This window comes from Nicotiana tomentosiformis, chromosome 1 (genome assembly GCF_000390325.3).
Source record: "Nicotiana tomentosiformis chromosome 1, ASM39032v3, whole genome shotgun sequence".
In the NCBI taxonomy this organism is placed as follows: domain Eukaryota; kingdom Viridiplantae; phylum Streptophyta; class Magnoliopsida; order Solanales; family Solanaceae; genus Nicotiana; species Nicotiana tomentosiformis.
The window spans coordinates 2293716-2365804 of NC_090812.1; the positions used below are offsets into that span (position 1 = coordinate 2293716).

Below are 72089 nucleotides of genomic sequence, written 5' to 3' on the forward strand. Positions count from 1 at the left end.
CAGTCCTAGTAGTGAAGGACTTTCCAGATGTGTTTCCAGCTAATCTTTCGGGCATGCCGCCTAAGAGAGATATTAATTTTGGCATTGATTTGTTGTCGGGCACTCAGCCCATCTCTATTCCTCCATATCGTATGGCTCCTCCTGAGTTGAAGGAATTGAAAGAGAAGTTACATGAGTTACTTGATAAGGGCTTCATTTGGCCCAATGTGTCACCTTGGGGTGCTCCTGTCTTGTTTGTGAAGAAAAATGATGGTTCTATGCGTATGTGCATTGATTATCGCCGGCTGAACAATGTTACAGTGAAGAACGGGTATCCATTACCTTGTATTGATGATTTATTTGATCAGCTACAGGGTGACAAGGTGTTTTCCAAGATTGATTTATGTTCTGGCTATCATCAGTTGAAGATTCGGGATCCATATATCCCAAAGACCGCTTTCAGGACTCGGTATGGTCACTACGAGTTCATTGTGATGTCATTTGGGCTGACCAATGCCCCAACAGCTTTTATGCACTTGATGTACAGTGTGTTCCGGCCTTATCTTGACTCTTTCATCATTGTGTTTATTGACGACATTCTGGTGTACTCCCGAACTCGGGAGGATCATGAACAGCACTTGAGGACTGTGCTTCAGACCTTGAGAGAAAAGATGTTATATGCAAAATTTTCAAAAGTGTGAGTTTTAGCTAGACTCAGTGGCATTCTTGGGCCATGTAGTATCAAGTGATGGGATCAAGGTGGATCCAAATAAGGTGGAAGCAGTGCAGATTTAGCCTAGACCATCATCAGCTATGGAGATTCGGAGTTTGCTTAGTTTGGCAGGGTATTACCGTCGTTTTGTAGAGGGATTCTCATCTATTGCAACACCTATGACCAGGCTGACCCAGGGGGCGCTCCGTTCAGATGGATATAGGGGTGTGAGGAGAGCTTTCAGAAGCTCAAGACATCTTTGACTACAGTCCCAGTATTGGTATTGCCTATAGGTTCAGGATCGTATACTATATATTGTGATGTGTCACAGATTGGTCTCTGTGCGGTGTTGATGCAGGATGTTAGGGTGATTACCTACGCGTCCATACAACTGAAGGTGCATGAAAAGAACTATCATGTCTAACACCTGGAGTTAGCAGCTATTGTTCATGCCTTGAATATTTGGCGGCACTATTTGTATGGTGTCCTTTGTGAGATTTACACCGATCATCAGAGTTTGCAACATCTGTTCAAGCAAAAGGGTCTTAACTTGCGTCAGCGGAGGTGGTTGGAGCTACTTAAGGACTATGATATCACCATTTTGTACCATCAGGGGGAGGCCAATGTGGTGGTCGATGCTTTGAGCCTCCGGGTAGAGAGTTTGGGGAGTTTAGCATATCTACCAGTAGCAGAGAGGCCATTGGCGTTAGATGTTCAGGCCTTAGCTAGCCAGTTTGTGAGATTGGATATTTCTGAGCCAAGTCGAGTATTGGCTTGTGTGGTCTCTCGGTCTTCTCTTTATGATCGTATCAGGGAGCGTCAGTATGATGACCCCTATCTGCTTGTCCTTAAGGACACAGTTCAACACGGTGATGCTAAGGAGGTCACTATTGGGAATAATAGTGCATTGAGGATGCATGGCAGGCTATGTAGATGGGTTGCGTGAGTTGATTCTACAGGAGGCTCACAGCTCGCGGTACTCCATTCATCAGGGTGCCGCAAAGATGTACCAGGACTTGAGGCAGCATTATTGGTGGAGGAGGATGAAGAAGGACATAGTGGAGTATGTAGCTCGGTGTCTAAATTGCCAGCAAGTGAAGTATGAGCATCAGCGGCCAGGTGGGTTGCTTCAGAAGTTAGAGATTCCAAAGTGGAAATGGGAGCGAACCACTATAAATTTCGTGGTTGGACTTCCACGAACCCAGCGAAAGTTTGATGCAGTTTGGGTGATTGTGGATAGGTTGACCAAGTCAGATCATTTCCTTCTTGTGATGACTATCTATTCTTCCGAGCAGCTGGCTTGAATTTATATCTGCGAGATCGTCAGGCTTCATGGCGTACCGGTATCTATCATCTCTGACCGGGGTACGCAGTTTACATCACGGTTCTGGAGGGCCATACAGCATGAGTTGGGTACTCGAGTGGAGCTGAGCACAACATTTCACTCTCATACGGATGGACAGTCCGAGCGCATTATTCAGATATTAGAGGATATGCTTTGTGCGTGTGTGATAGATTTTGGAGGTTCTTGCCACTTTTGGAGTTTGCCTACAACAACAGTTATCAATCGAGCATCCAGATGGCACCGTATGGTAGGCGGTGTCGGTCTCTAATGGGTTGGTTCGAGCTGGGTGAGGCTAGATTATTGGGTACAGACTTGGTTCAGGATGCTTTGGAAAAGGCTAAGGTGATTCAGGATCGCCTTCGCACATCCCAGTCCAGACAAAAGAGTTGGGGAACGGGTCTTGCTCCGGGTGTTACTTATGAAGGGTGTTATAAGGTTCGGAAAGAAGGGCAAGCTGAACCCAAGGTTTATCGACCCATTTGAGATGTTGTGACGTGTTGGGGAGGTTGATTTTGAGCTTGCCTTGCCTCCCATCCTAGTAGGAATTCATCCAATATTCCATGTTTCGATGCTCCGTAAGTATCACAGCAATCCGTCTCATGTGTTGGATTTCAGCTCAATCCAGTTGGACAAGGATTTATCTTATGTTGAGGAGCCGGTGGCTATTTTGGACAGGCAGGTTCGAAAGCTGAGGTCAAGGAACATTGCTTCCGTGAAGGTTCATTGGAGGGGTCAGCCGGTCGAGGAGGCGACTTGGGAGACCAAGCATGATATGCGCAACTGTTATACTCATCTTTTCACCACTTCAGGTATGTCTCTATAATCGTTCGAGGATGAACGATTATTTTAAGAGGGGGAGGATGTAATGACCCGGTCGGTCATTTTGATAGTTATAGACCCGATCCCCTATTTACTGCTTTCCCCATATCTTTTTCTGCTTATGTGACTTGCCGGGAGGTTATTGTTGTGGTTACGGAGTGAATTGCGACACAATCTCTAAACGGAAGCTTAAATCTTAGGATTTTAACCGTAGTCGAGACTGTGTGAAGACGACTCAGGAATGGAGTTTTGTCGGTTTCGTTAGCTCTGTTGGGTGATTTTGGCCTTCGGGGGCGTGTCCGAATTGTGTTTTGGAGGTATGTAGCTGATTTTGGCTTGAATTGGCGAAAGTCGAATTTTTGGAGATTTTGACCGGTAGTGGACTTTTTGATATCGGGGTCAGATTTTGATTCCGGAAGTTGGAGTAGGTCCGTAATGTTAATTATGACTTGTGTGAAAAAATTGAGGACAATCAGACGTGATTTGATAGGTTTCGGCGTAGAAATTTAAAGTTTTAAGTTCATTAAGTTTGAATCGGAGGGTGAATCATGTTTTAAGCATTGTTTGATATGATTCGAGGGCTCGACTAAGTTCGTATGGTGTTTTAGGACTGTCGGTATATTTGGTTGAGGTCCCGGGGGCCTTGGGTGTGTTTCGGATGCTTAACGGATTAAAATTGGACTTAGGCTAGTTGCTGAAGATTTTCTGGTTTCTGGTGTTTTCGCACCTGCGGAGGGGAGACCATAGGTGCGGGATCGCACGTGCGGAAGGAGGAGCACAAGTGCGGTTTGGTGAATCTTGGTCTGTGAACGCAGGTGCGAAATGGGAGCCGCATATGCGGAGGATTGACTGCATGAGCGAAAAGGGGCGGTCTGGGCAGAGTCGCACATGCAGAAGGTCATCCGCAGAAGCGGGCCCTGGTCCGTAGAAGCGGATATTTGGACCTTAATCCATCTCCGCAACTGCGATGGAAATTCCGCAGGTGTGACTGGTAGTCCGCAGATGCGGAATCATTGGGTAGAAAAGGTCAATTTCGAGGGTTTGATCTCATTTTCATTTTGGGTCTTTGAGAGCTCGGATTGAGGCGATAATTTAAGGATTTTTCAGAGAGAACTTTGGGGTAATGATTCTTAACTCGTTTATGGTTATATTCCACTAATCTATAGTTAATTTCATCACTTAATTAAGGAATTTGGTTGAGCAATTTGGGGAAAATGGGAGAAGTTTTCAACTAAGTTGTTGAGTTTTGATTGGGATTTTGATATTGAATTTGGATAATTTTGGTACGAATGAACTCGTGTGAATGGGTGTTCATATTTTGTGACTTTTACCCAATTCCAAGACGTGGGCCTGGGGAGGATATTTCGAGAGATTTTCTAATTTCTTGCTTTAGCTTTGATTTCATTAAGTAGATTAGTTTCTTATAGTTGTATTTATGGTATGTAATTGATTTTGGCTAGATTTGCGCCATTCGGAATCGGATATTCGTGGAAAAAGCATTGTTACCGATTGATTGAGCTTGGTTCGAGGTAAGTGGCTTGCCTAACCTTATGTGGGGGAAATCCCCTTAGGATTTGGTATTGTTGTGATATGTGAGCGCCGTGTACGTGAGGTGACGAGTACGTACACGGGCTATTTGTTTTAAAACCCGATTTATTTTACTGAGTAGCAATATATTTTTCCTTTAATTTGAGTTATACAGTTTAAATGAGTATTAGTATGTTTTCATTCTTTAATATCGCATGTCTACGTGCTTTAGCTGCTTATTTGAACTATGTGAAGCATGCCTAGTTGATTTCCTGTTTTTCCTTGTTCTTTATCAGTATAACTTTAGAAATCTTGCTGTTAACTGTTGTATTTATCGGTTTGAGCTGTGTGTTTACTTTTGAGACTACGAGGCGGTTCCTCGGGAGTTCTCCCTGCACATTTACTTTTGAGACTATGAGGCGGTTCCTCGGAAGTTCTCCCTGCACATTTACTTTTGAGACTACGAGGCGGTACCTCGTGAGTTCTCCTTGCATATTTACTTTTGAGACTACGATGCGGTACCTCGGGAGTTCTCCCGGCATATTTACTTTTGAGACTACGAAAAACATGTGCAGGAAAGGGCATGAGTACACCACAATGGTACCCAGTAAGTGCCAAGTCTAACCTCGGTCGAGTAGTGACGAGGTCAGGTCAAGGCCCTACCGGAGTAAATATAATAAATTAAACAGTAAAAGATATAAGTAAAATTTACGGTAACATAATTAAAGAAATTCTCGAAAATTTAACAGTTAAGGGAGCCTCGGCTCAGAATAAGGTAAACACAATGGGGAATCTCCCGGGATACCGTCCCGTAGTTACGAATGAATATGCAATACAGGTGGATCTCCCGGAATACGTCCGTAGTCCCAAAGTAAATATGCAGTGCTGGGAATCTCCCAGAATACGTCTGAAGTCCCAAAGTAAACATGCAGTGTTGGGGGATCTCCCGGAATACGTCTGTAGTCCCAAAATAAATATGCAATGATGGGGGATCTCCCAGGATACGTCTGTAGTCCCAATTTAAATATGCAACGCAAGATGAAATGGCAGGTATGGTATCGAGTTATACAGTTTCTATTGAACATAGATAAGGAAAGTAGGGACTTAACTAAGCATGGGAATGTCAAATAGGCAGTTAAAACATATAAGCATGCCTTTCTAATCTAAGCTAAACAATTAAACGTATTAGTGCAATTTAATAACGGTAAACAGTTTATGATTTAGAAAGGAAAAACGAGATTTTTGCAATAATAGCCTGTGTATGTACTCGTCACCTCACGTACACGGCACCCACACATCAATTAATATCAAATATCCTAAGGATGGGAGTCCCCAACACAAGGTTAGGCAAGCCACTTACCTTGAACCGCTCAAATCAACTCGATATTACGTTCTTGCCACGGGTATTTGACTCCAAATGGCCCAAATCTATTCAAATTAATTGCATAATGTAAATATAATAACAAGTAACTAATATAACTAATTAATTCGAAGTTAAAGCGTGAAATTAGGAAAAATGCCCAAAAGGTCTCCTCAAGCCCACGTCTCGGAATTGGATAAAAATTACAAATTATGAACACCCATTCACTCACCAGTTCACTCGAACAAAAATCATCTAAATCTGACATCAAATTCCCATTCAAATCTCAGATTTTCAATTGGGGAACCTTTCCCCCCATTTCCAAATTTCTACCCTCAAATTCCTTAATTAGACGTGGAAAACAACAATAGATTAATGTATTATGATCAAAATAGAGTTAGAATTAGTTACCCAGTAGTTCTCCTTCAAAATACCTCGAGAAATCATCTCCCGCCGAGCTCTAAATCAAATTTTGTGTTATGAAATTTCAAACCCTCAAAATTCCTTTTTCTTCCCAGCGATATCCGCATTTGCGCTCATGGGGCCGCATCTGCGGTCCCACACCTGCGAAAAAAATCATTGTAAGTGTGAAGGTCACTTATCCGGGCTGGGGCCGCATCTACGGGCATTTCTCGCACCTGCGGATACCGTACATGCGGTCCATACGGCGTATCTGCGCATTTCGTTAAAGCAGCCAGGCTCTGCACTTGCGCCCACGCTTCGCACCTGCGGGCTCGCAGGTGCGGTCAAACTTCAGCACCTGTGCTCCATCACCAACCCCACCGGTTCCGCATCTACGCACCCCCTCCGCACCTGCGGCTCTCGCACATGCGACCTCCCTTCCGCAGGTGCGAAACACCAGAACCAGCAAAGGCACCAGATTTTTCCTATGTCCAAATTCATTCTGTTAAGCATCCGAAACAGACCTGAGACCCCCGGGACCTCAACCAAACATATCAACCAATCCTAAAACACCATACGAACTTAGTCGAGCCCTCAAACCACATCGAACAACACCAAAATCATGAATTAAGCACGGATTCAAGCCTAAGAATTTAGAATTTTCAAAATTCTATAAACGACGCTGAACCACATCAAATCTAGTCTGAATGACCTCAAATTTTACACACAAGTCAAAAATGACACTACAAACCTACAGCCACTTTCGAATTCCATTCCGAGCTCGATATCAAAATTTCCATTATCGGCCGAAATCGTCGAAAAACTAACTTTCATCAATTCAAGCCTAAATCTACTACAGACCTCCAAAACACATTCCGGACGCGCTCCTAACCCCAAAATCACTCAACGGAGCTAACGGAATTCCATTCCGGATCCGTCTTCACACAGTTCCGACTTCTGTCCAAACTCTAAATCCCAAAACTCTCTGAATTCCATAACCAATCACTCTGGAATGTCCCAATAGCGGATACAAACGTGGGAAAAATAGTTATTAGGGGATCGGGGCTCTAATTCTCAAAATGACCGGCCGGGTCGTTACATCCTCCCCCTCTAAAAACAATCGTTCCTCCTCGAACGAGTATAAAGACATACCTGAACCTGTGAAAAGATGAGGGTACTGGCTGCGCATATCCTGCTCGATCTCCCAAGTCGCCTCCTCGACCGGCTAACCCCTCCACTGGACCTTTACTGAAACAATATTCTTTGACCTGAGAATTCTGACATATCTGTCCAAAATGGCTACTGGCTCCTCAACATAAGATAGATCCTTGTCCAACTGGACTGAGCTGAAATCCAATACATGAGTCGGATCACCGTGATACTTCCGGAGCATAGACACGTGGAATACCGGGTGAACTCCTGCTAGGCTGGGAGCAAGGCAAGCTCATAAGCACCCTCCCCAACTCGTCGAAATATCTCAAAAGAACCAATGAACCTCGGGCTCAGCTTGCCCTTCTTCCCAAATCTCATGACGCCTTTCATAGGCGATACCCAAAGCAAGACCCACTCACCAACCATAAATGCAAAATCACGAACCTTCCGGTCCGCAGAACTCTTCTGCCTGGACTGGGCTGTGCGAAGTCTCTCCTGAATCACCTTCACCTTATCCAGGGCATCTTGGACCAAATCTGTACCCAACAATCGGGCCTCGCCTTTCTCAAACCATCCCATTGGGGACCGACACCGCCTACCATACAAATCCTCATACGGTGCCATCTGAATGCTGGACTGGTAACTATTGTTGTAGACAAACTCTGCAAGTGGAAAGTATTGGTCCCATGACCCCCCGAACTCCATCACACGGTCATGGAGCATATCCTCAAGAATCTGAATCGTACATTTTCGGGAGGAGTCGGAGCTCATCGGGTTCAGCCCTTTAGTAAATTCTTCAGCTGCCCATTCTTCTGGCACAGCCGATAGCAGCATCCTTTCTTTCTGAAACTTGGTCACAAACTCGCATAGCAACTCGGACTCTCCTTGCGAAATTCTGAATATGTATGCCTTCTGAGCCTGGACCTTCCTGGCCCCGGCATGGGCCTTGATGAGAGAGTCTATGCATTTCAAAGGAATCTATTGAGTGCTCGGTTAAAAGTGAGTACCATGTCAAGGCCTCCTTCGTGAGGGTTTCTCTGAACTTCTTTAGCAGGACTGATTCAATTCGTGTAGAGATAAGTCGTTTCCTTTCACCGTCGTTGTATAGGTGGTGATGTGCTCCTGAGGATCCGAAGTCCCATCATATTTTGGTGCGTCTAGCATTTCCAATTGCTTCGGAATTAACTCTGGTGATGCGCTTGGTTTGAACGGCAACTGGTGTATTTCTTTGAGTCCAGGCCCTTCAGCATTGGCGGTGTGCCCGGAATTTGGTCTATTCGAGCATTTATTTCCCTCATAAAGTGCGTGAGCTTGATTTTTAAAGGATCATTACTGTTATTGTTACCAGATCCGCTGTCGATCCCCCCGGCCCCGTCGAAGCCGACCTCACCCCTAGGGGTGTTGTTATCAACCCTTTGCGCTATTTCATTCGCGGGATCACCGAGAAGAACTAGACCTCTTCCATTCGCGTTGTTGGAAGCACCCGACAATGCTTGCCTCAATTCTGTCATGGCCTGGTCTTGCTGTGAGAGATGGCCCGTGATAGCCTTTTGTTGTTCTCGTATGATCCTCACCGTTTACGCAACGTGCTCATCTTCAACATCATCAGGAGTCGCCTCCCGTATGTGTCGGGGATACCGCCCGCCATGAACCGACGTGGCTACATCCTCCTCGTTGCGGGTGTCGCTGATCGAATCCTCGTGCTGAGGTAGATTTCTTGTGCCTCAACATTGTGTGCGATATTGACATCGTTATTTGCCATATTTTACGATTTTTGTTAAGAAACAAAGAATCAAACAAATTAGTAATAGACGCAAGGATCAACTCAATTACGCAACTGTCTAAGCTCCACGGTGGGCTCCAAACTGTTTACCCGTAAAACGGTACAGTTGAATTTATAGCATGGCTTATAGACAAACGAATCGATTTGATCCAAAATGATAAATAAATTAAATAAATGCAAGATCTAGCATTGAAATCGAGATAAAATAGCAGACAACTTGATTCCGGGAGCAAGGCTTCCGAAGACAGCAATAAGAATATTGTTAGACAAAAAATAAAGTATTCTTTAGCTTGGAATAATGTATAACATAAGTTTGTCAGCTTTTTTGTGTGTTACAATGGTTGTGGAAGTTACTATTTATAGCGATACCTAGGGAACAAGGTCTTAGGATCAAGCCCCTCTTAAATGACAATAATGGGGGCCATTGATGAATATGTAACGACAGGTAATGAATGCCAAAATTCTCTGTAACGGGCGTGCATTCAATACTGAGGAATATTCTTCATTGAATGTCATTTGGTGGCAAATATTTATTTGCCCTTGTTAACAATATTCTCTTCGGGGTCTACCCGATGCCAACCAAAGTTGTTGCCCTCGGTCTTGGTTTCCACTTGCTTCGTCTTCCGTATGTCCCCGGTTCCACGTGTCACTCTATCATTCGAGTGTTTAATGTGAACAGATTTTACCCTATATAATACTATTTATGATCGCTTTAGTAATCTCCAGTTTGCCGCTTATTAGTTATTACCATAATCCTTTTAATAAGGTGAGAGACCCTAGTGAAATCATAGACCACATTTGTGTTACTTATAAATCGTCCATGTATTACTTATGATCGCCTAAGTGATCTTCGGTGATCGCCTATTGGTTATTACCAGGATCCCTTTTTTATAAAGTGAAAGATCATGGTGAAATCATGAATCACCTATGTATTATCTGAAAATCGCTCATATATTATTTATGACCGTCTAAGTGATCTCTAGTTTGATCGCTTATTGGTTATTACTAAGATCGTTTTTTATAGTATGGGAGATCCTTGTAAAACCATAGATAACAAGTGTATTATCAAGAAATTGCCCATTATTAATATAATCGCCTAAGTGATCTTCAGTTGATTGTTTATTAGTTATTACCAAGACTGTTTTATAAAGTGAGAGATCCTGATAAAATCAAAGATCGCCTTTGTATTATCTATCGCCTGGTTGATCGCCTTTTAATCGTTTTTAAAGTGGGAGATCCTTCTAAAATCATAGATTGACTAAATGTATTTAAAATCGTAAATTGAGATAAGCAAATATTTAAAAAATAATAATAAAACCACTTCGATAAAAGTGAATAAAAAATACGTAATGATTTTCTCTATTAGACTACTACTATTTCCTTTTCCCCCCTTTGAATATTAGAAAGACGAGAAAAGGGAAAAACACGTCTTAATAGAGTAAAAACAGGAAAAAGAATAGTGATAGGAAGCAGATGAAACATCACCACTGAAAAGAAGAAGGAAAAAAAAAAAAAAAAGAAGCTCACCACTTAGGTGGAAAAAGAGTGATGCCTTAAAATAAAAAGCCACATAAGCCTTGGCCAAAAACGCGATCTATCGAAACCTCCCCGAATATTACTATACACTTTTCTTAGATCTCACCAGCAATCCCTTGAATCCCAAGAACCCAAATCCTTGCTCTCAGATCTCACCAAATTTTACATCAAAAACTGCTGCTTTAATGCAGTCTCTTTAGGAAATTTTCTCTGTTTTCTTGATCTGGGGTGGCTTATTTTCTTGATAACATACTTAATCAAGGTAGATTTTTTACACCAATTTTGGTAAGTTCTTGGATTTACTGCAATTGGGTAGTGTTCAGTTTTTTCAGATAAGTTGATTCTTGGACTATCAATGTTTTACTACTGCAGATTATGTTTATTCAATCTCAATTGGTTCTTGTAGGATACTATGAAATGTGCCTTTGATGTTTATATGAATGGCCTGATTTATTTGCTTGACCAAAATTTGATATCGTGGAGCTGTTCTTGGGTGCAAATGGATCTGCTAGTTTACTATTTTGGTTAAAGATAAATAATCTTTCAAGGGAAGTTTGGATCCATTGTCTGATACGACATTAATATCTTGGAACTTCTATATCCAATTTATTTAACTTCAGTATTTCTTAAGGTGAAGCATACAAGCTATATCTACATTTTTGGCATTTCATGTTGTCAATGAGAAATGTCCCGCAGTTTTGAAAGCTTGCAGGGGTTAGTGCTACAAATGTTTTCTTAAGACGTAGTGTACCACTAAAGTATTAGTAGATGGTCAGGATTGAAAACTTACTGCATCAGATAGTACACCAAAACAGCATTTATCTCTCCTTGATCTGTAGTTTGTGCAATTATGCAGAAACCATTAGGATTTTACAGTTTGCAGCAGCTTGAATTTGTTGGACCTGTGAAAACAATAAAAATTTAGACAAGCAAAGATTGTATTCTTATGAAAACAAATCTTATGAAATTAATCCCGGAGAAAGTAATAGAATTCACTAACTTGAAAAACTTGAATGCAACTGTAATACTGTAAACTTGAAATTTATCTATGTTTTTATGTGATTGACTTGAATCCGCGCGGAAATGGCATGTTTGTGTACTCATAAGTTTTGATATTTTGCTCTTCATTACTTGCAAAATAATCAGGTTTAGAAATCTCTGCTGATTTTATTACCATTTAATTACCAATTTTATCTACTTATTCAGAAAAGAAGAAAACTACCATTTTGATCGCGCTTGATACATTCAATAGACTACATCTGAACTCCAGAAAAACAAGGATTAAAGGCAAACCAATCAGGGCTATAATAAAAGTAACACGTAGATACGGGACAGAGTGGGTGACATTGTATTCATGAATCTAGAATCTCTGTTTTGTCTTTAATGTTGGAGTTCCATCATTCCTTGTGGCAGTCCAGTGCAATAATGATCACCAAAAAGCTGCTTGTTTTCTGTATATATTTCATAGTGGTCCTAAACAAAATCTTTCAAGCATATAATGGAGCTCAGAATCTATTGGTTGATTAGTGGATATATTCCATGATTATCTTTCTATGATAATGTTCTTTTACCATAAATATTTCTTTACATTAAAGTTTATTTTTGGTATTGGATAAACGTTCCGACATTTGCCAGCAGTAATATAGTGTAGCAGGGCCTTATAGACAATAGTGTATATTAGTGAAGCAGGACTCTTTTCTGATCAGTCAAGGCTCTTGAGTTTTCCTGTGTGTCATCAGAAATATTTATGTGGTTCAAAGGCCTGCAGCTCCTGTGCATGCCTATTTCATTTATCTGATTAGCTTATTAAATATGGTCTAAATTTGTAATTATACTAGTTTGTTATTCCTGATGTTATGGAACTTTACATTTTGACCACATTCCTCCCCCTCCCCATGCCAAAAGAAGAAAATATCCATCTCTGGAAAATGTTCAACAACTTCTTGTTGCATTTGTAGGAGTGAAGTTTTCGTCGTAATCTCGTTGTTTGTGCCTCTCTAATGTAAATATCTGCAGTGTTATCGGTATCCAATTTAGGATAATCAAAAATTTGTAAGGTGGCGTTTCCTTGAGGTTTTCCAAACTTGAGTTTGCAAATTCAGCTTTGACCGTTGAGAAAAGTGTTTGTTTGGGTGTGTTTGCAAAAACTGAGAGATTTGGAAATCTTCACATAAAGTTAAATTTGTTCTGGAAACAAGTCAAAAGAACACTTTTTCCAAAACTCAATACCTGGGTTTCCAAACTCAGTTTTTGGAGGACTCCAAACACCACCTAAAGCACATGTGCTTTTTTGTTTTTCTTATTGGTTGTACAGCTGGTTCACTTTACTGGGAAAAGATTTTAATTTGACTGTTTATTTAGCTAAATCTCTTATCTTTGCCATGATTCTTAGTGGTTTTTTTTCTTTTTGATAGAATTGTTTATGATGTGGAGATTCAAACCTTTTATGCCCAAGGAACAGGCTGGGCTTGAAGGTCGCACCATTGATATTGGCAGTCTCAAAGTTCATGTGCGCAATGCAATTGCAGAGGGCGGATTCTCTTGTGTTTATTTAGCCCGAGATGTACTACATGGTTCAAAGCAGTATGCATTAAAGCATATTATTGTTAGTGATGAAGAATTACTTGATCTAGTACTGAAAGAGATTTCAGTGATGAAATCGCTCAAGGGTCATCCTAATATTGTCACACTAAATGCGCATACCTTCTTGGATATGGGTCGTACAAAGGAAGCTCTCCTTGTTATGGAATATTGTGAGAAATCCTTGGTCAGTGTCCTTGAGAACCGAGGAGCTGGCTTCTTTGAGGAGAAACAAGTCCTCTTAATATTCAGGGATGTATGCAATGCTGTCTTTGCTATGCACAGCCAGTCCCCACCCATAGCTCACAGGTAAAGTCGGACACTCTTAAGCCCGAATAGTTTTTTGAAATTATGATGATGAATGTTTGTAGTAATTTCAGTTGAGGTTAGGCTTTGTTTATGGTAGTCATCAATATGTTTCATCTGTTTAGTGATTTAGGGCTTCATAAATCCTTTCTTTGCTTGTAATATTTCAGTAATTTGCATCTTATGTTATGTAATTCATATACAACAACAACAAGCCCAGTGAAATCCCACAAGTGGGGTCTGGGGAGGGCAAAGTGTCCGCAGACCTTACCCCTACCTAATGAAGGTAGAGAGGCTGTCGTGTAATTCATATCTGTTTATATATTTGCTTCCAGCTTAATTTTGTTCAGTGCCTTTGATTTCTGTCAGTTATGATTTCTGTCCAGCTTAAAGTGTCCGCAGACCTACTACTGAATGACCGCTTTAATTGTTCTGTTGATTTAGGAATTTAGATGCCCAAAATGAACAGTTAAGAGATCCAATTCATTGCGAAACCGTCACCCTTCAACACTGAATTTATTCACATCATTTTCTCTTGTGATTTTGTCGTTTTGTTATTCAGTACTGTGTTTCCTGCTCTACAGAGATTTAAAGGCTGAGAACCTTTTGCTGGGTGCTGATGGATTGTGGAAGTTGTGTGACTTTGGCAGTACTTCAACCAACCACAAGCGTTTTGAGAAACCTGAGGAAATGGGAATTGAGGAGGACAATATAAGGAAACACACTACACCTGCATACAGAGCTCCTGAGGTTGATTGAGGACTTGTTATTGATTATTGTTATCGTCAGTGGTATTGATTGCTGACTTCTATCTTATCTCACTTCTTTTCTTGCCTTAGATGTGGGATTTGTATCGAAGAGAACTTATAAATGAGAAGGTAGACATATGGGTAAGTTTAGCCGCGTGAAGATACTGTAAGATGATTTTGGAAACAGAAAATTCTCTTACCTAGATTTTACGAGGTTATCTTAGAACACAGTGACACTTTTGTCTTGCAGGCCCTTGGCTGTCTACTCTTTCGGATATGCTACTTCAAGTCTGCATTTGATGGTGAATCAAAACTTCAAGTTTTAAATGGCAATTACCGGATTCCAGAATTACCAAAATATAGCACTTCCATCGTAGACCTAACAAGAGATATGCTTCAGTCTTCACCAGATGCCAGACCAGATATCACGCAGGCAAGCGCTTTGCTTGATTGGCCATTCATCTGCATAAACTTAGGTTAGTTGTAGAGTGGTGCTGCCCATAGCAATCATAAGGGCTGACCCTTCTCTAAAGCTTTCTAACTCATTCATTTTGTTTTATGGCAGGTATGGTTCCGTGTTAATGGTATGTTGCCGGATGAGCTTCAAAAGTCATTACCCGACAGACCCCCTGAAATGAAGCAACAGGGTATTGATGGACAGGAAGGTGAGGACATTTTATTCCAGACCTTTCGTTATTATTGTGAGCTGCTTCCAGGAAAGTTGTGATTGATTAATATTTTATCCATGAAGTTTGTAGGATGATAACTTTGGATAAATTACTGCACTCAGGCAATTTACTCATTTAACCCACTAATTTATACGAAATAAAGAACCAATTTCCCTCATCTAAATTCATTCCATCAGTTTTATAAAATCTTAAGTCTCCTTTTCTGGTTCTGGTTTGAAGTCATCTGAAGTTTTTAGTAGGTGTTGGGGACAATATTTGGTTGAAGCTGAGGAAAAAAGGGTTTTTGAAGTCGAAGTTGAAAAAACATTTTTGGAAGTTGTAATAGAATTGAAAAAGCAATGCAACTAATGAAAGGTAAGATAATGCTTTTGAGGAATGATACCCTCAAATCTATACAAAAAGATTAGCTGTTTATATGCTTCCATATTTACTGTACAGTTGAAATATTTGAGTGATGCTTCCACATCTTTCCTCTGTTGGGGTTTTTTTTTTTTTTTTTTTGTTTTGGGGGGGGGGGGTGAGGAGCTTTTCATATGGATGTGACGCCTCTACTACGTTTTGACTGTAGACACTGCTAAGACACAAAATTGTTGGTCCACTTCAAGGAATCTAATACCTGCTGAATTTTCAGGATTTCCAAGAGCTGCAGGTAAGACTAGTCCAATGCCTCGCAGAAATCCTCCACCACCTCCTTCGGCTGCAGAATCTAATCCGAATGTGTCTCCTGCATCACATAATTCAAAAGCTGGTGGAGCTACTGGTCCAATCGGTGCATTTTGGAATACTCAGCATGCAGCAAATGCCTCTGGTTCAGAGGAAACATCCAGACCCAAATTTGACGAAGAGATTAGACACAATTCTTCAAGCCATGATAAAAGTCATCCCAATAAGGTTCCAGTCTCTTATAAAACTAGCCCCTCTAAAGAGGAAAGTCTCAGTTCCCATCCAATGCAAAATAATGTGCGAGCAAAACCAGCTAATAGAGCAGGGGAAGCCTCATCAAAGGATTTTGAAATAAACTTTTTCCAGGATGATTCATGTCAGAGTGTTGGGAGTAATAAATCTTCAAAGTTAGAGGGGCCAACTGTCACCCAGGGTGAAGCATTCAATGCTTTTGTTGCAGAATTCTCTACCAATAAACCAAGCCCTGGAAATAACACGAAACAAGCAGAGAAGAAAGAGCTCTTGGAAGCAGAGGTTGAGAAGCTGAAGGAACAATTGTCACGCTCCAACATGGAGAAGGCTGAAATAACATCTAAATTTGAAAAGTTATCTGGAATATGCCGGTCACAGCGACAGGAAATACAAGAGCTTAAACAAGCTCTTGCTGTCAGTACTCCATCACTAAATCGAGACACCGCGAGGGATCAAGCTTCTCCTGGAAGTCAACCATCCAGTATTCCACCACCGGTATATCCTTTGCTATTAAACTCTCATTGTTAGTACTAATATTTATAATTGATTTTCAATAATTATTAGTTCAAAATAATTTTTTGATGCAGAGAAAAGTTAACATTGAAGGAACAGTATGGGAACTTGAGCAAGGATTATTTGGCGGGAGTCAAGTGAGCCCAGATTCAAAGCCCTGGCAAGCATTTGCTGATGATGATCCAAAGCAACAACCTACTTCAGTTAATGCTAATCCTAGATCAGTCAGGACAAAAAATGGCCACCAGAACAGACAGACATCTGAAACAAATACATCAGGATTTGGAACAGATAGCTTTAGGGCTGTGCCAGCTTCCAGCTCTCAGATAAAGGCTACTTTCAATGAGTCAAAAAATTCTCAGCGTTTCGGTGAACCAAAGAATGTAAATAGCAAATCAGCTTCCCAACCTGCTGGATGGGCAGGTTTCTAGAAGATGATATAGCTAAAACTTAGACCGGGAAGGTAGTCAGTTTAACGATTTCCTTTACAAGATCCTCCTATTATAGAAGAATGTGTTTCGGGAAGAATGAATACGAGAAAATGAGTTGAGAGGATGTAAAACAACACTGGTCCGATTGTTTTGTTCTGTTGATTGTTTGTGTAGATTTTGAACCTATTATCATATCCATTAGCTTATTTGTTGTCCCCATTTGATTATTATATATTATTTTGCTGTGTTGCTCATCTTCTTGTTCTGTTACAAAGGAGATTATTGTTGCTGGAATCAGAGGAAATTCAGTCAAGCATGATGCATGCTAGCAGATAAATGTAGAGTAAAGAGAATAAGGTTTGTATATGGCACCTAAAGGTAATGACAGTCAATGAAGTGGGAGAAAAGCACGACAGACCAAGGTTCAAATCCAGTAGAAACGTTTGTAGAGTTGTCTGTGGTAGTAGGAGATAGCAGGTTCCCGCTGAAATAGTCGGGGTGCGTGCAATTTGGTTCGACACCATTATCATTTTAAAAAGATAAAAGGGAATAATGATGTATCAGTCCCTCTTATAGTTGGAAGGGTATTTCGATAGGGTAAGCGTATGTGGATCTGTGAAACGTGTCAGTTGACTTCTCAGTTGAAAATTCAAAGTCTTTCTTATCTTCCCGAAAGAAACATTAGATTAGTATAGGAGTATAATGACTCCATTTTCTGGAAATAAATAGGAAGACTAAAATGCCGTGGTTTTTTGGTTCGTTCAAATGTCAATGTAGGAATAACGCGTTACAAGGCAATACATAATATAGACTGGGTAAACCTCTATCAGTTACTCACTTGTACTAGTCAAAAAATTTCAGTTAGATGATCTAAAACCCCATATGGGAAACCATCTTCTGCACCTTCTTGGTTTTCTTCTTCTTTTCCTAACAGCACCATTGGTTGCATCTGCGCAGGCTACTAATTCTAGTAGTAATAGAAACATCACTCTTGGGTCGTCCATTGTTGCATCAGTTAATTCTCTAGCATGGCAATCACCTTCTGGTGACTTTGCCTTTGGCTTTCATCAAATAGAAGGTCAAAAACTGTACTTGCTTGCTATCTGGTTCGACAAAATACCAAACAAAACATTGGTTTGGTATGCAAATGGAGATAAGCTAGCCCCAGAAGGATCTAAACTTGAGCTTAAAACAGATGGTGAACTCATTCTTGAGAATCCAGATGGTAAAGTCCTCTGGAGACCAAGTCTTATTAGAGACATAGGCGTTTCTTATGCTTCGTTGTTGGATACAGGGAATTTCATCCTTGCTAGCAGCGATTCTAGTCTTGTGTGGCAAAGTTTTGACCACCCTTGTGATACAATCTTGCCTACACAAATAATTGACACTAAAAAGTCACTGTCTTCTAGGACAGCAGAGAATAACTTCTCGAGGGGGCACTTTGAGCTTCGTTTGATACCCGATGGCAATCTTGTGCTCAACACCTTTGCACTGCCAACAGGAAATGCATACGAGGCATACTTTTGGAGCCACACGGTTGATACAAAATATCCTAATGTGACGGGAAACAGGCTAATCTTTAATGAGTCTGGTTACCTTTATATTATTATGACCAGCAGTAGGATTGTGAATATAACTTCTGGAAATATTGTTCCAGCAAGAAACTACTATTACAGGGTTATTCTTGAATATGATGGTGTGTTAACTCAATATGCTCATCCCAGGGTGCCAAAAAACGGAAAGTGGGAGGGGAGCTGGTTCACAGTTTGGTCTAAACCAGATGATATCTGCTCAGCCATTCAGGGTCAATTTGGTCTAGGAACTTGTGGTTTCAATAGCTATTGCATGCTTAACTCAAATGGAAGGCCAAATTGTAAGTGTCTTCCCGGATTTAACTTTTCTGATCCAAGCAATGAGTTCAAGGGTTGTGAACGCGATCCAATCCAAAGATGCAATTTGGATGATACTAATCCGGAAGATCTGTATGATATGTACCCTTTAGATAACATATTTTGGCCTAATTCTGCAAACTATGAGGTAATGGAGTCCCTTAATCAAGATCAATGCCGGAACTCTTGTTTGTATGACTGTAATTGTGTGGTTGCAGTAGAAAAATCGGGAACCTGTCATAAAAAGAAGATGCCAGTTTCTAATGGAAGGAGGGAAGAGGTTGACGGCAAGGGTTTTGTTAAAGTGTTGATATCTAGTATCCCCTCCGGTGATTTCCCATATTCACCATCAGAAAGGGGAAATGGGAAGAAAGATAAGTCAGCATTTTCCATCTTGGGATCAGTTCTCCTTGGCACCTCTGCCTTTTTCAACTTTGCTTTTTTGGCATTTACTGCAGAAGACCACGATGTGTTGGTTCATCAAGCATCCCCGAGACAAATTTGAGAAACTTGACTTTCCAAGAGCTTAAGGTAGCAACAAATGGTTTCAAGCTAGAACTTGGGAGGGGTGCTTTCGGCATAGTTTATAAAGGAGAGTTGTCATCTTCTAATTCAAGAACAGTTGTAGCTGTCAAGAAACTAGACAAGCTAGCAAATGATGGTGAGAACGAATTCAAAACAGAAGCCAGTGTAATAGCCAGGACTCATCACAAGAATCTGGTGAGATTGGTTGGATTCTGTGATGAAGGACCAGAAAAGAAGCTTTTGGTCTATGAGTTTATGAGCCATGGCTCCTTGGCAGACTTCCTTTTCAGTCAGTCAAGGCAACAATGGAACAAAAGAATCAGAATTGCATATGGGGTTGCAAGAGGAATCTCGTATTTGCACGAGGAGTGCAGCACACAGATCATCCATTGCGATATAAAGCCTCAAAACATCCTGCTGGATGATTCATTTGAAGCAAGGATCTCTGATTTCGGATTGGCAAAACTTTTGATGAAGGATCAAACTCGGACACTAACGGGGATTAGAGGGACCAGAGGCTATGTTGCACCAGAATGGTTCAGGAACACAGCTGTGACTGCCAAAGTGGATGTTTATAGCTATGGCATCGTTTTGCTAGAAACCATTTGTTGCAGGAAGTGTATGGACATCGCTATGGAGAATGAAGAGGAAATACTACTGATCGAGTGGGTCTATGATTGTATCCACTCAAGAACGCTACATAAGCTAGTAAAAGACGATGAAGAGGCACTAAGCGACATGAAGCAGCTGGAGAAGCTTGTAAAAGTGGCGATTTGGTGCATTCAAGAGGATCCAAATGTCAGGCCCTCCATGAGAAGGGTAGTACATATGTTGGAAGGGGTTGTTGAAATCCCAATGCCTCCATTTCCTAATTGAACTTATGACTAATTAATATTGTGAGACACACTCCCTTATACTATTCTTGTAGCTTCAATGTGCCTCATGTTGTTTCATTAACTAAAATAGCCAATAAATTGTCATAGTTTGCTCAATAACTTCATATATATTCAGCTGTTATCCATTCTTGTAGCTTTGATGTTATCTGTGTACCTTTTTCTTTTTTAGTTAAATCGAGGAGTTTGGCATGGGCATCTACCAGTATATGTATCCAAAAAAGTTAGAACATGAAAGAGGACGTAAAATTTTATCTCCTTATATCCTAATGTAGGAAATATACAGGTCCATCATTTTACATTTTGACATATTAGAAGGGTATAATAATTTCTCAATGGAACACGCTCCGTATAAGAAACATGCTTTGAAAAAGGATTCCCCTGTATTAGATGTAGTATGAACAAACCTAAGGATTATAGTTTCGTCTTGATTTTCCTGCAACAAACAGCAGCACAGACAGTAAAACTTATTCCATTCATTATTTGCTTCAACTTTTGTTCATTTTGGAATTGCTACTTGGACAATCTTCCTAATTATGAATTTATTACTACAGTTTTAAGTGCATGCCATCATTTTATTATTTGGATCCTTCCATATTGAAACTTAAGTAATAAACACATTTCGGACCAGGGCAATAGTCGGCATATCAAGTAAGAAAATCAGTTTATTTTTATTTCTTCTGGGAACTCTCGACATATAATGTTCTTCACTTCTAAGTGTGCTTCTTGCAGAGTGAGTGTTTGTTACTTCTTATGTGCTAGCAAAAGTGATGGAACCATTAAACTTAACCTATTAGGATAAGCAGTACTAATGTGCTACAGTCATATACTTTGTTACTCAAAAATCTATTGAAAGGAATGTCTTGTGAGTAGCATGTATGCCTAAAACGACTAGTAACTAGTGTAGCTTTGTGCTTATTTGATGCTGGAATGTTTGAATTTATGTAGCTTAGCAGATTCAAATCCCATCCTGATTGCATGCACCAGTGTAAGTGAAAGCAGGACCAAACTAAGAGTCAGATGATAATGAGTTCTGAAATGTCCACTAAGAATCAGATTAAAAGATAAAAGTAATACTCATATTTAAAGCATTAACCCAAAACAAAAAAGCCTGTAAAGTAGTAGTAGTAGTAGACGCGGTAACAAAATCCTAGCCTTAATTAGTAACTGAATAATCTGAGCAGGTACTGAATAATAGATCCTTCAAGCATTTGAACAACACTATTTTTGAAATTGTAACTATTATTTCAATGATTTGATATTAGTTCACATATACAAAGGGCATATACCCAGGAGTAATTATAAAAGGGGAATCTACTTGGTATGCCCATTGAAAATATTAGTTAACACCATATACAATACCTACTTTATAAAATTATTTTACCATGTATATCTGCTTTATTCTCAAATATAATACTGTATATTCCAAATTAAAATATTGTAGCATGTTTAGAAAAATTATGGCATATTTGCTTTGGATACTATATTTCAAATTAAAATGTTGTAGTATGTTTGGTTCGGATACTGTATTCCAAATTAAAATATTGTAATATATTTAGTTTGAATATTGTATTCCAAATTAGAATACTGTAGTATGTTTTATTAGAATATTATGGTATGTTTAGTTTGGATATTGTATTCTTCATTAGAATATTATGGTAAGCTATGTTTGGATTTTCAATTGGAATATTGTGGTATCATTAGTTTGAATATTATATTCCAAATTAAAGCATTATGGCATGTTTAGTTAGAATATTGTATTCTAAATTAGAATATTATGGTAAGTTAGGTTTGGATTGTATTCCAAAGTAGAATATCGTGATATATTTTGGAATATATGGAGGTATAACGTGTAATAATTTTGGGATATATGATGTAATTTTAAAACTTAGGTATACCATGAAATGAAAGTGAGTTCTACAAATGAGTATATCACGATAACTTTCCCATTATAAAATAGTCGAGTGAATTATAATTCTGTCTACAATTTAAAGACAAAACTGAAGAAACAAGATTCTCATGATAGGGAATTTACAACAAATGGATATTGTATTCTTCATTAGAATATTATGGTAAGCTATGTTTGGATTTTCAATTGGAATATTGTGGTATCATTAGTTTGAATATTATATTCCAAATTAAAGCATTATGGCATGTTTAGTTAGAATATTGTATTCTAAATTAGAATATTATGGTAAGTTAGGTTTGGATTGTATTCCAAAGTAGAATATCGTGATATATTTTGGAATATATGGAGGTATAACGTGTAATAATTTTGGGATATATGATGTAATTTTAAAACTTAGGTATACCATGAAATGAAAGTGAGTTCTACAAATGAGTATATCACGATAACTTCCCCATTATAAAATAGTCGAGTGAATTATAATTCTGTCTACAATTTAAAGACAAAACTGAAGAAACAAGATTCTCATGATAGGGAATTTACAACAAATGGAATCAGAATCTTAAAACCTCCTTCTCCTATCCCAGCAGCGTTTGGGAGCAGAAGGATCTTTAGCTGGTTTCGGCACATCATGAAAGTCCACCATTATGATCCTTCTCTTGGCATTTTTTTCCTCAGCAACCCTTTCCTCAAATTTTCTTTTACTTGATTCAAACTTCATTCCGGATTGTGTTGTTTTTTGCATTGGTCTTGCAACTGTCGAGCTTTGTGCTGGTTTTTGCATTGGTGTTGCACTTGTAGAGCTTTGTGCTGGTTTTTGCGTTGGCGTTGCAACTGTAGAGCTTTGTGCTGGTTTTTGCGTTGGTGTTGCAACTGTAGAGCTTTGTGCTGGTTTTTGCATTGGTGTTGCAACTGTAGAGCTTTGTGCTAGTTTTTGCGTTGGTCTTCCAATTGTTGAGCTTTGTGCTGGTTTTTGCGTTGGTGTAGCAACTGTAGAGCTTTGTGCTGGTTTTTGGGTTGGTCTTCCAACTGTTGAGCTTTGTGCTGGTTTTTGCGTTGGTCTTCCAACTGTTGAGCTTTGTGCTGGCTTTTGCGTTGGTCTTGCAACTGTAGAGCTTGGTGCTGGTTTTTGTATTGGTCTTGCAACTGTAGAGCTTTGTGTTGTTTTCTGATTTGGTCTTGTAATTGCACTGCAGTTTCTCTGTTTCTGTAACTGCCCTCCTCCCTCAAGCCTCCTCTTGATCTTCTGTGAGGAACAATCTTGTTTTTCTTCTACACGGTTGATACCCTCGTTCAGCTTCCTTAAACCTCCAGGAGAATTTTTGGTTGTCGATCCCGTGACACAACTCATGTTCTTGCTTTCTGTACTGTCGGACAGACACTTCCCTACTTCTGTCTTCTTTTCTTTATCACTATCAACATGTTTGTGTTGAAGCTTGTCGTCAATGTCCCGAGTCTTCTTTAAACTTAGTTTAAATACAGTAGATTTGGCCTTACTGACATTGTAGTTCCCTTGTCGCCCAAGAATATGGCCAGTTTCTTGAAACCAAGAAGAAGAACTCTTCTCCGTCTGGTGGAGATAATCAACAGAGAACTCAACACCACCACTATCGCTTACTTCATCTTCTTCTTCTTCATCTTCTTCTGTATCACTAGCACTGTCGATTTCATCAATGTCACCTGGTGTTTCCGGATTCAGCAACATCATTAGTATTTCATCTTTGTGCTTCTTAAACTTTGTAGGCTGCTTCCATGCACCAACTTGTATAGCTGCTTTAATCAACTGAATTATATCTGGCTTCTTCTCTATGGCAAAATGGTTTAGAAACAATGATTCTAAATCCATGCCTAAATTCATATCTCAAAAGTAGTAGTAAGAAACAAGGAGAACAAAGTCGTGGGCTTGAGTTCTTGAAACTACAAGAGACAGAATATTAACGGCTTAACAAGGAACAACCTAATAAGAGTAATATATGGAATTTCCCTGGGAATCCTATTTCGATATGGATTATGCCTCAGGGAAACCCATTTTGTTTTGGAAAAGTTTTTAAGTTGGTAATATTTCCTAAATGCCTTTTGCCCATTTACTATATGACGTATTTTCTTTTGGATATCATAATCTAACTAAAGAAAGCGGGTACGCTTTTACCATATATAGTTGCTCAATGTTCTTTCAGCACTTTAGTTTAGAGCTCAACATGATATGACAACACTACTAAAAAAACAGCTGTTTAATTACCGACGCAGCAGTACCGACGGTTCCGTCGGTATTCCGAGGGACTTTCCGATGGAGTCCCTCGGTACTTTTGAACTTTTTAATTTCTAATTTTTTTTAAAAATAATCGACGGACAACTCTCGGTAAATAATGATATATTGACCGGTCAAAATTTAATTGGTTGTACCGATACACTCTGTCGGTAATTTACCGACGGACTCCCTCGGAACATTTTGTATTTATATTTTTGAATTATTTTTTTAAGTACCGACGGTGTCTCTCGGTGCTTTTTAAAAAAAAAAAAAAAAAAATAAAGTTATTGACATACTCAATCGCTATTGCATTTACATAATATTTTGAATTTTATTCTTACAGTACCGATGGACTTCCGTCGGTAATTTAAATATATAATCTTATACATAATTATTTTGTATTTTTTATTACACAATACCGAGGGAGGCCGTCGGTAAGTCCCTCGATAAGTATTTACTTAATTATCTTAGTGGTTGATAGCCTATTTATTGAAATTTACACTAAGTGGAGGTAATTACACTACTTAAAAATATATTAGTGGTAATTTGCTAAGTAATTTATAATTACACTAAGTAAAAGTGAATTTGTAGTATCCTTAACTACATTGATTAACCTATACATTAATAGTTACACACACTAAGAAGAAGTGCATTAGTCATTTTTCGTAAGAAATATTAGTGATGGTTTATCTTATAAATTGATAATTACTGTAAGTAGAAGTGTATTAACGGTGTCCTTAAGTAACGTTAACAATTGATTATCATACACATTGATAATATACTAATTAAACGTGTATTAGTTATATTTAGCTTGTAGATTGATAATTACACGAAGTATAAGTGTATTAATAATATATTTGTAAGTAATATTGGTGATTGATATATTAGCCTGTATACATTGATAATAGTACTAAGTATTAGTGAACTAGTGGCATCCTTATATAAGTAATGTTAGTGATTGATTAGCCTATACATTGATAATTATACACTAAATGGAAGTGTATTAATGCTATTTGTGAGAAATGTTAGTGATTGTTTATCTCTAAATTGATAATTAAAGTAAGTAAAGATTTATTAGTGGTATCGTTAAGTAATGTTAATAATTAATTAGTCTATATATTGATAGTTACACTAAACATAAGTGTAATAGTTATAATTATCTTATAGATTGATAATTACACTAAGTAGAAGTGTACTAAGAATATATCTTTAAGTAATGTTAGTCATGCACTAACCTATACATTGATATTGCACATTAGGTAGAAGTTTATTAATGGCATACTAACAAATATTGGTAATTGTTTAATTATCTTAAATTGACAACTAAAGTAAGTAAGACTATATTAGCAATATCGTTAATTAATATTAATAATTTATTAGGCAATTCATTGATAATTACTTTAAGCAAGAAGTGTAATAGTTACAATTAGCTTATAGATATTGATAATTACACTAAGTAGAAATGTACGCACTAAGGATATATCCTTAAGTAATGTTAGTGATGCACTAGCCTATACATTGATAATTACACACTAGGTAGAAATTTATTAATGGTATACTGACAAATATTGGTAATTATTTAATTATCTTAAATTGACAACTAAAGTAAGTAAAACTATATTAGCAATATCGTTAATTAATATTAGTAATTTATTAGGCAATTCATTGATAATTACATTAGGTATAGAAGTGTAATAGTTATAATTAGCTTATAGATAATGATAATTACACTAAGTAGAAGTGTACGCACTAAGGATATATCCTTAAGTAATGTTAGTGATGCACTAGCCTATACATTGATAATTACATACTAGGTAGAAGTTTATTAATGGTATACCGACAAATATTGGTAATTGTTTAATTATCTTAAATTGACAACTAAAGTAAGTAAAACTATATTAGCAATATCGTTAATTAATATTAGCAATTTATTAGGTAATTCATTGATAATTACATTAGGTATAGAAGTGTAATAGTTATAATTAGCTTATAGATAATGATAATTACACTAAGTAGAAGTGTACGCACTAAGGATATATCCTTAAGTAATGTTAGTGATGCACTAGCCTATACATTGATAATTACATACTAGGTAGAAGTTTATTAATGGTATACCGACAAATATTGGTAATTGTTTAATTATCTTAAATTGACAACTAAAGTAAGTAAAACTATATTAGCAATATCGTTAATTAATATTAATAATTTATTAGATAATTCATTGATAATTACATAAGTATAGAAGTGTAATAGTTACAATTAGCTTATAAATATTGATAATTACACTAAGTAGAAGTGTACGCACTAAGGATATATATATCCTTAAGTAATGTTAGTGATGCACTAGCCTATACATTGATAATTACACACTAAATAGAAGTTTATTAATGATATACGTGAAAAATCTTAGTGATTATTTAATTATCTTAAATTGATAACTTAAGTAAGTAGAAATATATTAATTGTATCGTTAATTAATATTAATAATTAATTAGCTAGTATCCTTAAGTAATGTTAGGTTCAATTACATTGTAAATTGATAATTACATTACGTAGAAGTGTATCAGTGATAATTAATTAGCTTATAAATTGATAATCACACCAAAATTATTGGTCATTAATTTTGGTTTATATAATTACATGTTTGCTAATTACTTAAACATAAATTAATTTGGTTAACAAATAAGCACTCCGCCTCCCTGCTTAAACATAAACATAAACTTTAGAGATGTGAAATCCCCGCTTCATTAAACATAAGAAGAATATACATTGACCAAATTAAACACTCCGCCTCACTGCTTCTAGGGCAAATCCCCGCTTCACCGGCGTCGTCGGCACTCAATCCAAGCGGCCATCGTCGGCACTCAGACTCCTCTCCATCTCCGGTAAGTTTTCTTCCATTGTCGGCCATTGAGGTCGTTTTTGGGGGTGGTTTGAGTTTACAAATTCTCATAGTAATGCGAAGGGGAAGGGAGGTTTAGGATAAGAGGAAAAGAAAGAGAAGGGTCTGGTGAAGATGAATCTTAGACCTTGATGGGCTTTATTTTAGTATTCCATCCTCAAGTTTGTTCTTTTGGTTGTTCAATCTTGTAGATGCAATTTTCGTGCTTGTTTTTAGCAAGGTATAAAAATTGCCAAGTGTTATTTGTCACCTCTCTTTTGTTTGCTACAATAGCCACCGAGACATAAATTGATACCCTATACTTATATATAAATCTTGAGAGAGATTTGAAATTTTGCAGGATTAGAACTCCTTTTTGTCTCTGTGCATTTTGAACCGTGTTCCAGTTATTTGTTGTTTTGGCATAAGGAACTTGAATTTAAGTCCAACACTAGAGAAATGAAAGAGCGGTGCCTCTATTGGATCAAATACATCACTATTACTATTAGTACTTGTTTTTTAAGTTTCTGTTGAGAATTCTTGTGCTGTTTCTGAAAGCAGGGTTCATCATTGCATTTGAATTTCTTGATGCTTCCTGTAGTGTAGCCTTTATTAGGTTTAGTTGATCTATTCTTCTCCCTGGACTTCTTCCTAACCTATACTATACTATGTTATCTTGTGAAAGAGATTCCTTTGATTTGAAGAAATATGTGGAAAACCTTTTTCCCTTTAAGACATTGGAACAGGAATGCCTTCTAAGAAAAGGTCTTGGTCCACATTTAAAAGCTTGAAATGTTATTACTAGCCAATTTTAAATTCAATAACTGCACACCAATCCAACTTGTCCAAGTAAATTCATACCAACAATTGAATAATTTTCAGAGCTGCCCGAAACGCCAAAAGTTCTTTCAAAATAACTGTTGCCTTGAAATCACTAACAATTATTTCAATGAGTTTGTGCCAAATCCTCCAATGTTGGAAGATTTAACGTCATTTTCGCTACCTGAATTTCCATGTTTGCCAGTTTACAGAAGCGAAAATGCCTTAGAGGCTAAGGTGAGTAGTGTGAAGAAATGTAATGAGAAGAATTTGTCAGCACAGAGCATTGCGGCAAGGCAAAGGAGAAAGAAAATAACATAGAAGACACAGGAGCTTGGGAAGTTGATTCCTGGTGGGCAAAAGATGAACACTGCTGAGATGTTTCAAGCTGCTTATAAGTATATTAACTTCTTGCAATCCCAAGTTGGAATTCTTCAATTCATGGGTTCATATCATGTAATTTTAGCTTCTTAATTCTTATATATATATGTTGTATTATGTTATACTATTTGTTTCATTTTAGTTAGTTACGTTCTTGCCTTTTCGAAATCTTTTACAAAAACTCTTGTTTTTTTGAGAAGCGAGCAAATTGCTTTTGAAACTATGCATTAATAGTGTATTATCTTATGTTTAACACTTTCTAATTAGAACTTGACCTCGTTTTTAACTCTTAACATTATGACCACTTTCAACTAACTTTTCTGGAGTAAAGAAAGTTTTTGAGGAGGGATATATATATATATATATATATATATATATATATATATATATATATATATATATATATATATAAACTTCTTTTTCTTTTTAATCTTCTTTCTTTTGTGCGTTCAAATAATTAGTGATGGAATCATGGTAAGAATGTAGTAACATAATAAAGTTGGCATGTGTATACGGTCGAAATAGATTTCGGCCTTCCTACGTTCGATCGAGTTCGAATGGTAAGCAACCGGAGTGGGATTTTGGGATGAGTTCCGAAGACAGTACAAACGAGCCTCGAGTCCGAAGGCTGATCGAGGAGTCGGCTCGATACTATTATCGAGCCCATGACTAAATCAACCCGCAGGGCAATATGAGGATGGTCGGAAATGCGCTACGCCCACTTCGAAGGTTGAACTCAAGCCAAAGCCGAGGGCTCGACCCAATAACGAGTTCGAGCCAGTATCGAGCTCGCAGACAAGAGCCGTTACAACCGCACTAAGGGAGAGAATTTTGGCGGGAATCAAAGAAGAGACAATTCATCATGGGACCTCCACTATATATTTTATTTTATTATAAATAAAGTAGGATCCTTCTACTATAAAAAGGGGAATCCTTGTAAGCATACGGGCAACTCATACACTGTAACAAAAAGATCACTTCTCATATTGAAAGAGATTCACTTGTGCTTGTTTTACTTTATCTTATTCATTCTTTTTGCTCACTATTTTTATTCTCATAGTCAAAAATATACATATTTCTATTTTTCTATACGATTAATATCAAATTGTATCGCATATCCTTAGAACCATACACAAATTTAATGTTATCCCATTTTTCGGGTAAACAGTTTGGTGCCCACTGTGGGGCTAAGGATAACAGTGGTTATTTGATACGAATATGAAAAAATACGCCATTGTGTTTTGCGCTTGTCTCCAAAAATATCTTAAATTTCGGATTAGCTACGACTAACCATCAATCAAATGGCTTCACCAATCGACAACGGGGCCGGTCTTCAAGACGAATATAACAACTTGACACCCGGTATTGAAAGACCACTTGTACATGCCGTTGGAGCTCGAATCGAAGCGCCAATAGACATCAATTCGCATATAGCCATTGAGGCAAACCTACATGCTGAACCCGAGAATAACATCCATGGTGGCACTCGGTCTGCGGCTCGAGATACCCACAACGTCGAGGAAAACGACGTTAGCTTGCGTATGATTTTCGAAATGTTGCAAGCCCAACAGGCAGCAATAGCTCAGTTGCAGAGCCAAACCCAGTTACAAAGCAGGCCGGAGCCCAATTCACCTCAAGAAATCACCCACAGAACGGAGCCAACCATAGTGAAGTCAAATGAGCAAGAATCGGGGACTACTCCCGAAATTGCTAAATTGCTCGAGGAACTCACAAAGCGAGTCGAAGCCAACGATAAAAAAGTAGAAACTTATAACTCTAGGGTCGATCAGATCCCGGGAGTTCCACCAATGATAAAAGGGTTGGATTCGAAAAAATTCGTACAAAAACCTTTTCCCTCGAGCGCAGCCCCAAAACCAATCCCTAAAATACTCTGTATGCCCGAAATTCTCAAATATAATGGAACGACCGTTCCCAACGAGAACGTCACTTCTTACACATGCACCATCAAGGGCAATGATTTAGAAGACGATGAAATCGAATCTGTGTTGTTAAAAAAATTCGGAGAGACCCTCTCGAAAGGGGCAATGATTTGGTATCACAACCTACCACCAAATTCCATCGACTCATTCGCCATGTTAGCAGATTCTTTTGTGAAAGCACATGTCGGCGCCATAAAAGTCGCAACAAGGAAATCAGACCTCTTCAAGGTAAGGCAAAAGGATAACGAGATGCTGAGGGAGTTCGTATCTCGTTTTCAAATGGAACGAATGGACTTACCACCAGTCACAGACGATTGGGTTGTTCAGGCTTTCACTCAAGGTTTGAACGAACGAAGTTCGACGGCTTCACGACGATTAAAGCATAACCTGATCGAATACCTAGCCATCACGTGGGCTGACGTGCACAATCGGTATCAATCAAAAATTAGGGTCGAAGATGATCAATTGGGGTCTGAACCTGTTGTTCGATACTAATCGAGAACGAGGTCCGATCGGGGATCGATACCAACCGTACAACGGAAGCTACAGAGTCACTGAATCGAGACATAACCTCAGGCAAAATAACAAAAGAAATGATCGAGGTCAAGGGTCCCGGGATCTGATGAACAGAAGTAGGTTCGATAGGCCTGCCGAATCTAAGGAAGCACCTTGGTTATCAGAGTATAACTTCAGCATTGATGCATCCGCCATCGTATCGGCTATCGGACGCATAAAAGACACTAAATGGCCTCGACCCATGCAGACCGATCCTGCCCAGAGGAATCCCAATCAAAGGTGCGAATATCATGGCACCCATGGCCACAGAACGGAAGATTGCAGGCAACTAAGAGAGAAAGTAGCCCGGTTATTCAACAAAGGGCACCTTCGAGAATTTTTGAGTGATAGGGCGAAGAGCCATTTTGAAAACAGGGATTTCGGCAAGCACATCGAACAAGAAGAACCACAGCACGCCATTCACATGATCATCGGCGGAGCCGATACCCCTCAGGAACTAGTGCTTAAACGCACTAAGACGTCGATTGTGAGAGAAAAGCGATCTCGAACTCAAGATTACACACCCATAGGAATGTTGTCCTTCAGTGATGAAGATGCAGAAGGATTCATACAATGTCATAACGACGCACTGGTAATATCTGTACTCATGAATAAAACTAAAATTAAGCGTGTGTTGATTGATCCAGGTAGCTCGGCCAACATCATCAGATTGAGGGTCGTAAAACAGCTTGGTCTGCAGGGCCAGATCGTACCCGCAACCCTAGTTCTAAACGGATTCAATATGGCATGTGAAACCACCAAAGGCGAGATAAATCTACCAATAAATGTGGCCGGAACCATCCAGGAAATGAAGTTTCACGTAATCGAAGGCGACATGAGATACAACGCCCTTCTTAGAAGGCCATGGATCCACAACATGAGAGCTATACCTTCGACCCTACACCAGGTCCTCAAATTCCCAATATCGAGAGGAGTCAAAACGGTGTACGGAGAACAACCAGCCGCAAGAGAAATGTTCGCCGTAGAGGAAGCGAAACTAATATCCTCGCCTTCGCCAGAAAAGGAATCGGGCTCGGAAGGGGAACGAGATACCAAATAGCAATCACAGACATCGGCTTTGACCTAACCAGATAACCAGAAGATCGAAGAGGATGATGATCAGAGGATCCATCAATCCTTCGTGATTCCCGATGACTCCGAAGCCACCAAATCAACGATTGAGGAACTGGAGCAAGTCACACTAATCGAACACTGGCCTGAACGGAAGGTATACCTGGGTACGGGGTTGAGCCCCGAACTTAGGAAGAAACTTATTCAATTTCTTATCGATAACATTGATTGCTTTGCCTTGTCCCATTTAGATATAATAGGGATTCCATCGGACATAACGATGCATCGGCTAAGCTTGGACCCTAGGTTCAGACCGGTAAAGCAAAAGAGAAGACCCCAGTCTGAGGTAAAGCACACATTCATAAAGGACGAGGTAACCAAACTCCTCAAGATAGGATCCATTCGGGAGGTGAAATATCCTGAATGGCTAGCCAATGTAGTTGTAGTGACCTAGGTTCAGACCGGTAAAGCAAAAGAGAAGATCACAGTCCGAGGTAAAACACGCATTCATAAAGGACGAGGTAACTAAACTCCTCAAGATAGGATCCATTCGGGAGGTGAAATATCCCGAATGGCTAGCCAATGTAGTTGTAGTGCCTAAAAAAAGGAACAAACTTAGAATGTGTGAGGACTATAAGGATTTGAACAAAGCATGCCCCAAAGATCCTTTTCCGCTGCCCAACATCGATCGCATGATCGATGCCACGGCCGGCCATGAGATCCTCACTTTTCTCGATGCCTACTCCAGGTATAATCAAATCCAGATGAGCCCAGAAGACCAGGAAAAAACTTCATTTGTCACAAAATATGGAACATATTGTTATAATGTGATGCCCTTCTGGCTAAAAAATGCAGGGGCTACTTACCAACGTCTAGTGAATAAAATGTTCGAAGAACAAATAGGTAAATCAATGGAAGTTTATATTGATGACATGCTAGTTAAGTCCCTACGCGCAGAGGATCATTTGACCCATTTGCAGGAAACGTTCGAGATTTTGAGAAAATACAACATGAAGCTCAACCCCCCAAAAATATGCTTTCGGGGTCGGTTCGGGCAAGTTCCTCGGCTTCATGGTGTCAAATCGGGGAATCGAGATTAACCCCGATAAAATCAAGGCCATCGAAGACATCACCATCGTGGACAGCGTAAAAGCTGTACAAAGGCTAACGGGACGAATTGCGGCCTTAGGCCGATTCATTTCGAGAACATCAGATCGAAGTCACAAATTTTTCTCCCCACTCAATAAGAAGAACGATTTTGCTTGGACCCCGGAATGCCAACAGGCATTGAAGGAACTAAAACAATATCTGTCGAGCACATCACTACTTCACACTCCAAAAATAGACGAAAAACTTTTCTTATACTTAGCAGTATCAGAAATCGCAGTAAGCGGTGTCCTAGTTCGGGAAGAGCAAGGTACGCAATTTTCCATTTATTATATAAGTCGAACCTTAGGAGAAGCAGAAGCTAGATATCCGCACCTAGAAAAATTGGCACTTACACTAATAAGTGCCTCTAGAAAGTTACGACCGTACTTTCAATGTCACCCCATATGCGTATTAACAACTTACCCACTTCATAATATTTTGCACAAGCTCGAACTATCAGGCCGATTGGCTAAATAGACCGTCGAACTCACTGGGTACGATATCGAATATCAACCCCGTACGGCCATCAAGTCTCAAATTTTAGCAGACTTCGTGGCCGATTTCACGCCAACCCTCGTACCTGAAGTCGAAAAAGAAATCCTGCTGAAATCGGGTACGTCCTCGAGGGTATGGACCCTTTTTACGGACGAGGCTTCGAACGTAAAGGGGTCCGGGCTAGGCATAGTTTTAAAGCCACCCACAGGTAACACTATTAGGCAATCTATTAAAACTACCAGGTTGACTAACAATGAGGCAGAGTATGAGGCCATGATTGCAGGTCTCGATCTAGCTAAAAACTTGGGAGCAGAAGTCATTGAAGCCAATTGTGACTCTTTGCTGGTGGTAAGTCAAGTAAACAAAACCTTCGAAGTTCGAGAAGATAGAATGCAACGGTATTTGGAAAAACTACATGTCACTTTGCACCATTTCAAACAATGGACTTTACAACATATTCCACGAGAGCAAAACAGTGAGGCTGATGCACTTGCGAATTTGGGATCGTCGGTCGAGGAAGGTGACTTGAGCTCGGGGACTGTCGTTCAACTCTCAAGATCCGTGATCGAAGAAGGTCACGCCGAGATAAATTCTACAAGCTTAACCTTGGATTGGAGAAATAAGTATATTTCATACTTAAAGAGCGGAAAGCTCCCATCAGACCCTAAAGATTCGAGGGCTCTACGGACTAAAGCTGCTCGATTCACGTTGGCTTCAGATGGAACGCTATACCGAAGGACATTTGATGGACCATTAGTAATATGCTTGGGTCCGGGAGATACCGGTTACATCCTACGCGAAGTGCACGAGGGCACTTGTGGGAATCACTCTGGCGCCGATCCATTAGTCCGAAAATTAATCAGAGCAGGGTATTATTGGATCGATATGGGCAAAGATGCGAAGGAATTTGTTCGAAAATGTGACATATGTCAAAGGTTTGCGCGAATGATCCATCAACCCGGAGAGAAACTTCACTCAGTCCTATCCCCATGGCCATTCATAAAATGGGGAATAGATATCGTCGGCCCTCTGCCATCGACCCCAGGTAAAGCCAAATTCATTTTATTTATGACTGACTATTTCTCTAAATGGGTTGAAGCAAAGGCATTCGAGAAAATAAGAGAGAGAGAAGTTATAGACTTTATCTGGGATTATATCGTATGTCGATTCGGGATACCCGTCGAAATAGTATGTGACAATGGAAAACAATTCGTTGGCAACAAAGTGACCAAATTCTTTGAAGATCACAAAATAAGAAGGATATTATCAACACCGTACCACTCCAGTGGGAACGGACAGGCCGAATCAACGAACAAAACTATCATTCAAAACCTAAAGAAGAGGTTGAACGACGCTAAAGGAAAGTGGAGAGAAATCCTACCCGAAGTCCTTTGGGAATATCGAACAACGTCAAAATCTAGTATAGGGGTAACCCCGTTCTCCTTAGTATATGGGTCCGAAGCATTGATACCAGTCGAAGTCGGCGAACCCAGTGCCAGATTTCGATACACGACAGAAGAATCAAATAACGAGGCTATGAACACTAGCCTCGAATTATCGGACGAAAAACGAGAAGCTGCTCTCGTCCAATTGGCCGCCCAAAAGAAACGAATCGAAAGATACTATAATCGAAGAACCAAGCTCCGCCATTTTAAGCTCGGGGACTTAGTGCTAAGGAAATTCACCCTGAAAACCCGATATCCGAACGAAGGAAAACTAGGACCGAACTGGGAAGGACCATACCAGGTTCTCGAGAAAGTCGGAAAGGGATCATACAAGCTCGACATTATAAACGGCAAATAACTATCGAGCAATTGGAATGTGTCACATCTAAAACGATACTACTGCTAAGGTACGACCCTTCCATATTCATTTACATTTCAAAACTGACCCCTGCAGAAGTCCGAGCAGAAGCTAAGATGGATCCTTCGATACGAAGCCATAGATCTGAAAGTACGCGTTGCACTCTTTTTCCCTTAGACTGGTTTTATCCCAAATGGATTTTTCGGCAAGGTTTTTAACGAGGCAACCAATGATCGTGCTGCACTTACAACAGTATCCGAGGTCTCTTTACAATCGACCTCGAATACTGGGGGGCGTTAGCCCTCAAATATATCAAGTTCTGATGCAAGAAAGTTATTTCGCAACAACGGGGTTCCTATAGGAAAAGTTGTAAGAGCTAAATGGTCAAAACGAACCATGCTCATATAGTTGGCACGAACCCAGGCACGAAACATGAACACATGTATAGTGACTTGCAAAGAAAGTTCTCCTCTTTACAGACATCTTATATCTAAGAAACATTCCTCTATTTGGAGATTTATTACGCAAACAGAGTTAAGATAAATTCGACCACTACGCCTACTGGCTACTTTCATTTCGAGTTCGAGCAAGTACTCACTCGACCATTACGCCTACGGGCCACATTATCCCGAGTTCGAATCATTCACTCGACTACTAAGCCCACGTGCTACTTTATTTCGAGTTTGAGCAAGCACTCACTCGATCATTATGCCTACGGGCTACATTACTTCGAGTTCGAATCATTCACTCGACTACTAAGCCTATGGGCTACTTTATTTCGAGTTCGAGCAAGCAGTCACTCGATTATTATGCCTACGGGCTACATTACTTTGAGTTCGAATCATTCACTCGACTACTAAGCCTACGGGCTATTTTATTTCGAGTTCGAGCAAGCACTCACTCGACCATTACGCCTACGAGCTACATTACTTCGAGTTCGAATCATTCACTCGACTACTAAGCCTACAGGATACTTTTATTTTGAGTTCGAGCAAGCACTCACTCGACCATTATGCCTACGGGATACATTACTTCGAGTTCGAATCATTCACTCGACTACTAAGCCTAAGGGCTACTTTATTTTGAGTTCGAGCAAGCACTCACTCGACCATTATGCCTACAGGCTACATTACTTCGAATTCAAATCATTGACTCAACTAATAAGCCTAAGGGCTACATCACTTCAAATTTGAATAAGAACTCGCTCGATTATAGAGGCTACGAAGTCCAAAATTTGATTAAGTTGTTTAAATCCTTGTGAAAACATTTATAAGGCACGTATAAAGTCTTCACAAAGCAGAAGCAAGTCGGCAAAGTTGTCTATATACAAAATTGTCTACATGGTTGATTACAAACGTAAAAATTAAGGACTAAGCTTCATGGTCATCCTCAGGAGCGGTCTATTCTCTATCGGGCTCCCCCAGTTCTCGGATCCTCTCTTGCTACCATCATCATCATCATCATCATCATCGCCATCAGAAGCCAAGGCTTCAACTTCAGCTTCGAGCTCTTTAGCCTATTTTATCTCTTCAGCAAGGTCGAAACCTCGAGCGTGTATCTCCTCGAGGGTCTCCCTCCGAGACCACCACTTAGCAAGTTCGACAACCCAATGTGATCGAGTATCAGCAGTATCCGCCGCTTCTCGTACCTCCATCTGAGTAGCCTCGGCATTAGCCCGATACACGGTAATGGACTTGTCTACCGACGACTCAACCTCCGCCTTGGCCTCAGCAAGCCTTGTTTCAAGCTCCTCAATCCTCTTAGCCTGAGCCGAGCCCTTTTGCTTGACGCTTCGAAGCTGAACATCGGCCGATAATAATTTGGCCAAGATGGTTTCTTTTTCCACAGCCAGGCGGTCGATAGTCTCATTCCACCGGTTACATTCAGCCTTGATTTGATCGACTTCTTCCCGAAGTAACCCGATCTTTTCAACCTTTTGCTGCAGCTGAGATAACGAAGGGTTAACTTCCACAGTTGGGTCAAACCCATACTCTAACAGAACGAGGCTCACCTGTTTATCTAGTTCGGCCTCTTCTTCACGAGCCTTAACCAAATCTTCTTGGAGGTCCTTATAGCCTCATCCTTTTGGCTGCAAAGAAGCTGCAGGGTATCTCTCTCCCCCGAGACCTTCAGAAGCTCGACCTCACACTGGCTGAGGTCGACTCGAAACCTGCTAATGGCCTGCACAGTAGGGAAAAAACACAAGTCAAGTTTGGAAAAGAACGAAGAAACCAAGTACAGTAAAATCATTACCCGAGAAATGAAACGTTGGGCCTCTTCTAGGAGAAGAGAAGCGTCACCAATGTTGGAGGCATCATCGACTCCAGTAAAGCAATCCCGAAAAGGGTCCCCTACACTAGAACCTCTGCCCATATCGGGGATCTTCAATTCTTGAGCTTCCTTTAACGCCTCCTCATAAAAGGTTGGAAGAGAAGGCAAATGACCCACTGTCATAGTCCCAAGCGAATCGCTTGGGACACTCTGATCGAGACTCGGGGTACCGGAACCGACCCCGACCGGTATAGCCGCCATCGGCTTAAAAGGTCTGGCGACCTCGATAGCTTTCACAGATCGGATCACCAAAGCCGAGGCATCATTTTTTTCTTGTTCTTGTTCTTCTCTCAGTTGTTGGACCAAGTCCGTTGAAAGAGCGATTGCCTTCCTCCTCACCCTTCGAGTTTTGGGCTTGGGATCCTCTGACAGAGAGACAGTTTTTCGCTTCTTATCTTTCCCCGGTTCCGGGACCGAGGACTTGGTTCCTTCCTCACCACTCGAAGGCCTCAAAACGGCATCTTTGGTTACACCTGCATGGAAGGAAATTAGTAATGAATGGAGCATAAAAAACATTTCGAAGAACACGAGAAGTGACCCTTACCTTGATTATTGGCCTCCCATCTACCTTTTGCCAAATCACGCCACGCGCGTTCGGCATAAGAGAAAGTCGAGGCTAACTTCCGAACCCAATCCTCGAGGTCGGGTACCGCTTATGGCATCCAAGGGGTAGATGTATATCGGAGAAAGGCATCAGATAAAATCAGAAAAATACGAAAAGCAACGTCTTACGAAAACCACTTACGGTCGAAATTCCATTCCTCGGGAAACGACATCTTCTCTTCCGGAATGAGGTCACGGGTCCTCACCCGGATATAACGGCCCGATGCCCGACGATGAAGCCTGATTAGTCCTCGAAAGATTTGAGGCCGATACAATCGTATGAGGTGATTCAGGGAAAAATTCAGCCCCCCCGGCCTTGTTGGAGAAGAAGCGAAGTAAGGTTACTATACGCCATAGAGAAGGATGAATTTGACCAAGGGTGACTTGATATCTTTTGCAAAAATCAATGATCACAGGGTCGACGGGACCCAACGTGAAGGAGTAAGTGTAAACACTTAAAAACCCCTCCACATGAATAATGACGCTCTCTTCGGGAGAGGGAATTTGCAACACAACCTCGGAACCCCAGTAGCAATCTTTCCTCACAGCCTCGAGATGACCCTCTGTTATCGAGCACATGTACATCAACACATGCTCACATCGACCCGGAACAGATGAAGGATTCTCAACCTTAAAATCAATTTTTAGAGTACACGGGCCGGGAACATACTCATAGGTAGGCGGCTTCACTGGCGCCTTGTCACCGGACGGTCGTGAAGAAGAAGCTTTCTCCTTCTGAGGTACAGATTTCGAAGTTTTGGCCATCGATATGAGAGAAAGAAAGGCAAAGAAAGATGAAAAGTTGATGATACCAAACGCTGGTGTAGATGGCTCTGCAAGCGGCAAAATAGAGAGAAAGGGTAAGAAAATTTGGAAGAGTGAAGACATAAAAGTGGTAAATGTTAGATGGAGGGGTTATTTATAGGCTTGCATTGTGGCGGTTCAATATCAGAGGTGGCCGACCACCGTCTGACATGCATTAAATACCTTGAAAGAATAAATTGATGGGACAGCTATCACATATGTCATGATCGTGCCCTGTGAAAATGTCATCTTATAACCCGATCGAACCGTCGAAAATCATATCGATTCTCACCACATCCTTCCTGAGAAATGAGGGGACTATCTGTATATGGTTGAAATAGATTTTGGCCGTCCTACGTTCAATCGAGTTCAAATGGTAAGCAACCGGAGTGGGATTTTGGGATGAGTTCCGAATATAGTACAAACGAGCCTCGAGTCCGAAGGCTAATCGAGGAGTCAGCTCGATACTATTATCGAGCCCATGACTAGATCGACCCGCAGGGCAACATGAGGATGGTCGGAAATGCGCTACGCCCACCCCGAAGGTCAAACTCAAGCCAAAACCGAGGGCTCGATCCAATAACGAGTTTGAGCCAGTATCGAGCTTGCAGACAAGAGCCATTACAACCGCACTAAGGGAGAGAATCTTGGCGGGAATCAAGGAAGAGACGATTCATCATGGGACCTCCACTATATGTTTTATTTTATTATAAATAAAGTAGGATCCCTCTACTATAAAAAGAAAAATTCTTGTAAGCATATATGCAGCTCATACACTGTAACAAAAAGATCACTTCTCATATTGAAAGAGATCCCCTTGTGCTTGTTTTACTTTATCTTATTCATTCTTTTTGCTCACTATTCTCATTCTCATAGTCAAGAATACATATATTTCTATTTCTCTATACGATTAATATCAAATTGTATCGCATATCCTTAGAATCATACACAAATTTAACGTTATCCCATTTTTCGGGTAAACAGTATGATTTCAGGAAAAAAAAAGAGTCGTTTCAAACTCCACAAATCCACAAGCAGCGGAAGAGCTCGCTAGGAGTCAGCCGACCGATGAGCAAGGACAGTTAATCATGCCATCGGAGGAAGAAACTCTCCCATTGAGGTTGAACGTGGTTGGAGGCATGTATAAGGGTAGAGCATAAGGCCTTTCCTCCGAGCGCAATTTTCATCGCCTCGCGTGTGGAGTACAAGGTATATACTTTTTGGTTAATAAGCACTTCTTTTTGTTAAGAAACTCTAATGTTTGCAAATACTACTTTATAGGCTATCCTTTCCAGCTAAATGTTTTAAGTCTTCTGTGAGAACCCTTAGAGACACTTTTTGTATAACAATGATAAGACCTCAGTTAAAGAATCTGAATCTATTGTACTATCGTGATGTCACTCTATATCTGCACATAACTAATTAAAAGTTGCATTTTCATAAGATTTCTAGCCTCCAGTCTGTTATTAGTAAGGACAAATTGGATTTTTAGAGGTATAAGAAAGACGACAGGAGATACAGATTCTTCTTGTGGTCAGAGAGGCTGAAACGCTAAAGGTGTTTAAGAGGGAGTTACTGATGCACACTTTTGACCCTGAGTTTGCTTGGTCACCAAATTGATTTATAACATTCGGCTCCAAGTCATAGTAGAAATTTAGCATCACTAGGAATCAAATGGTTGGACAACTTTCACTTACAATTTGTTGACAATGTGGATCACTCTTTACGGGATAAGTTAGACAATTTTAGTTTTTCTAGTGTTAATAGTTACGTTTTGTTAGAGCAATTTCAAATTTATCAACTTGCCTGTTACAAAATCAACTCCCTCCATATCATAAGAATTAATTGAACTAGTTAATTTTAAGTAGTTGAAGATGTTCTCTACCATATTAAGAGTATCCCCTATATTTAGTAAAAGTAATATGCTGCTCAAAACTTAACCGAAGTTTCTACTTCATGGTATGTATGGTAATCGATGTTCCCTAGTTGAAGTTTATGAAGCTAGGTGCTGAATTATTCAATTCTAACTCTTTGTGTATTTTTTCACTTCTCTTTTGTGGTTACAAGGTATTGGGACATTCGCCACCGTGAAAGCTGAGGACCTTGAGGAGATGCGGCGAACAATTCAACAACTTTCTAGGAACTATGCGGATGAACGAGAAAAAATAAAGCATGAAGAGAAGATTAGAGACGCACTTAGGAATGACATCGACTCCCTCAAGGCTCAAGTGAACCACTTAATCGGTATGCCCGCTCTCTGCCAAATAGCCACATTCATGAAGAGGATGAAAGTGATGGAATTAATATAAATGATGAAGAAGATGAGGGGGAATCCGAAGACAAGGAGTGATTTTATGTTTGGTCGGATTGTTGTTTAGTTGGATGTTAGCTTTGAATGTTACATTCTGAAGTTTGGTTGGATAGTTTTGATGTTTGATGGGATAATTTGGATGTTTGGATAGTTTATAAAGTTTTGTTGTTTTAAGTTGAATTTTATTGTGGTTGCATTTTTGTTTCTATTGTAATGTTCTGGATGGCAGGTCTATTGTAATGTTCTGGCTGGCATGTGGTGCAGCAAAAAAAAAAAAGCACTCCCTGGCAAAAATATACCAGATTTACCGAGTGACTTACCGACATAGTCCGTCGGAACAATTATTCATTTTCAATCCAGCATTCTTAATTAGCGAGGTAGTCTGTCGGTAGTCTTAAACCAAATTTTTAAATTTTGTTGAAAATACCGACGGATATCCATCGGAATATGAATTTATTCATATTTTTAATTTTTAAATTACTAAATTAGAACTCTAAACTTACCGATGGTGTCCGTCGGTATTATTAAATTATTATTTTTAATTTACCGACAGACATCTGTCGGTATTGATATTATTAATATTATATTATTTTATAATATACCGACGGATATCAGTCGGTAAGTAAAATTATCTAACCAACTACTGTCAGAAATTTACCGATGGCTTTCCGATGGGTTCGTCCGTAATTACCGATGTATCGGTTTATTTTACCGAGGAAGGATTTACCTACCAACCACTTACCGACGGACTTCCGTCGGTAAAGCCTTGTTACCGAGGGACGTCCGTCGGTAATTTGCGTCGGTAAACAGGTGATTTTTAGTAGTGCAATGTGTATACGGTCGAAATCGAGCTCAACTACAACTTGGTAGATTTGGCTTGGAACGTGGCGACCACGGACTAGAGATTGACCTCGAGTCTCACCAAGCTAGAACATGAGGTCGGAAGACCTGCCCTCGAGGAACGTTGAGTCCGGTCTCGACCTTAGCCTCGAGTGAGCTCGGAAATAATAAACGAAAGACCGAAATATCCGCGACCGGGCAGATATTACGGAGGAAATCTCGGCGCATATCGGCAAGGAGCCAACAATTAGCAAATCAAGAGATTTTTACCTTTAATAAAAATGTACCTAGAGTAGGACTCCTCTAATATATAAACGGGGGTTTGATAATTCATTGGACACATTGTAACACACATCCCAAAGCAATATACTGTTATATCTAGTTCTTATTATCTCATCATTCTGTTCCGGCATCGATTAAAGTATTTTTGACTCGAAGGTGACTAACCTTTAAGGCAAAGATTGTTCAACTTGTGTGGTTTGCATTTATTTTTTTATCATTAATTTCAATATTAATCTGATTTCTTATTTTGTATCAAGTTAGATCACGTATCCTTAAAGCCACGTATAAATTCAATTGTTATCCGATTTTGAGGGTAAACAGTGGCAACAAGTAAATCGTGCTAACTTAGAATCGAAGGCCGGTAATGAACCGGTGATGATGATTATAACAGCATTCGAGGCCTCTCTTCGATCAACCCCGAACACTGGGGGCGTTACCCTCTGATATCGACTTTAGCATGGAAAGAGACTTCAGGATTGAAGGGTCTTGATCGATAGGATTCAATATAAGGGCCAAACGATCAAATGAACTGTGCCCACATAGACTGCTCGAACCCTGACACAAAGCATGTACACATGTATAACTATTATACACAAGAATAAAGAGAAGTCTCTTCCTTGTGAACATCTTGTCCTGTAACTTTTTTCTTTACATTTCTTAAGGAATTCCCTACATTCCGATCCCCTAAAGGTTTCAAGCCCAAGGGACGCTTTAACCAGAGTTCGAAAAATCACTCGGGGACTGCCGTCCGAAAACAAACTCGGACGGTCCAAGCTATTAGACCTCGGGAGCATAAGACTTATAAGGCAACCCCCGAATTTCAAAGGCCACGGCCGCCCCTACTCGGGGACTGTTATCTTAGGCAAGTCCGGATAACTCGGGAAAGTAAGACCACTGGGCGACACTCGAACTAAAAAGGCTACGGCCATATTAATACGGCTCGGAGACGTCCGAGACCCGTAGCAAAAATAAGGCCTTCAAAAAAAGAATTCATAACCGGTTCTAAAGGCTACCCTCGACAAACTATAATCTAAATTACTTACTTTGGGAGAAAGTTTTCAGTAACACCAAACTCCCAGATGCCTTAAAATAGAATAATGTAAAGGCAAGGTTTGTTTGAACCTTCGAATATAACCTAATTATTTCATGCTAAGGCATTTCGATCTTTGTAAATACAAAAGCAAAGGAAAAAATTCAAAAGCTGTAAAAGGGAAAGAAAGCCTTATATATTCATATCCAAAATTCTTTTTACATGGTCCAAATAGCCCCGATACAAATTTTACAACGGCCGAATGACCTCAAAAAGAAAAAGAAAAAATGTCTAAAAAGATCCTAAGTGGCCTAGTCTTCGCTGGGGGCCACACCATCACCTTCGGGGTCTCCGCCACCTTCAGACTCACCCAAATCTTCAGACCCCTCGGAATCTTCCACCTTGGGATAAGCCAGCTTCCTGGCCTTGGCTTCAAATACCTTGGCATTCTCGATTTCAGCCAATAGGTCAAAACACCGAGCATGAACTCCCTCAAGGGCCTCCCTTCGGGATTGCCACTTCATGTGCTCTACCATATTTCTCACTTGGTCCTGAGCCGCCTCGGCATCAGACTTGTGCTGGGCCACCCTCTCATCGGCTTCGGCCTTGACCCCGGCAACCTCCGACTTGGCTGCCTCAAGTTCCTTGGCCAGATTATCTTGACCGGAGACCGCCGAGCTCAGCTGAATCGGGAGCTGCTTGATCTTTTTGGCCTGTACCAAAGCCTTTTCCTTTGCAGCCTAGAGCTGGACCTTAGTCGAAGCCAATTGTGCCCGGGCAGTCTCCATTTCCGAGGCCAGGCGGTCCATGTTTCTTTTCCACTCTTCGGCCTCAGCTTTCACCGTATCCACCTCTGCCTGGAGCTTCTCGATCTGGTCAAGTTTCTTTTGAACCTACGGGTTCAGATCGTGAGCCACTATATCTGACTCATAGTCACTAACTTTAAATACTCTTCTTATCTGCTCAACTAGGTCGGCATGCTCTTTCCGAGCTGCTTTTAGCTCAGCTTGGAGTTTCTCACTGAGAAACTTGTAAGCATCCCTCTTCTCAATAAGCTCCCGAGCCTCGGCCTCGTGATGGTTTAACTTTTCCCGATATCGGAGAAAAATTTCATGATGAAGCACCGAGGCCTGCAAACACAAAGAGAAATGTTACGATTATTTGCAACTTAATCTAAGTACATAATAGAGAGGCATTCGAAGTTACCCGATTTAACGCCTGTTGAGCTTCGTTGAACAGGTAGTGCGCTTCCACCTCGTCCATCTTGGTTCGATCCTCTTCGGTCACCAGACACCAAAGATAGCTGGCAATCCCCACAGGGGCTGAAAGAACCCGGGCATTCTCCGGGATAGACATAATGATTAACCACTTTCGATCAGGATCTGCACTCGGAGCTAGAAACCGGTCTACTAATCTTGGACTTGAAGAAGGCCCGCTGGCTTTCGAAGACGGTATCTTCTTTTTTACCAGTAATTCAGCCACCCCGGTGACGTCTTTCGAAGCGGTAGAATCTAAGCCATCGAAGAAGTTATTGAAAGAATCTGCTGCCCCTTGAGGCCCCTCATTTGGGCGTCCTTTCAGCATATGGGCCTCGTTGATCATGGAGTCAGTGAATGAAGGCGATCCGGAGAGATCTATCACCGCAAGTGCGTCCTTCGGGACATTTCCCTCCGCCCGAGAAGTACCGGCCATGGTTTCTTTGTCGACCTCCTCATCTTGGGGCAAAATGGCCTCGTCCCTCCCCGGTTCGGAGGCCTCGACCACTACCTCTTTATCGCTTCTTACGCGGGTCATCAGCTCGGAAGCTTCTTCTTCTTCATACTCGTCCCTCAGTCTATTAAGTGAGTCCGATGTGATCCTCCGAGTGTTGTTACCTTCCTTGGATTTGCGCACCAGCCTCCTTTTTGGTCTTTTCTTCTCCGAGTTTGGAGAACTCGGAGCCCCTATTCTTTTCTTCTCTTTATCCTGCTCGGAGAAGATGGTTCGGGGAGGATGTCTTCATCACCGGACGAAGACCTCATTATAGCATCTTTTGGAAGACCTGCAAAGGAAAAAGAAGTGTGAACGAGCGCAGCAGGAAAACTAAGTGTTATCCACTCGGGAGAGGAACCTCACCGTGGGAACAGGCCTCCCACCGGCCCTTCGAAAATTTGTGCCACGCACGCTCGGAATATGGCTTTTGTAACACGATGCCCTCGACCCACTCCTTAAGTTGAGGAACTATATCTGGCATCCGAGTAACAACAACACCACCACAAAACATCGATAAGAAGGGAGGAAAAGGAAAAGCGATAAACAAAATCTTAAAGGCAAGGTTATACTTACGTTTCATGTTTCATTTCTCAGGAAATGGCATATCCTCGACCGGGATTAAATCCGAGGTCTTCACTCGAATGAACCGACCCAACCAGCCTCGGTCCCGATCCTCATCGATGCTCGATGGTGAAGGGACACCCCTCGATTTTATTTACGAAGAAGCGGAGGAGAATTACTATCCTCCAGAAAGAGGGATGAATTTGACCGAGGGTCACCTCGTACCTCTTACAGAAGGCGATGATGACCGAATCCAAGGGGCCCAACATGAAGGGATAAGTGTAAACACTTAAAACACCCTCCACATGGGTAGTAATCGTTTTCTCAGGCGTAGGCACCACTACATGCTTACCAACCCAGTTGCAATTCTCCTTGACCTTGGAGAGGAAGCTATAGTTGACTGAGCATATATATCTTGAGACCGGCTCACACCGACCTGGTACCGAGGAGGTTTTCTCGACCTTGAAATCGGCACCGGTCGGGCATCCCATCGGAACGAACATCTTCAAGGGGGACTCCGATGTCGTTTCCTCAGTAGCAGCAGACAAAACATTTTCCTCTTCGGCCGGTCCCGAGGCACAGAGAGTTTCTTTTTGGGGAACGGACTTTGAGGTCTTTGCCATTTCTTTGAAAAATTAAGGAAAAAGAGGAAAGAATATGTTTGATAATTTGGAATAAAAAACAGAAGTTCTTATAAAGGGATTTCAAAATAATCAGAAAATTGATGTTTGGGAATATTGAGATTTCTAAGGTACGAGGGCAGAAGGTTTGAAACTAAAGTTTGAATAAGCTAATGAGGGGTATTTAGAGTTTCTCAGCGACTATTCATATCTGGGAATGGCCGACCGGCGATTGACAGGCATTTAATGTCGTTAAAACTTGACTAACGAGACATTTTGACTATTTTGTCGTTTCTGTCACAAAATATCGAGGTCAGGATCGGAAGTTCATGTCGTTTCTCGTCGTCTACTCTCCGAAAAATGAGAGGACTATCTGTATAAGGTCGAAATCGAGTTCGACTACAACTTGGTAGATTTGTCTTAGAACGTGGCGACCACGGACTAGAGATTGACCTTAAGTCTCACCAAACTAGAACCTGAGGTCGAAGACTTGCCCTCGAAGAACGTTGAGTCCGGTCTCGACCTTAGCCTCGAGCGAGCCCGGAAATAACAAATGGAAGACCGAAATATTCGCGACCGGACGGATATTACGGCGGGAATCTCGGCGCATATCTGCAAGGAGCCAGTAATTAGTAATTCAAGAGATTTTTACCTTTAATAGAAATGTACCTAGAGTAGGACTCCTCTACTATATAAAGGGGGGTCTCATAATTCATTGGACACATTATAACACGCATCCCAAAGCAATATACTATTATATCTAGTTGTTATTATCTCATCATTCTGTTCCGGCATCGATTAAAGCATTTTTGACTCTAGGGTGACCAACCTTTAAGGCCAAGATTGTTCAACTTGTGTGGTTTGCATTTATTTTTTCATCATTAATTTCAATATTAATTTGATTTCTTATTTTGTATCATGTTAGATCACGTATCCTTAAAGTCACATATAAATTCAATTGTTATCCGATTTTGAGGCTAAACACAATATAAAAAAAACTATAAGACCACCTATGTAGATTAACTTCACTCCTTCAAAAGAATTATGGTTGTATTTATGTATAGCTCCGCCTCTATTTTTTTTGTTGCCTCATTTGCTTTTCATTCTAGCCTCGGTGTTTCTGGTCATCTCTTTTCGCACTCAACTTGAATTTCTACCTTCGTAATATTGACACTACCTTTTCCTCTTCATTTCTCTAACGCTTGAAGTTATTTGATCTTTAAGTATAACTGTTCACGTATTCCCAATTCTTTGATAGCAAGAAAAAATTTATTGCTCAATATGAGGGAAAAAAAATATTTGATAGAATTTATGAAGTGATGTTGTTGGTTATTAATACATAACATAAAAATTGAAGAAATACGTACAAAGTTAGAATTGAACATGAAAATGGCAAGAAGTGAAAGAGATGCAACTGCATTATTAGGAGTATATGCACATGCGGATCCAGAATTTAAATTTTATGGGTTCAAGTTATAAGGTTTTTAGAATTGAACCCGTTATAATTTTAAAGTTATGGGTTCACATCTACTATTTTTATAATTTTAATAAATTTTTGTACATAAAATTTTACTCCGCATAAAAAATTATGAGTTCAATTGAACTCATAACTAGTACACTACATCCGTCACTGAGTATATGGAGCGATTTTCCTAACGTTTCTATACATTAGTATATTTGGTTTGAAGGTCACGAAGGAATAACTTATTTATTTTTGAAGGATATTATTATCACTTAATGTTACAAGGTTTGTTTAACCTTTAAATTTTATACTAAAGGCAATATATATATATATACTATGTACGCATTTTTCAATTTCCTTAAATGTGCGTCAATAAGTAGCCATGGCTCTTCTCTGAAATTTCAAGGTTGCTTTTTTAATTTTTTCTTTTTCCAACATTGAGCGGTGCATCCGTTCCAACTTATTTGAGTTTGTTTGACTGGGCACGAAGTTTAATATTTAAAAGAAAATTTTTGTCATATCACTTAAATCTATAGCAAGTGACAAAAATACCCTTAAAGGCCACTGATTACGTGGAAAACACAGTAAAAAGAAATAAGCAGTCAGAGCAGACCAACGTGTCCCATTTCTTCTTACACATTAATTGAGGTGTCCATTTCACCATACTTTACTCCTACTTTTATCAGTTTTAGTTCCAAAGTCATAAATTAGTCTGTTTTTTTTTGAAGACTTGCGACAAATAAATTTAAAATTTTCTAAAATTATTTTGCAGGAAATAAGATTATGTATTGTTTGTTCTCTATAGAATGGTTGAGGTTCATGCATTTACTTAAGCTGTTTAAGGACCTACTACTAAGAAAATTAAATTTTCATTACAATTGCTATTCTTCGTCTGGGGATGCCAAAATTATTTTGTTGGAGATAAGATTGTTCTTTGTTCTTCTGTAATTCTGATGGTTGACACTACCACGCAATTTATAAGCAATTGTCTATTTTTGAAAAATAATTGGTGTTGTTCAGCTATAGATTTTTAATAATCCTTGCTCGTGTTTGTTTGATGATTATCTTGTGAATTTGGTCAAATAGTGCAGCTTTATATTTTAATGCTCTAGCAGTTGATTAGGATGAAAATGGAGTTATTAAGAAATTTACAAATGACTGAAAGAAGAAAAACAAAGAAGAGGAAATTTACTTGCAATAAGAAAGATCCAGGTAAACGTAAATGAAAATCTTGCCAAAGTGAGGAAGAATAGAAAATTGAAAAAGCCACGAATCAAATCAACACATGAAAAAGTTTGACATATGTGCACAGCTTTTTAAACAGTGACTTTTCAACTTAATAAACAATTCATAAATTGTTGTGACTTCTAAATTCAGTTGGTCCAGATCAGTTTTGAAAGAAACGATAGTAAGGATAATACGGGAATCCTAAAGTTAAATTGCTTCCTATTTTAGAAAGAGTTTATTTTATTTTTGAACTGACTAAAAAGAGTTTATTTGCTTCACATAAATTGGAGCGAAGATAGTAGTATTTTACTATCTTTTCATTTGTGGATCAAATTTTGGGGTTAAAAGTACTTTACTTTTGAAACAGGTGCCCAACGATTAAGGAAATTTTAGTTTTATATTTGCTTTGTACCTTCCGATTTGCTTCTCGCTTTTTAATTTATAACGCAGATTTATAGTTTTAGTGAAGTAATGCTATAGTTGGATTACTTAATATATTGACAAAATTATTTCTTTTGATGGGTTTAGAAAACACATGTTTTTAACCGTACCAATAATTCAACAATAGGAGTTTCAAGAAGTCATTATCCATGAGGTGACACCGTGACAGTGTGATACTAGGTGCTTTATTAATGGAGATTGTAGGAACTACTGTAATTTTAAATTGATATATATATATATATATATATATATATATATATATATATATATATATATATATATATATATATATATTCACAAATATATTTGTTCTAATTTCTTTTTTTATTTGATTATGTTTTATCCAATTCATTTTAGTTATATTTGTCACACGGACACGGAGTACATATTCGATAAGGTAATATTGTGACCTTGGGATCCAATTATACGAATCACACAAGACTATAATGATGTATGGTGATTAGACAAATGCGTAAAAGATCACATGTTAACTTCTCGATTGAGGAATTAAATTATTTTAATTGGACCAAGTTTTCCTTTTCTAAAGTATGCTCCGGATAATATTTAAAAACGTTTGATACCATGCCAGAAAGTATATTTACATTTATTATTTTGAATTATTATAATAACGTCAAGATGTTCTTTAACTTATGAAATAAAATAGGGAGATGTATACTTTAAACAGATATTGGTTTTAATTAGAACATTGTGAAAAACATATAAGAAAATTGTTTGAGATAGTTTTGGAAATCTACATTAATATTTTATATTATACTGAAATATAAGCGGGAACCTCAAAGAGAAAAGTTAAAAGACCATTATGCTGCATTTGAATCGAATAAATGGAGAATAAATTCATCTTCCGGTAACAGCTTCTTGGAGGAATTATTATAGTATTTACATTGTAGCCTTTTCACATTCTCAGCTTATTTGTTTTGTCCTTTGAGTTTCCACCGTTAATAACAACATAGTCGCCTTTTCACATCTTTATTGCACTTTGGCCTTTGCACTATATAAAAGTGCTCAACAAATGTGTCATATCACTTTATCTTTTTCTACTTCTCATTGTCAAAAATTCTCTTTTTACCAAAAATGTACTGTCGTGTATTTTGCTCAACACCATCTTGGCAGATAACTTTTTTTTAGTGTCCTATTAGACCAATTCAATTTCTGCTGACTCATTATGTTTGTGAATCTCTCTATTCTATTTCATTTTCTGCAGAGGAGTAGGTCCTCTTTACAATATATTAAAGTCAAGGCAGACAATATCATTCTTTTCCTTTACACACATACAATCTTGGCTGTGTTAGTTTTCCAATTGGTTAATGCATAGAGGTTATACGGCAGATTTTCTTAGTATCAGCTTGATATAAAAGATGGTGTAATGCGATGATTCATGTTAAATAGGAGTAGTACAATTCATTTTTTATGTAGAATACAAAAAAATATAATTTCTGGATACTTATTCTACATAACTCAAACACTAAAAACGATATATTAATATAAGTTATTCTAGAGTATCAAAAAATAAGAAAATTGTCAACTTGAATATTTGATATGTTAGAGGAACAAATAAGAAAAAGGTTATATCAATTCAGTTGAGTTTTTACAGCTACCAATTGTGATTGTGAGCAATGATCAAGTCATTCGAATAGGCTAACTATTCATCAATTTTAGTTTGCACTTCCCTTTCAAATTTTAATTTCTCATTATTCATATGTTTAGTTATACTAAAAATAGGAAGTTTCTAAAGCTAAATTTGAATTACCAAAATATCCATAAATATTTAGATGCCATTTTATCCTTCCTTTGAATCCTACTCCTATAATATTTTTGTATCACAAAGTAAATTTACCTTTCAATAAATGATAATATACATACTAATTAAGTCTACCTTAAATTAAGTTAATGAGAAGTCAATTGTGTAAAAGACATTTACAATAAACCGAGTAAATGATAAAGATGCATTGATGCACCCTTTCGACTCCTCTTTAGTAAAGTTTCCGACAACTTTTTCAATCCTTGCAATTACTTTCATTGCAGAATAGCTTAATAGACACTTGTACTTATTCACGTTTGTCATTTCGGTCCTTGTACTTAGAAATTTTATCCGGACACTTATAATTATTCTAAATCAATATTTTAAACACTCTAACCGCATGTGTTATTCAAACGCTTTGATGTGGATACCACATCAGTATCCACATCATATTTTCTTTATTATTTAATTTATTTAAAAATTATATTTTTTCTTTTTTCATTCCACCATCCCCTTCATCACCTTCCTCCTCATTCACCATCTTTATTCTCCATAATTTACCACACATTTACCACCACCTTCAAAATAGCCCGCCGAGTATCATTACAATGTTATGATACAAACAATGAGAAAAAGAATTTATCTAACTCTTGTTTTCCATCGGTAATCACTTTTTTACTCTTCATTTTTCTTTTTTTATTTTTTCAACTCAACTCTTAAAAATCGCCCCACCAACGCCTGCAATTCCTCTACGATTACCCATTTACCTGAAAAGCTTTTTTCACATCAACTACTCCATCATAGCACCACCAATCAACTACAAAAGAGAATCGATTCAAAACGACTCTTAAAAACTATCTCACTAGAAACTCACCTTAAGTTTCTGTAAGATTCCTCTACCGAAAAACGGCTCGTCGGAGATCTTTTTGTAATTTTTTTATTTTTTTCCTTGCAAAAACTTATCTTCAAAAGCTGTGGGGGGGGGGGGGGGAGGGGGGATGTGAGATTTAGAAAAGAACTTTATTCATAAGTTGTTACCAATTTGGGAATGTTTTTGAATCTGGGGCGATGAGGAACATATATGATGGATGAGGGGTGGTGAAAACAACTGTATTGTAGTTGATTTTTAGGTTAAAATGTAGGAGAGGTAATAACTAGAAGAAAGGAGGAGGAGAGAGAAAAATGGAAAGGGGAGGTGAGAAAAACGTGAAGAGAAAGTATTCATTGACTTTTCTCTATGGGGGATTTAGAAAAGAACTTTATTCATAAGTTGTTACCAATTTGGGAATATTTTTGAATCTGGGGCGACGAAGAACATTTATGGTGGATGAGGGGTGGTGAAAACGACTGTATTGTAGTTGGATTTTGGGTTAAAATGTGGGAGAGGTAATAACTGGAAGAAGGGAGGAGGAAAGAGAAAAATGGAAATGGGGAGGTGAAAAAAATGTGAAGAGAAAGTATTCATTGACTTTTCTTTATGGAGGATTTAGAAAAGAACTTTATTCATAAATTGTTACCAATTTGGGAATGTTTTTGAATCTGGGGCGACAAGGAACATTTATGGTGGATGAGGGGTGGTGAAAACGACTGTATTGTAGTTGGGTTTTGGGTTAAAATGTGGGAGAGGTAATAACTAGAATAAGGGAGGAGGAGAGAGAAAAATGGAAAGGGGGAGGTGGGAAAAACGTGAAGAGAAAGCGCTCATTGACTTTTCTTTGTATTTAACTTTTTATTTTTTTTATTTTTTTTTATTTTAATTATCTTCTTATTTAAATAATTATATTCACGCTCCATATGCGCGTGAAATACACGTGATTTGTCCACTTCAGTTGTCAAGCTGCCACATAGACCCAGTCAACGGTCAGAGAGATTTAAAATATTTGATTTTGAATAATTATAAGGGGTCATTTGGTAGGATGGATAAGAATAGTGCGGAATAAGGTGTATTAATAATGCATGGATTAGTAATGCAAGTATTAGTTATGCAGATATTATTTCTTATCTATTGTTTGGTGTGGTGTATTAAAATTATAATGCATTGCATAATTTTTAAGAAAAATAGTTGTTTACAAAAATGTCCTCTATATTCTCAAGCTTTAAGGGACTTTAAGGATAATTTTGTCTTTAACCAACCTAATGCATGCATTAGTAGCCTTGGTATTACTAATTCCATGGTTTTCTATGCATTACTTATACATAGGATAATACCAAGTATGATGTATAACTAATACAACATATGTTGAAAAAATATACAAAACAAGGTATTAGTAATGGATAGAGCTAATGCTTGCATTATTTTTTATAATACCTCGTGCCAAACCACCCATAAGTGTCTGGATGAAACTTTATTGAGTACAAGGATCGGGATGACAAACGCGAACAATTACAAGTGTCTACGACGCTATTCTGCCTTACTTTCATCTTCTGTATTCAAACCACTGTAATTGAAAGAAACTGTTTTTTCATAAAGAAACATTCTTCTTTAAATTTTCTTATATCTGGTTATCATCTCTTACATACAAAGTTAATGTACAAATGTCAAATCAGGTACATCTATTTCCTTTCTGTTACTTTTTGCGAGCGTTTTACTAATGTCTGAGTTATTTCTTTTGGTTTTTGTCTTTCTAACCCTTTCTTTTTATACAAGATAGTAGGATTATGTTTTTAAATTTTAATGTATGAATTATTAAATTTTGGATAATATTTTGGAATACCAACACGCTAAAAGGTGGACTAGGATTTTTGTGACCGAATTATGAAGAGGAAAAATTAATTAATTGTTACTTCATCATGGCTCCTAATTGGTGAAAACTAAGAGCTTGTTTGGATGGGCTTTAAGCAGTTTTTAATTTGTGAAAGTGTTTAATAAAAAAATGGCTTAAAAAAGTCAAAACCAATAAGTTGAAAAACCCAACTTTTTCGAAATTGGCTTAAAAGCCATATTGCTTTGACCAAGGATATTACATTCTTATCCTTATAATTTTTCTTAATCTCGAAATTACCCCTCAGTAGAAATATTGTTCTTTTAGCTTTTTTTTTTTGTTCCATAACATTTAATTTTTTTGGTTGTTGAATCCTTCCTTTTTTTTTAATTGGTGTAACTATATTCTAAAATCAAATCATTCATCATCTTCTTTATAATGTTAACAACTTTAAGGATATTTTAGTCATTTTAACAAGAAAAAGTGCTTACCAGCACTTGTTTACCAAACACTTCATTAGCTTGTTTTCAGTTTCAGCATTTTTATCCAAACACATAACTGCTTATTTATAAAATAAATTTCAGCACTTATAAAGTGCTTTTAAGCACTTAACTTAAAAGTCACTTTTTTTAAACCAATCCAAACTTACTCTAAACCATTGTTCTGTATTGTTAAAACTTGATCATATAGAGATCGTCAAAACTTTTGCTAGAAGCCTTGTTTGAATGTGTTCATTTATTTTTTTCTGCCAATTTGTGTTTTTGGTTAAAAGGAAAAATCTTTCTTTATCCTGATGAGTTAAAAGAAAAAATCAACAGATTTAGAAGAACCTAATAATCAGTTAATGAGAAATTATGTTAACGTTTGGCCTTTGTATGATATGATGGAATCGTCATATGTTTGGCCTTTTATGTATGATATGATGGAATTGTGATATGTATATTTAGTTAAATTTAATTGTGTTTGGTCATTCTTTTATTGTAAATTAATTTCTTTTAAAAGTCATCAAATTATTTTCTTAATTATATTGGTTATGTAATTACTCAAATATGTGCGTTCCAATTTTATTTTTCAATAAATATTTTATTTACTGAGTTATGTTTGTTATGTACACTTTCTTCTCCTTTGTAGATGCTGAGGTTTTTTTTTCCTCATATCCTCTATTTTATTATACATTATTTGTTTAATCTTCGAAAGCTGATGCTTCAACAGTACTAACGATCATGTACTTGTGGTAATAAATATGTTATTGTCAAATATATGTTATTTTTTATTTTTCCCCCTATTGGTTTTTGATGCTTAAATAGGTCTTCCCCTTCCTCTTATTAGAATTCTTTCCATCTCCTTATTAATTCTTTTTTATTTTATGGCCTTCAAATAACGGTTGAAGGTGCAGTTTAATTAGAGACAATCTTTTGGCATTTCATGTTGCTACTGAGTTCTACTCTAAACAGTGATTTTCATTTAGAATCGAAACCCACGAAAAATAATTACATTTTCTAGAATATACTTAAAAATCATATTAGGTAATCCACATCTCTTTGGTATTGTATATTGATGTCTTAAATATACTAAGCAAAAATAAGTCTCAAATTTTTTGTATTTGTATCTCCATAAGGCAATTTATTCTTTTAGACTACCCACATGCACTATACTGTGCTAAATAAAGTAACATTTGTGCTGGTTTGTTATGTATGCTATTGCTACCTAGCTGAATTTAGTTGTTGAACTTTGCGGTTTATACATTATCTTATCATTTTTGCATTTAATAATCAATTTTGAGCTTGTATTTTTCTCTTTTAAATTTTGTACAACTTATCACACATGTTTTAATATTGTCTATTTTACTATTTTTTTTAAAATATATTGAAATACACGTGCAACGAATGTATTCGAAAACTAATATTAATAAAATAGGATACTTGTCCATGAACGGTCATAAAGTCTAAAAATGGGATAGAGTTGGGCTGTAGAGATCTAAATCATTTATGCTATTTAGCATATCCAGTAAATCACTAACACTGTCGATTACATCAATGCCACCTGATTTTTCCGGATTCAGCAACATCATTAGTATTTCATCTTTATGCTTCTTAAACTTTGTAGGCTGCTTCTTTCACGTTCCTAACTGGGATTAGACGTGATTGACACTCAATCCTTACCATTCGCTGAGTAAATCCTGTACTATTTATATCAAACTTTAAGTTCAATAGCAAAGAATCTAACGTACTTAAATATTAATTCTAATTAAGTTGCAGTTCTTAAACTGACCGATAAAAATAATAAATAAAGAATAATTCCCGAAACTATTTTAATATACCTACTAAGGAGTCATGAGCCTCTAGAATCTGAAAAATAAAATTTAAAATACATAGCCTACGGGGGCATCACCGGAAATAAAATAAACGTAAAGAAAAAAAAAGATATAAATAAAAGTATGAATAGGGTTCGCTACCGCTGGGGTGAATCAATAGAGTCTGTAAACTGAATCTAGAATATCTCCTCTAATCACATGCCTCGTTACCTGCGTCCTCAATACCTGCCACATGACGTAGCAGGCCCAAACGGGCTAAGTACCACCAAAGGATACCCAGTAAGTCTCATAGGCTACCTCCTAAAAAGGCGGAGCGAGACCTTCTGGAAAATATAAGAAATAAAAGGGATATACGAAAAATCATATAAATCATATAAAATTTTACAATCAAGTAATAAGCTGGAAACCGAAACTCAATGTAGAAATTGAGCCCATAACTAATATCTGAAATAGAAACTGAGTTATATATATTTTAAGAAGTAACTTTGCAAAGTTAATTGTTACGCATAATGTCCCTGCATAAGTGAGCATCTGGGAACACGTACGGAGGAGTGTCGGCCTATCTCCCCAACAAACGGTTGGCACCTGCGAGCGTAGGGTAGGTAACCCTGACATCATAGCACTCACGCTGGGGGAGGTTGGCCACTTCTCCCTACTGAATGTGAATATCACAAATAAAGGCGCATAACAATTGGTAATACACATAAGCATGTATTTATGTCACATATAATGTCGTACTGAAAAAGAATAAGTGAACTGAGTATTTGGATTGCAAGAAAACATGGCTTGAATTTATTGAACACATGAAGCACAGGGGTTCTAATGGAATTCTCTACTAGGAGAGTAAGCCTCAACTCACCTTAAAGCTAGCTCAGCTTCGACTTCACATATCCTCCAAACACTCCCGATTCATAAATTTTCAATCTACATGTAATAATCGGGTTCAATTCACATCAATACAAGTCTAAAGAATATAACATTACTCTCTTCAATTTAAGAATATTGCTTAAATCTTCTAACTCGTGAGTTTTCAGTAATACGGGAAAACTGTGTATACCTACTTCAATTCTATAGTCCAATAAGTTATAATCATCACTAAGAACATATCAATTGCAACGTTCCATACTCAGTCAAGACTGCATTATCAAATTTACTTTACTGCTCAAACCCTAACTCTTGTTTGGAATTATAATTAACTATCTTCATATATAACTGATTATTAAAGTAAAGGAACAAAAGAAAAGAAAAAAAAAAGATGAAAGGAAAAGTAGACTCCTCTTACTCTATGTCGACGGCGAGTAATTTTTGTTTCTGTGTTTCTTTGCATTTTCTCGTCGGCGTTTAGAAGCCAAGAAAGGCTTGATACCTTATGTCTCTTATTATTTTAAAAAGATTAAATGAAACCCAAATATAACCATCATTTAAAACTCAATTGGCTGGCCCACTATATTTAATTATAAGCAAATTTGGTTGAATGTGCTGCCACCCATGCTATTTTGACTCCAAATAAAAGCAAAAGTTTTTTCCACTTAGAAAGTCTTTTTATTTTCTCTACCCCTGGCCTACTTGTCTTTCATTGTTGACCAAGATCTTTGTATCTTTCTTGCTAATTCCTTACATATAAAATAGATGTATTTCTTTTACATACATCTTCGTATTGCCAATATATGGACAAATGCATCCAGTGTTGCATTTCAACACAGAGATCAAACAAGATTTTATTGATTCTTAAGTATCCGTCCTACCATATTAGTTCATATCCTATATGCATATTATCCCAAATACTTCGCTTAAACCGTGCAAGTCTTTATACCCTTCGAGCACTTTAATTACATTATGAATTTCGAGATTATAAAAAAATAATTTAAGCTAGAAATTTATGAGGCTTTACATTCTCCCCCGCTTAGGAACATTCATCCTCGAATGTTGTGTCATAATTATTCTTTAGTCTAAAAGAAAGATCTTAGGACCTCAAAATTTGACTAACTCCTAAAATTTCCAAAACTTTTGGCAAAATTTCCTTTGTAACTGGAGCTATCCAAAATTTTCAACCTGTCCAAGCAACCCAACAATAACATTTCGTACCTCCAGCTACTCAATCCAATAAAATATAATATTAAGGTATACTAATATACCCGATAAAGTCGTTTTACATCACTATAAGCACAAATATCCCATACCTTACCAATCTAATTATTTTAAAGCATTAATTGAATTATATACCTGAAATCTCGAACAAATAGGGATATTTTTCCTTCATGGCTTCCTCTGGCTCCCACGTAGATTCCTCAGCTGAATGGTTTCTCCATATTACTTTTATCGAAGCAACATCTTTGTTTCGAAGTCTACGAACCTGCCTGTCTATTATAGCTACAGGAACCTCCTCATATGATAGAGTATCATCAAACTCTATGTCCTGCCTATCAATTATATGACTCGGGTCATGAAAGTACTTTTTCAGCATGGACACATGAAAAACTAGATATACTGAAGATAACTCTGGAGGTAAAGCTAGACGATATGCCACAAGCCTAATCCTTTCAAGAATCGGATAAGGCCCTATATATATCGGGCTAAGCTTCCCTTTTCTACCAAACCTCATGATCCCCTTCATTGGAGAGTCTTTTAAAAATACATAGTAACCCACTTTGAACTCAAGATCACGGCGTCTTATATCTGCGTATGACTTTTGTCGACTTTGAGCTATTTTAAGTCGTTTCTGAATTAGTTTCACCTTTTTCAAGGCATCTTGTACTATGTTTGGCCCAATAAGTTTCGTTTCACCTATCTCAAACCATCCTATAGGCGAATGACACCTCCTACCGTATAGGGCTTCGAATGGAGCCATCTGAATACTTGCTTGATAACTATTATTATATGCGAACTTAATCAAAGGCAGATGTTCATCCCAGTTTCCTTTAAAATCGAGAACATATGCTCGTAACATATCTTCTAAGGTCTGAATTGTCCTCTCGGCCTGCCCATCTGTTTGAGAGTGAAAGGTTGTACTTAGATTAATTCGGGTACCGAGACCTTCCTAAAAACTCTTCTAGAACTGGGCAGTAAACTGAGCACCCCTGTCAGAAATAATGAACACAGGAGAACCATGCAACCGAACAATTTTTTTTTATGTATAATGTTGCATACTAGGGTGTTGTGTAGGTTGTTTTGACTGGAAAAAAGTGAACTGACTTAGTGAGTCGGTCTACTATGACCCAAATAGAGTCGCGTTTCTTAAAAGTTCACGGCAAACCAACCACAAATTCCATATTTATTCGTTCCCATTTTCATTCTGGTATTTCAATGACTTGAGCTAAGCCGCCTGGTCTCTGATGTTTAGCTTTTACTTGCTGGCAGTTTAGGCACCGCGATACAAAATCTGTAATATCTTGCTTCATATTATCCCACCAATAAATATCCTTCAAATCATGATATATTTTAGTAGAATCTGGATGTATTGAATATCTGGAGCTATGAGCTTCTACTATAATTGCCCTTCGAAGATCTTCTACATTTGGCACGCATAAGCGGCCATCAAGTCTCATCACACCATTCTCATCAAGTGAAAAATTCTTAATCTTGCCAGTGAGAACACCTTCCTTGAGCTTAAGCAAGCTAGGGTCATCAAATTGTTTGGCTTTAACTTGCTCTACTAAAGTAGACTTAGCACCCATCTTGCTATCAACCTTCCACCATACTTCTCATTGAGACGAACCCCTTGGCTAGCTATTTGTTGGGCTTCCTTAACTATTGGACATTCGACCACACACAACCTGGTCAAACTCCCCATGGATCTTCTGCTCAGATCATCAGTAACCACATTCGCTTTGCCGGGATGGTAAAGGATATTACAATCATAATCTTTAAGCAACTCCAACCACCTGCATTGTCTCAGATTCAACTCTTTCTGCTTGAATATATACTGCAAACTTTTGTGATCTGTATAAATGTCATATTGCTCTCCATAAAGGTAGTGACGCCATATTTTTAGCCCAAAAATAACTGTTGCTAGCTCAAGATCGTGGGTAGGGTAATTTCTCTCACGATTCTTTAACTGCCTAGAAGCATAAGCAATTACCTTGTCATTCTGCATAAGAACACACCCTAACCCTACTCTGGAAGCATCACAATAGATCACAAATTTACCTGTAGGGGTAGGTAGATTCAGGATTGGGGCTGTAGTCAACCCATTCTTGAGTTCTTGAAAACTTTTCTCACAAGCTTCAGACCATTGGAACTTCACATTTTTCTTAGTTAACTTTGTCAACGGGGAAGCTACTGAAGAGAACCCTTCTACAAAACAGTGGTAGTAACCTGCCAACCTTAGAAAACTACGAATCTCTGTAGGGGTCGTCGGCCTAGGCCAACTCTTAACTGCTTCTATTTTCTGTGGGTCTACTCTAATGCCTTCGTTCGAGACCACGTGTCCCAAAAATGTAACTGTATCGAGCCAAAATTCACATTTGGAAAATTTGGCATAAAGCTGATGGTCCTTGAGTATTTGAAGAACTGTTGTCAAATGATTCTCATGCTTTTTCTGGCTACAGTAATATACCAAAATATCATCGATAAATACTATGACAAAGGTATCTAAGAAAGGCTTGAAGACTCTGTTCATTAAGTCCATAAAAGTTGTTGGTGCATTGGTCAACCCAAAGGACATCAATAAAATGTTACACCCCATATTTTTGTACGTGAAAGTATGTCGTAAGTCAATTGATGTAAGCTTGAAAATGAGATCCTCTTTAAAAGTATATGAAGTGATTTAATGATGTAACGTCCCATTTTCGCAAGCCTTTAAGAGTTATCATTCGAGAACAAATGTTTCTAAGGGTAAATGTTGTTGCACCCCGTACTTCAGACGTCACTGTCATTATAGGATTATCTAATGTAAGCTCAAAAAGGACGAAATCCTTCTACAAGGATAAGAAAGGTTTACCGAAGTCTTAAGTAAGTTAAGATGAATATGAAACTTGTTAATCATGATTTAAATGATTTTAAAGTCATGATATGACTATATATGATGTTTGGATATGAAATATAAAGTTTGGGAAAAATTAAATTTAAGTTGCGGAAAACAAAACGACTAAGGATTTGCCTTGTAATAAAGCTTTTTGAGCAATATATTTCGTAAGTTTTATGATGTTATTTTGGGACATATATAATACCAAAATGAAGGTATTTGAAACTAGTTTCTAATGGTCTAAACCATGTATTCATACAATATCTGGGTAGAGAAATATGAATTTTTAAAGTAGGGTCGCCAATTCACGTCACTCCACTTCGGAGAAACTGGCAGGTTTATTGGCCAGGTTGCGAGGTAGTTTTCTCCCAATATATTAAGTGTTACAGGTATATCTTTATATTTAATTAAAGCCCCATGTATCTAGTTTCTAATTCTATAAACTAGTTGTCAATACGACATCGGTGTAGAGAGATATTTGTGTTTTCGCGAGACTGCGTATGAGGCCCTTATGGGACCCACTTGATCTGGGCCCGACCTTCACTTATTCTTATCTCATTTTTGGGATGAGCTGTGCTCATTTTTCATACTCCTTTCAGCCTCACACTCTCCAAACCCTCCCAAATAGTTCCCCAAAGGCTCAAACAAATTCCAAAGAAATACACCATAATCAAACATCAAAGTTAGCCTAAGTGCAGAAGAGAGTCTCTATGGTGTTATGATGTGATTAGGGGTGCTTGTAAGCTAAGGGAAGCTTTGGTTCTAGGTTTTACAGATTATTTAAGGTATGTATAACACCCTATTTCTTTGAATTAATCTTATCTATGTTTTGGTTAAGTTATTTGGATGAAGATTACAAGACAACACTTGAAAGGGGAAGAGATGTTGTTATCTTTTGTTGGGTTGTTTTAAGGCTATATATATATATATATATATATATATATATATATATATATATATATATATATATATGTTGTTTTTGGCTGGAAAATGGTGAAAATAACTTTATTATGATATGGTTTCTATTGTTATGCATGTATATATGTTGATCAAGTGAATTGATGAAAGAAACATATGAAACTTGAGATTGCAAGTGAAGATTAGCTTAAGTCACTTCTATGGTGTTGTATTGTCATTGAGGGATGTTATAAGCTAAATGTAACTTGGATTTAAACTTGAAGCTACTATAGGAGGTATGTATATTGTGTTCTTTTATGTACTTAAGGTTATCTTGACATTGATTAAGTTAAATGGATGGACTAGACATGAACTAGTGAATAAAGTTGCTAATTGGGGATAATTGGAGTTGTGAATTATTTTCTTTATTATAAATATATGGTATAAGACTGGAATCATTGATGAATGACTTTATTATCATGTTAATGATACCATTAAGTTAAAGTAAGAAGTCTATAAGGGGTGATATGGGGTATATGAATTCCAATTGGAGCTTGTCGCTTGACGTGAAGTAGTTGTGACCTATTGTTATTATATGGTGTCTTGTTATTGATAATTATATATTGCTGGAATGCTCTGGTCATTGTTGTTGGTATATGGTATTGGAGGAGGCTCTTGTTACATGGGAGATGCTGCCCAACTTTATGTAAACAAGCTACTAGTTAAAGTTGCGGCCTTAGCCTTTACTCAACACTGATTTTGAATCTCCTTATGCTATGGTAGATTGAGTTGAGTTGTTTGAAGAGTTGCTTTGAAGGTATTAAGAACTCAATAGAGTTAAGGTATGTTAAGGCTATCTCTTCTTTCCTTTTGTCATGATCCATACGATACAAACGAAACAAGCAAACGCGCAACTTTCATAAATGCCTCTATTCATAGAAGCACTAGGAGTGCCTATGTTGTTGATTCCCCTTGTGTCTTATTATTATATCTTCTGTTCATGGGTCTAAAAAAAATTCGTAAGTTGATAAAGTTTATCCGAGAGATCTTATTGACTTACTTCATTATGCATTACATTTATTTATACATGTACATTGACTCATGACCAAATAGTGTTATACACGCACATATTATATGTATATGGGATATGGGGAAAGGTTATGGCGATATATACGCACCACCACCTGATCAGCTAGTCTACGTTGGTGATTTCCCCCACAGAGGCCTATATGATATGATGGGATGCCCTCAGAGGCTTAATGATGTTATGTACGCACATACCTATACATGATGTGATATTTATATGCATATGCATGGCATTATAAATGTTTCCTAATTCACAGAGTTGTTCAGACTTACAGGTTGAGTTATTTACTCCATGTTTCTTTCATGTCTTTTATATACTACTTTCATGCCTTACATATTCGGTACTTTATTTGTACTGACATCCCTTTTGCCTGGGGACGCTGCGTTTCATGCCCGCAGGTCCTGATAGATAGGTTAAGAGTCCTCCTAGTAGGCTATCAGCTCAGCGGAAGGTGTTGGTGAACTCCACTTACTCCAAAGTTGCCTATTTGGTCAGTATAATTTAGACATGTATTGATTGGTATGGTGGGGCCCTATCCCGACCTTTATGACGTTTATGTACTCTTAGAGGCTTGTATACATATGTCATGTATATAGATGATTATATGGCCTTGTCGGCTTATATTTTGAGTGTACAAATGATCATATCGGCCTTATAGGCCAGTGTGTCACATGTATAAGTTTCTATTTCATGTTGGGTTGTCCTATCTAGTATTTCCTTATGTTTTATTCTAGTTATCTCATGACATCACTTCTAGCCCATTTATCCATGATGATATGATAAGAAAGATATGTTACGTTGGTGCTCGGTTCGGTAAGGCACTGGGTGCCCGTCACAGTCCATTGGTTTGGGTCGTGATAAAAGTGGTATCAGAGCAGTTCTGTCCTAGGGAGTCTACAAGCTGTGTCTAGTAGAGTCTTGTTTATGGGTGTGTTGTGTACCACACTTATAAGCAGGAGGCTATAGGGCATTTAGGACTGTCACTCTTTCTTCTTACTCTAGATCGTGTGGTAGAGCTCAGTTGTAAGAATTCAAACTCCTACATTCTAATTTATTTGTAATACAATGATTTCTATATCCAGAAAGACAGTTGGTAAGAGATTGAATATGGTTGTGGAAGAGTTGAGTAAGAGGAACTCGATTTTGCATCATGCTTATGATGAGTAAATGTAAGGTCTTCAGCAGATCATGTGTATACTAAGATGTGTAAGCTTCTTGATAAGGAGTCCTAAGGCATGAATATCTATACACCTATATGGTAAAAAGCAACAAGAGAAGAGAGAAGGTAGATATAAATTTCAACACGTAAAAGAAGCAAGGTGAAGAAGGGTACAAGGTACCCAATTATTGAACATTATCAATATTTGCAATTAAGGCAGAGAAATATAAGCATTCTGAGTTACTTTCAATATAACAGAGATATATACAATTGACCACACTCATCTCAATTATGACCTATGGGAGCTAATAAATATAGTTTAAGAGAAGGATGTGACATCAAGATCCAGCTGGGGTTAGGGCATCCCAAAATGGTGGATGGATTGTTAGCGTTGGCTGATGTTTCTGAAGGATATTGCAAACGTGATAATAGTTCTCCTTGTGAGATGCCCAAGTGGTGCACTCTAGAATAATACAATCGGATATGAATACTAGAATGTACAGAAAATTCAGAAGACAAGCACTTGAATCCTAGAATGAATAAATATTTACCTTATTATGACTCCCGCCCCTAGGAAAAAAAGAATGTTAGGCGACCCGAAGAGCCAGTGAGATGAATCAAGGGGAGATAAAAGTGAAAGAATCTTTTGTTGAAATTTTTAGAATAAAGTGATAGACAGAAATATTAGCGGGAGAATAGGAAGATAGTAAATGAAGCATTATGAGTAAGATGTGATAAATGGATGATAACGGTAAATCAAAATATGACAGGATTACAGATTCTATAGTCAAGTGAAGGAAAAGACAAGAGGTGACAGGCCTTGAGACAATAAAAAAGTATAAGATAAAGTCATGTCCCTATTTCGAGAAATGAGTTGGTGACTCGTACGTGATTACCAGAAGGAAAAGTTAGATCTATGGAGTAATAGAAATTAGTATGGGCTAGTGAATAAGATAAACTGAACATGAATTAGGGACCGAAGGATTTGATAATAGTCAATAGTGAGAATTTCAGAGATAGCATTCCGACAATAATAAAATGGACAACAAAAGAATAACCTTTAAAGTTCATTCAGGAAGACGCTTCCCAAAAGCAAGCACGGTGAGCAGAGTTAAGCTTAAGGGACTAAGTATGCCAGTTACACTAAGTGTCACCCTTGTGCATAAGAAATTCAATTATCCCTGGTATAGAAAGGTTACCGCAAGGTAAGTAAGATGTGGAAAAAAAAACGCCAAAGATGAAGAGGTAACTATGGAATAGTAAAGGAAGAATGTGGTAAAAAGGTGAAAGGAATGAGATTGTATTTATTCAGATCCTACAAATATGATATGACTCCAGAACATTATGCAAGCATGACGCCGGGGAGAAACAGTAAGGGTTCCGCACCCGATGATATTGATAAATAAGTGGGAATGAATACTTGATACATAAGGAGCTCGTACGAAAGGTAAGTTAAGGCAAAAGACATAACCCAAGACGGGTTACGCAGAATGTAGATATGAGAATGGACTAATGAGTAGTCTGTAGTTGATTCAGGAAGAGCCTAGTTATGGCTAGACAAGAGGTCATAGAAAAATCAGCAGATCATGCAAGATATACGTAGTGAACCCCAGCATAGGGAATTCAGTCTCTTTTATACAATATCGCAAACGTTGAAACATTTTCAGATAGGAGTTAGGGTAATTAAAGGTACCGTATAAGTATTACGAAAATAAAAGAGAGCACCACTGGGGAGACATTCAAAATTTCAGTTCAGAAGCAACCCTACGAGCACAAGGGCGCGAAGGTATGTAACTAAGGATAATTATAGGCAAGAACATCAAAGATTCCTTCGGGTATGTGATGTAATAAGCTCGTAGCTTTACAGGAGTCATAGGGTCTCCACTATGTACTACCCCAAAAGACTAGCTGATAAAATAAGGAAGAAGGCTTCAACTTAAGCATAGTGACATAAAGAAGAAATGGTCTTGTAATAACAATCTCACACAACATTGTATGCACTCCATAAGAAAGTGGCACCTATCGTGGCTAATGAATGGGAAGAAAAAAAATCAAAAGGTGATATTCAAGAACATATAGTTTGCATGGAATTCCAATATGTGTGGGCACTAAGATAAGTCAAGTATTCATGCAACAAGTGGCAGAACGACCAGAAAAAGTCATTGCTTACATTTAAAGACAATTGAGAAGGCACGAAAGGAAATCTATGGTGCTAGCAATTTAAAGGAAGATTGCGAGTAGTATAAATAGATATATGTAGGTTGCAAACTAAAGTATGATAGAGCGACAAGGTTTTAGGTAGATAAGAGTAAGGATATGAAAAGGTGAGTGAGAAGGTGACGAGAACAGGTAAGGCCTCGAGATTAAGCCCATCAAAACAAGAGAGCTGATGGTTTTCATAAGTTATAAAAAGCTTAGTATAGCCTTAATGAATGCAAAGGATTCTAAGGCTAGTAGTAGTTAGAAGAGATGAAATGCTGCCCTGGTAGTAGAATAAGGGTGTAATGGTGATAGATATGAGGATAACTTTTAGGCCTTTGATTGAGTAACAATTTTGAGAAAAGGGATTTCATGAGTTGCACGGGATTAGAACCCATATGATGAATCACGTTGGGATGCTATGAAATACGGTTATTGAAGTATAGTATCTTCCCTAGGTAGATCAGACAAATCACTTCAAATGTTCCTTGATGAGACGTGGGCCTTAGTAACAATGTATTATGTAAGAAGTTTCAAGTTATCAGTGGTAGATTATGGATCAACATTAAGGTGAATCAACAATAGATGGATAAAAGTTACAAAGTATGACATGAGATTAGGCCATCATTCTTAAGATGAACATTAATGAGGAAGAACTAAAGGACTTAGATTTATACATATAGGATAAGCAGCGAGAGAGTACCCTGGAGTTGGGTAGCAGACATAGGTAGTAATAAACTGAAGTAAGTGTTATGGTATAGTATAACTTACCTAGATGTAGTAAAGTCGTAAGCATAGATAGCCAAGGCTATGAAACGAAATATAGCAATAGTCGTAAGTTCGGCAAAGTACCAAGCAAAGATTTGCAGTAAACCTATATATGCCCTGAGGGACATCTTGTCATAGTTCTGTATATGTTCACAAAGTGAGGCCAAGAGATTGGCAAAAAGCTGGAGGAAAAAGGAGAGAAGATCCGTGCATAAAAGGGCAAAGTCATACCGGCTGCATCACAGAAGGTAGTAAAAGTTGCGAGATTGGAAGAATTCTGACCACAAGTCGTGATGTGGGAAGAAGCCTAAAGGGGGGAATGACCTAGTCTTTGAATTTATTCACAGAACAATTGCCTAGATGGTAAGGACAATATTAAATTATTCGCAAGCTCTATAGGTTATGAGACTGATAAGCACATCAGTCAACATTCGAGGACGAATGTTCCAAAGGGGGGAATGATGTTACACCCCATGTTTTTGTACGTGAAAGTACGTCGTAAGTCAATTGATGTAAGCTTGGAAATGAGATTCTCTTTGAAAGTATATGAAGTGATTTAATGATGTTACGTCCCATTTTTGCAAGCCTTTAAGAGTTATCATTAGGGGACAAATGTTTCTAAGGGGACATGTTGTTACACCCCTGTACTTCAGACGTCACTGTCATTATAGGATTATCTAATGTAAGCTCAAAAAGGACGAAATCCTTCTACAAGGATAAGAAGGGTTTACCGAAGTCTTAAATACGTTAAGATGAATATGAGACTTGTTAATCATGATTTAAATGAGTTTAAAGTTATTATATGACTATATATGATGTTTGGATATGAAATATAAAGTTTGGAAAAAATCGGATTTAAGTTGCGAAAAAAAAAACGGACTAAGGATTTGCCTTGTAATGAATCTTTTTGAGCAATATATTTTGTAAGATTTATGATGTCATTTTTGGACATATATCACACCAAAATGAAGGTATTTGAAACTAGTTTCCAACGGTCCAAACCATTTATTCATACGATATCGGAGTAGAGAAATATAAATTTTTAAAGTAGGGTCGCCAAGTCACATCACCGCACTTCGGAGAAACTGGCAGGTTTATTGGCCAGGTTGCGAGGCAGTTTTCTCCCAATATATTGAGAGTTATAGGGAGATATTTATATTTAATTAAATCCACATGTATCTAGTTTCTAAATCTACATACCGTTTGTCAATACGACATCGGTGTAGAGAGATATTTGCGTTTTTGCGAGACTGCGTAAGAGGCCCCTATGGGACCCACTTGGTCTAGGCCCAACCTTCACTTATTCTTCTCTCGTTTTTGGGATGAGCTTTGCTCATTTTTCGTCATCCTTTTAGCCTCACACTCTCCAAACCCTCCCAAACAGTTCCCCAAAGGCTGAAACAAATTCCAAAGAAATACACCATAATCAAACATCAAAGTTAGTCTGAGTGCAGAAAAGAGTCTCTATGGTGATATGATGTGATTAGGGGTGCTTGTAAAATAAGAGATGCTTTGGTTCTAGGTTTTACAGATTATTTAAGGTATGTATAACACCATATTTCTTGGTATTAATCTTATCTATGTGTTGGTTAAGTTATTTGGATGAAGATTACAAGATACCACTTGAAAGGGGAAGAGATGTTTTTATTTTTTGTTGGGTTGTCTTAAGGCTATATATATATATATATATATATATATATATATATATATATATAGTGTGTGTGTGTGTGTGTGTGTGTGTGTGTTATTTTGGCTGGAAAATGGTGAAAATAAATTTATTATGATATAGTTTCTATTGTTATTCATGTATATATGTTGATCAAGTGAATTGATGAAAGAAACATATGAAACTTGAGATTGCAAGTGAAGATTAGCTTAAGTCACTTCAATGGTATTGTATTGACATTGAGGGATGTTATAAGCTAAATATAACTTGGATTTCGACTTGAAGCTACTGTAGGAGGTATGTGTATTGTGTTCTTGTATGTACTAAAGGTTATCTTGACATTGATTAAGTTAAATAGATGGACAAGACATGAACTAGTGAATAACGTTGCTAATTGAGGATAATTGGAGTTGTGAATTATTTTTTTTATTATAAATATATGGTATAAGACTGGAATCATTGATGAATGACTTTATTATAATGTTAATGATACCATTAAGTTAAATTAAGAAGTCTATAAGGGGTGATATGGGGTATATGAATTCCAATTGGAGCTTGTCGCTCGACGTGAAGTAGTTGTGACCTATTGTTATTATATGGTGACTTGTTATTGATAATTATATATTGCTGGAATGCTCTGGTCATTGTTGTTGGTATATGGTATTGGAGGAGGCTCTTGTTACATGGGAGATGCTGCCCAACTTTATGTAAACAAGCTACTAGTTAAAGTTGCGGCCTTAGCTTTGACTCAACACTGATTTTGAATCTCCTTATGCTATGGTAGATTGAGTTGAGTTGTTTGAAGAGTTGCTTTGAAGGTATTAAGAACTCAATAGAGTTAAGGTACTTTAAGGCTATCCCTTTTTTTATTTTGGCATGATCCATACGATACAAACGAAACGAGCAAACGCGCAACTTTCATAAATGCCTCTATTCATAGAAGCACTAGGAGTGCCTATGTTGTTGATTCCCCATGTGTCTTATTATTATATCTTCTGTTCATGGGTCTCAAAAAATACGTAAGTTGATAAAGTTTATCCTAGAGATCTTATTGACTTACTTCATTATGCATTGCATTTATTTATACATGTATATTGACCCATGACCAGACAGCGTTATATACGTGTATATTATATGTATATGGGATATGGGAAAAGGTTATTGCGTTATATACGCACCACCTCCTGATCAGCTGGTCTACGTTGATGATTTCCCCCACAGAGGCCGATATGACATGATGAGATGCCCTCAGAGGCTTAATGATGTTATGTACGCACATACCTATGCATGATGTGATATTTATACGCATATGCATGGCATTATAAACGTTTCCTGATTCACAGAGTTGTTCAGACTTACATGTTGAGTTCTTTATTCCATGTTTCTTTCATGTCTTTTATATACTACTTTCATGCCTTACATACTCGGTACTTTATTTGTACTGACTTCCCTTTTGCCTGGGGATGCTGCGTTTCATGTCCGCAGGTCCCGATAGATAGGTTGAGAGTCCTTCTAGTAGGCTATCAGCTCAGCGGAAGGTGTTGGTGAATTCCACTTGCTCCGGAGTTGCCTATTTGTTCAATATGATTTAAACATGTATTGATTGGTATGGCGGAGCCCTGTCCCAACCTTTATGATGTTTATGTACTCTTAGAGGCTTGTATACATATGTCATGTATATAGATGATTGTATGGCCTTGTCGGCCTATATTTTTAGGGTACAAATGATCATGTCGGCCTTATAGGCCCGTATGTGTCACGACCCAAAACCTACCTATCGTGATACTAGGCACGACGACCTTTCCAAAACACTTTCAAAATTTAACAGAAATGAATTGAGACATTTTAAATAACTCGAGTTTTTCATAAAAACGGGGGTAAAACCGAAATAAAACATAGGTGCGGAAAAATAGAACGACATCGGGGTGTCACTGAGTCATAAGCATCTAGATGTCCAGTCTAATAAAACAGTGTCTATGTATCAGTACAGAAAAGAAGGAAACATAGAAGGAGAGACAAGGTCTGCGGACACCGGCAACTACCACGTAGTCTCCGGTGCTCGATCGCGCACGAACTCAACGACCTCCGTGATCAAACACACCTGGATCTGCACATGAAGTGCAGGATGTAGCATGAGTACAACCAACTTAGCAAGTAAGAGAAATAAAGAAGGAACTGATAAAGTAGTGATGAGCTATACAAATACAGTTCATTTTCAATAATTTCAGCAAAGAATAGACATGCTTTCAAATTTGGCAGTTCAAGTCAAATCAGTTTATACAGTTACAGTGCAAGTAATCCGGATATAGAATCTTTCAGAAATTTCACAACAATGACAGATAGCAACTAAGTGCATCAACAAATGAAAAAGCAAATACAGCCTCTTAAGGCAATAGTCACTCGACTCGTCACAACAGCTCAATCACTCGGCTCTCAGCCCTCACTACTCCACTCAATAGGTACTTGTGCTCATTGGGGGTATGCAGACTCCGGAGGTGCTCCTTCAGCCCAAGTGCTATATTGATGCGGCGTGCAGCCCGATCCCATATAAATAGCCATAAGGCTCATTGCGGCGTACAACACGATCCATATATATATACAGTCCTGAGGCTCGTTGCGCCGTGCAACCCGATCCATATATACAGCCCTAAGGCTCATTGCAGCATGCAACCCGATCCATACACACACATATAGCTCCCAGTTTGGCACTCAGACCCTAACTCAGTCACCAACTCTCTAGTCTCTCGGGCTCTCAGAAATCATAAAGATCTGCCCAAACAAAAATAACATAGTGTATCAACAAGAATCAAGAAGAGACTGAGATATGATACGCAAGTAAAACCATGATAGAGTACAAGACAACAATAAGCAAATACTTCAATAAGTACGTGACCTCTACGGGTCCCAACGGTACCATCACATAGCCCAAGGATGGTTTCTAACATGATTTGCAGTCAA

At 38.3% G+C, this 72089-nt stretch overlaps 4 protein-coding genes and 2 long non-coding RNA genes across 7 annotated transcripts; 4 read left to right on the top strand and 2 right to left on the bottom strand.

Annotated features, from left to right (window-relative positions):
- Window positions 1-10668: 10668 nt before the first annotated feature.
- On the top strand, window positions 10669-17052 carry LOC104101274 (uncharacterized). Of its 2 annotated transcripts, none has more exons than XM_009608724.4 (8): window positions 10669-10900; window positions 13030-13504; window positions 14086-14251; window positions 14341-14391; window positions 14501-14683; window positions 14816-14915; window positions 15571-16349; window positions 16442-17052. In XM_009608724.4, exons 2-8 carry the CDS (start codon window positions 13038-13040, stop codon window positions 16796-16798), a joined length of 2103 nt encoding a protein of 700 aa, XP_009607019.1. In that variant the 5' UTR covers window positions 10669-10900; window positions 13030-13037; the 3' UTR covers window positions 16799-17052. The 2 variants fall into 2 exon arrangements, with proteins under 2 accessions (XP_009607019.1, XP_009607020.1); XM_009608725.4 differs by having other exon boundaries at window positions 10671-10877.
- Window positions 17053-17680: 628 nt separating this feature from the next.
- Window positions 17681-20241, top strand: LOC104101275 (G-type lectin S-receptor-like serine/threonine-protein kinase LECRK3). Its single transcript, XM_070177720.1, has 2 exons — window positions 17681-18980; window positions 19067-20241. Exons 1-2 carry the CDS (start codon window positions 17681-17683, stop codon window positions 20086-20088), a joined length of 2322 nt encoding a protein of 773 aa, XP_070033821.1. The 3' UTR covers window positions 20089-20241.
- A 2332-nt stretch (window positions 20242-22573) lies between these two features.
- LOC104101278 (uncharacterized) lies at window positions 22574-23857 on the bottom strand. The gene has a single exon (XM_009608727.1). The coding sequence runs from the start codon at window positions 23855-23857 to the stop codon at window positions 22574-22576; it is 1284 nt and encodes a 427-aa protein (XP_009607022.1).
- A 3113-nt stretch (window positions 23858-26970) lies between these two features.
- LOC104101276 (uncharacterized) lies at window positions 26971-28508 on the top strand. Its single transcript, XR_687420.4, has 2 exons — window positions 26971-27144; window positions 28165-28508. It is a non-coding gene; the product is annotated as an uncharacterized lncRNA (long non-coding RNA).
- Window positions 28509-40094: 11586 nt separating this feature from the next.
- On the top strand, window positions 40095-41610 carry LOC138898513 (uncharacterized). The gene is made up of 2 exons (XR_011410839.1): window positions 40095-40300; window positions 41159-41610. It is a non-coding gene; the product is annotated as an uncharacterized lncRNA (long non-coding RNA).
- Window positions 41611-45497: 3887 nt separating this feature from the next.
- LOC104101280 (uncharacterized) lies at window positions 45498-59240 on the bottom strand. Its single transcript, XM_070178513.1, has 2 exons — window positions 58616-59240; window positions 45498-45595 (listed from the first exon to the last, which is right to left on the bottom strand). Exons 1-2 carry the CDS (start codon window positions 59238-59240, stop codon window positions 45498-45500), a joined length of 723 nt encoding a protein of 240 aa, XP_070034614.1.
- Window positions 59241-72089: the final 12849 nt, after the last annotated feature.

Coding starts and splice junctions, on each gene's coding strand:
- LOC104101280 (XM_070178513.1), bottom strand. CDS start 59,240: ATGGCTCCATTCGAAGCCCTATACGGTAGGAGGTGTCATTCGCCTATA. Junction 45,596..58,615: donor CTATTTGTTCGAGATTTCAG/GTATATAATTCA, acceptor TTTCCTTTGCAG/GTCTTCCAAAAGATGCTATA.
- LOC104101274 (XM_009608724.4), top strand. CDS start 13,038: ATGATGTGGAGATTCAAACCTTTTATGCCCAAGGAACAGGCTGGGCTT. Junction 14,392..14,500: donor ATGAGAAGGTAGACATATGG/GTAAGTTTAGCC, acceptor TTTGTCTTGCAG/GCCCTTGGCTGTCTACTCTT. Junction 16,350..16,441: donor CATCCAGTATTCCACCACCG/GTATATCCTTTG, acceptor TTTTTGATGCAG/AGAAAAGTTAACATTGAAGG.
- LOC104101275 (XM_070177720.1), top strand. CDS start 17,681: ATGGGAAACCATCTTCTGCACCTTCTTGGTTTTCTTCTTCTTTTCCTA. Junction 18,981..19,066: donor GGAAGAGGTTGACGGCAAGG/GTTTTGTTAAAG, acceptor AAGAAAGATAAG/TCAGCATTTTCCATCTTGGG.
- LOC104101278 (XM_009608727.1), bottom strand. CDS start 23,857: ATGGATTTAGAATCATTGTTTCTAAACCATTTTGCCATAGAGAAGAAG.